General features: G+C 39.3%; 1 protein-coding gene across 1 annotated transcript; it reads left to right on the top strand.

Moving 5' to 3' along the window:
* Nucleotides 1-21785: 21785 nt before the first annotated feature.
* On the top strand, nucleotides 21786-66434 carry LOC134853883 (ABC transporter ced-7-like). The gene is made up of 5 exons (XM_063869840.1): nucleotides 21786-21976; nucleotides 37860-37974; nucleotides 39007-42797; nucleotides 59573-59668; nucleotides 65423-66434. The coding sequence occupies exons 1-5, from the start codon at nucleotides 21787-21789 to the stop codon at nucleotides 65908-65910; spliced, it is 4680 nt and encodes a 1559-aa protein (XP_063725910.1). The 5' UTR covers nucleotide 21786; the 3' UTR covers nucleotides 65911-66434.
* The last annotated feature ends 5655 nt before the right edge of the window (nucleotides 66435-72089 follow it).

The following is a 72089-nucleotide window of genomic DNA, read 5'->3' as shown; positions in this document are numbered from 1 at the left end:
AGAAGTCTTGGGACATTGCAGTCTGGGGACAGTCTTGGAGCAACACGGTCTTGGGACAGTCTCGGGACAGAGCAGTCTTGGGTGAGTCTTGGGACGGTGCAGTCTTGGGACAGTCTTGGACCAGAGCAGTCTTGGTACGAAACAGTCTGGGGACACTAGTAATGGGACAGTAGTCTTGGGACACTAGTCTTGGGACAGTGGTCTTGGGACAGTAGTCTTGGGACAGTGGTCTTGGGAAAGCAGTCTTAGGACAGTGGTCTTGGGACAGTGGTCTTGGGACAGTGGTCTGGGGACAGTAGTCTTGGGACAGTGGTCTTGGGACAGTGGTCTTGGGACAGTGGTCTGGGGACAGTAGTCTTGGGACAGTAGTCTTGGGACAGTAGTCTTGGGACAGTAGTCTTGGGACAGTGGTCTTGGGACAGTAGTCTTGGGACACTAGTCTTGGGACAGAAGTCTTGGGACACTAGTCTTGGGACAGTAGTCTTGGGACAGTAGTCTTGGGACACTAGTCTTGGGACAGTAGTCTTGGGACAGTGGTCTTGGGACACTAGTCTTGGGACAGTAGTCTTGGGACAGTGGTCTTGGGACACTAGTCTTGGGACGGTAGTCTTGGGACAGTAGTCTTGGGACAGTAGTCTTGGGACAGTAGTCTTAGGGCAAGGGTCTTGGGACAGTGGTCTTGGGACACTAACAAGAAGTACTGAGACAACACTGAATAGTCTTGGGACAGTAGAGAGAAAGTCTTGGGACAGTATAAAGAAGGGGGGTACTAAAAGAGTACTAAGTCAGGTTGAAGTAACCAATTGCAAAATCAAATTTTCTATCCAATCCTAACATATAGAATTATCAAAAGCTCAGGAAAACTTGTTTTTAGCAAATTGTAAATTTTTTTTATAAAATTTTGTCAAAAGAGGTTTTAACCTTAGAGTAGAATTTTGTAGAAAGTAATACTGTAAATAGGAACAATTGTAAATAATGAGGCGGAGCAGGGTACCGGTAGCTGAAAAAAGATCTACCGAGGCGAAGACAAAGTATAACTCGTCGCTACGTAAAACAACATCAATGGGTCCGAAGGTAACAAAGAAGAACTTTTCAGTTAGTATGGTCAACACGAGGAGTACTACGGAGAACAGAGCAAAAGAGGGCACGAAAGGGGAACGAGTAGAACCCACCATCGAGATTGAACTAGAGACACCGGATCAAAGTGTGGATGAAGTGGGAAAGAAAACGACAGAGTCAACTCCGATGCCCAATGCGGAAGAACCTAATCCGAAGCCCGTGGAGTTCTCACTGATAGAAAACGTGGAAGACACAACAGGCAACACGCCAGAAACGGTGAAGGATGAGTCTCAAAAGAGAACGTCTTTTACTGAAAGATTGGCGATGATGGTCGGAATGAAATCGAGAGACGCAGCAGTGGAGGAGACGAAAGCCGAGAAAAGCAAAACATTCGGAACAGTATCCACGAGAACGACGGAGACCAACCAAAACGAGGATCAGAAAAAAACGGGACCAGCGACCGACTACAGGACAACAACGGACCATGGAACAACTACTCTTGAGCTAAGCGACTTGATGGCGAAGCTCGATCAGATAGACGAGAAACTGAAGCACAGCGAAGAGGATAGAAATGTGATAAGGAAGGAAATGAGAAACAACAAACATGAGTACCTGGACAGCTATTTCCATCTAGCGAGAGCAACAGAGGAAAAGCTTCAGCAGATGTCTGACAGAGTAGACACCACTGATGGAGAGCGAGACAAGAACATCAGAAAAGACATGCGAGAAATGAAGCAGCGATATGACGCAGTGAATAGCCAGTTGGGGAGTTTGGAAACGAGAATGGATACGATGAGTAGGGACCAGGCTGAGAGCTCAAGTGCGATACAGACAAAGTTAGACGCTATCTTGAGGAATTCAACACCACAAGACAGGCCAGCGGCGGAGCGGACACAAGGTAATAGAGTTGACTTCGTGGAACCACAAAGGAATAAACGACAGTCAACACCGTTACCAGTGCCCCGGGAGGCTGCGAGTACGGCACCGGTGGGGGCCAAGGCGATTATAAAAAGTGGAACAGCGAACACAACAAATGGTCCAGGAGACTCCACGACTCACAACAACATGGGACCGGATGCCATGACATGGGCAAGCACCTGGGAAATGATGAACATGACACTAGAAGCCTTCGCTACAAGGAACACCGACTCGAGTGACAGAGGAAGCAACAAATCCAGGAAAACTTTCAAGAAACCAAAAGAATTCAAAGATGATTCATACGGATGCATTGACACTTGGGTGGAAGTCATGAGGTTGCACTTGGAACAAGACAAAATGAACGATGAGAGGCAAGCATGCACAGCGATACTGAGCAACCTGGAAGGCACGGCATTGAAATGCGTGGTTGCGAAGAAAGAAGAGGAACGCGATACAGCGGAAAAAATCTTTGAAATATTGTTAAATTGATTCGGCTCAGGCATGAAGGGTCATCATGCAATGATGCGGTTTGAAACGAGAAGGCAAAGGGACGATGAATCGATAGACAGCTTCCTAGATGATCTTGAGAGCTTGAGAAGAAGGAGTGACCCGGAAGAATCTACCAATCGAAGGAACTTCAGAATCGCCTCAAAGTTCATTGATGGGGTAAAGAGTGATGACTTGAGAACGATGTTAGCAACATACTATACATTGTCGAAAGACAGTGCACAAACTCCAGAAGAGATGAGGCAGAAGTCAAGAGAATACATGCTAATGAAACCCAAGAAATACTCGTACTCAGACAACAGGAATACGCAAGGGGGGCCAGCCACAATGGTCGTCATGGTACAAGCCCAGAGATGACATGGACAAACGCAGGTCATGTGCGAACTGCGGGTCAGCTGACCATCATGTGGCGGATTGCACGACATACAAACAGGGCATGAGGAGTTTGGGATATGCACCCGATGAGGAAGATATGAGCCAGATGGAGGAACACGAGTTCTATAGTGGCTTGATCATCAAAATAGGTGAAAGATGCTTCTTCTGCAACCAAGAGGGGCACTTCAGGATGGACTGCCCGTTTTTTTGGTAGGCGGTCAAGAATCAGAGTCATCCAAAACACAAGTTGGCGTTAGCAGCGGTACAGAACCAGAGAAACAGACAAGGTGAATTTGAGACGAAAAATCTAGAAAAACCAAGTGCGGAACTGCCGACGAAAACAGTGAAAGCTGTAACACAATGTAATAGTGCAATAGAAGCCACGGCAAGGAACGCTCTAGAAATAAATTATGAGAAGGCGGCAGCGGAGGCTATCAACAAAGTGAAACAGGACCTGGCAGCGAAAGAAATAGAACAACGGCTGAAGCAAGAGATCGAAAGTCGGTACGTGTTGATAACAGGTACACAGACGCTTATGGTCCACATGAGGTGATGCTAAATATAGATGGGATCAACATCTATACGAAAACGATGATAACATGTGATGAAGATCTAATAGGGCAAATCTACGTGGGAAAAGAAGAGTTGAAAGTGAGATCGATTGGACACCGCGCCATGCTTGAGGAAGATGCAATGCACATCGGGACAGAGGCAGATGTGACAGCACAAGTGCTCGACATAAGTGGCAAGAAGACTCAGTTACGTGAGTTACTTGATACGGGAGCGGTCTTGAGTGTCATACCAATCGAAACTTGAGAACGAATGGGCTTCAACAAAAATGATTTGATAGACTCAAGAATACGGTTGTCAGCTGCAAACAAAGGGGCGCTGCGGGTGTTGGGCAGAACGCCGATAATAGCCCTGAATCTGGGGGAACGTAACCTGTGGATGAGCTTTCTTGTGGTAGAAAACCTAGATGAATCTGACCAATTTATTTTAGGCAGAGACTTCATCAGGAACTTTGATGTAGCGATTGATCTAAACAACGCAATGTTCAGGATACGGAACCCGGATAGGAGGTACGCAATCAAACCGGTAAATTTAATAATGGCAAATGAGACCAAAGCACCGGTATTCTTGAGTAGGAGAGTGAGGCTAAAGGCGAACGAAGCGGCGATCGTAAGCTTACGAATGAAAAATTACAATGAACTAAGTGACAACAAGCAGGTATGCATAGTCCCAAATCCAAATAGTCAAAGTGCTGCTGTTTTAGGAAGATCCTTCTCGATAACGAAGAGCGGTCTCTGCGTGAGTGTCTTGTTGAATACCCTTGACATACCAGTCACGATACAGAGGGGGAGGAAACTGGGATATGCTTTACCCGTAAAAACTCGATATGAAATGACTGAAAACCATAAACAAAATGAAGTTGTTGATTGTCCCAATCATAGGGACAAAATTTGTATCTTGAGACGATTGGAGAAAATAAAAGGTTCATCAGGTTTTGTAAAGTCACTTAAGTCAGAGACAGACGATGGACTATCGAGCTGTTCGAATTTCCCGGAACGGCCCACACTAGATGAAATGCAGAGTGATAAACCGGTCCTACCGGAAATTGAACATTTAAGAGGCAAGTTATCGAACAAACAGCTCGAAGCCATCAAGGACGTACTAGAACGGAACGAGGAAGTTTTTTCAAGACATAAGACAGAGGTGTTGTAATTTTGTTGAGCATGAAATAGAACTTGAGGAAAGCGCAATACCTTACAGGGAGGGGGCGAGGCGCATGACCCCACACAAATCGGATGCGTGTAGAAAGGAGATTGAAACGCTACTAGAGTATGACATGATAGAACCATCCAAATCACCTTGGGCGTGTGGAGTAGTGATGGCCAAAAAGAAAGGCGACCAGTTGAGGTTTTGTTGTGACTTTCGATACCTGAACTCCGTCACGGTGAAGGATGCCTATCCCATACCTAGGATTGATGAGAGTCTCTCGAAGTTAGGTGATGCAAAATTTTGTACGACTCTTGATTTAGGCTCGGCCTTTTGGCAGGTACCACTCAGGAAGCAGGACAGGGACAAGACAGGGTTTGACTGCGAGTTGGGTCTGTTTCAATAGAAACGGATGCCGTTTGGTCTTTGCAATGCCACTGCCACATTTCAGCGGTTGATGGCACACGCGCTGATAGGCGTGACGAAGAAGTATGGCCATCTGGTAATGTGCTATGTGGATGGCGTGGTAATAGCGACACCCACACTGGAGGACCACATTGAGAGACTTGACGAAGTATTTGCGTGTATGAAGAGGTCGGGGCTGAAGTGCAAACCATCAAAGTGTGAGATACTCAAGGACTCGATAAAATACTTGGGCAGGATGGTGGACTGACACGGCATCAGACCAGATCCAGACGCAGTAGAAGCAGTTCTAACTGGGAAATCGCCAAAAACCGAACACCAATTGATGAGCTTCCTGGGTTTTGCAAATTACTACAGAGAATTCATCAAACGCTATGCAGACAAGGTTTATCCGATGCAACAGTTAATGAGACACAAGGGCAAAAAATTCACGTGGAACAACGCAGCAGAAGAGTCATTCCAGAGAATAAAGAAAGAGTTGTGCGAGGCACCGGTACTAGGGATGCCAACAGAGAAAGGGATGTACGTGCTGGATACGGATGCGTCGGTAGTAGCGATTTCTGGAATTCTCCATCAGGAACAAGAGTGGAACGGGAAGACAGTCTTGAGACCAATAGCGTACGGGAGCAAAGTCCTAAGTGACACGGAAATGAAGTACGGGCACCGAAAACAGAGGTGTTCGCGGTGGTTACCTTTGTCGAGAAATATAGAGCATACCTAGGCAGCGAGCCATTCAAGCTGCGAGTCGACAACAGGGCACTAAGCTGGCTGAAAACGTACTCAATGGACCAAAGTTACATTGGGAGGTGGATAGTTCGCCTGGACGTATACAACATGATAATTGAGCATAGAACACGAGACAAATATCAAAATGCTGACAGCTTGAGCAAGAAGACGGAGTTCTACGAGAGACAAGAACAGAGGGAGGCAGATAGACCTGAGATCAAGGATGGCTTCTCCTTCATGGAAAAGGAAACGTACGACAGTCTTCCACTCACGAGATGGTTGGACAAATAGGGCAAACCAATAGAAGATCACCCCGAATTACCAAAAGATACTCCGGAAAAAACAATCTTGAAAAAGAACCGAGGGATGCCGATAGGAATAATGCTCAAGTCAAAGATCGTGAGGGAGACGCTCAAAGCAAAAGGCTACGATCTTAACCAGGTGGAGGCGGGAGAGGCACAAATAGACGATGACTTAAAGAGGTTACTCGAGAAACTAGCAGATGATAAGCCCGTGATCCAAGAAAATAGTAAGGAGGAACCTGAGGTCACAATACTGCGAAAGAGCGGGATAGTTAGTGATGGAAGTACCTCGAAGGTGACTAACACTGATGGGAAGGAAGTGGTGCAGTCACTGGTTGAAAAAATCCCAGCCGACATACTTGAACAGACTCGGGTTAGGAAAAAGAGAGTGGAGTTCAAGGAAGAGGCTGAATACCTGGGACTAGGTCAAGTGTCTGGGGAGCGGTCGACGTCCACGGAGGAAGGAAACACTGAAGGAGGAAATTTGTCCAGGGAGTGTGAAATGTGGGATGAGGACTCGGAAGAGAGCAGCGACAATCAAGATAGTCTCTGCATGATATTGGCAGATGAAAAGATTAGACACCGCGACAGGGAATTACAAACAGATCCGTCCTCAGGAACCTTCAACTTGGACGTACAGGAAGCACGAGGAGGTGAAGAACTTGAAAGAATTGCAGTTTCGAGGAAACCATTCAGGGAACTATCATGCAACTCAAATGTCAGAACAAATCTGGTGCCAGAAGATGACATGAAGATAGTAAAGAGGATAGTATGCGTGAAGCTGAAAGACGACGTCTACAACCCTGGGGAAATGAATGGTCAGATCATGGCGCTGAAGGAACATGTCAAGGCAAGATATAGGCTGTCGGACCTGATAAGAGCCCAGAAGAATGACAAGATGACAAGTAACCTCTCCAAATGGATCCGAATGGGGTCCAAGGAGAAAGGGGAACTTGAAGAAGACAACTACAAGATCCTGAGCCAGTTCTACAAAGAGAGGAAAGAGTTACTCTATCACACGGCTGACGGGGTGGTAGCATGCAAGAGAAAAGACGAGGTGAAGATATTACACAAACACAACCTCATCATGTTACCGCAATTATATCAGACAGAGGTGCTGTTCAGATCGCACGACCAAATGGGGCACCAGGGGATAGACAAGGTGCAACAAAGAATATTTCACAGGTTCGATTGGCCAGGATTGAGGAAAGCTTGTGAGAGGTGGGTGAATGCATGCCTGGCATGCCTGCAAGTGAAAGACCCAAGAAAGATGAAATTCCCACTCAAGTCGGTAGAAAGCTCGGAATTTAATGAAGTGGTGCAGATAGACCATCAGAATATCTGTATGACGGAGTCGGGGTATAACCAGATACTGGTTATAATTGATCACTTCATAAAGCTGGCAGAAGCGGTGCCGTGTCAAACAGCTTCGGCAGAGGAGACTTGTGACAACTTGATAACCCATTGGATATCGAGGTATGGTTGTCCAATGACTTTTCAGTCAGACAACGGCAAGGCCTTTGTGGGGGAATTGACTAAGGAATTAATGAAGAGGTCGCACATTGCTCAAGCACACTCAACGACTTACCATCCTCAGACCAACGGGCTGGTAGAGAAACAGAATAGAACGTTGGTGAACATGCTGAGGGTATACTGCTCAAGGTTTATGACGGACTGGGATAAATATCTGCCGCAAGTCGTAGGGGCATACAACAGTACTCAACACTCAACAACGGGCATCAGTCCTTTCATGATGTTGACAGGCAAAGAGAGAGCGATGCCCCTGACATTCTTTTACCCGGAATATGAAGGGAAGAGGACGTCGCCTCAAGCTTACGTGAAAGAACCGATCAGGAGACAGCAGGAAATAAACGAGCTATGCAGGAGGAACACTGCGCAAGCACAAATGAGACAGCGCAAGAAATATGATGAAAGGATATTACAGGCGAAGCCATATGAAGTGGACCAGTACGTGTGGCTTTTCCAGAATGTTATTCCGCCCAAAGGGACGAAGAAACTACTCAAGAAATGGAGAGGACCATTCATGATAACGGAAGTACATCAACATGGACGGTTCTACCGCTTGAGTACTGGGCGAGCAGCACATTATGAGAACCTGAAGCCTCATGTCCCATCCCCAGAGGACTGGTGTATACCAAAGGACATGGAGGGACTAGAGTACCTACTGGTGGAGCCAGCATGTGAAGTGAACGAAAAAGGCACCAGAGACAAGAATGATGGCAATGAGAACTTGAGTTTGGATGACAATGAAAAAATAGAAGCGGACTCTGAAGCGGAATCTTTTGTGGAAGAAGATTGGAACGATCCGGAGCAAGGTGAGGTGCCGAAGTGGACAGAACCAGACTTATCAATACCAGCGGGGACAAGGAGTGGCAATCGCAAACGCACAGGCATGAGGTATAGCAGGTATGGGGACGATTTCCTGATCGATAAGATACAGCCCGATGACCTAGGCAAAGATCTAATAAGTGTGGGCGAGCTGGCGGCAGATGGTGAATGGCAAATCATCGATGATAATGAACACTACCCACAGAAAGACTACTCGACACCGGAGCGGGAGACGGATTTAGAACAGAGCGAGATAGAGAGGAGGGAGAATACGAACCTGAGGATATTAGAATGGATGCGCGATGTCAAGAACGGAAGCGAAGAAGGACAAAGCATACAGCAAGTTGACATATCAGCGGGAAAGTACATGAAAACGGAGAATCCTCTTTTCGGCTGGACGGCAACAGACAGCCCGCTCGACATTCCGCCAGATAATTCAGACCCAGCATCATCGACGGGGACGTCGATAAATATTTTTGTCCGGGGAGTGGGGGTAGGACTTACCCACACCGAAAATTTAATGATAAAGAAACTCAGAGAAGTGAGAGAAACGTGCGGACTGGAACTGGATGGGGAGGAGGCCGAGCCTACCATAGGACGGAATTTCAAAACGAAGTTTGAAATGCCAAACGAATACTCGGAAAATAACCTGATAACGGATAGCGACTTCATTCTGTCAGACAGGACTAGCGCAATCTGTATCACGGCGGACATGAGTTTCAAATCAAGACTGGAGGCTGACTTCAAGAGAGAGTACCAGAACGTGGAGTTTCTGTTTAGACAGAGACCGGGACTGGGAGGAATGGCCGCGCTTCCACCATCAGTAGCACAAGTCCCGGGCAAATACCTGTGCTCCCTAGTGACGAGGGTCAATGACAGGAACACGATCGATCCCGAACACGTGATGTTGGCACTAACAAGACTACGAGACTTCATGATTGAAAGAGGGATAACGGAGGTCTCAATGCCGGTGTATGACCCAAACAGGGGCAAATTGAGCCCAAGGGAATTGTACGCTATCCTACACGTGGTCTTCGCAGAAACTGAGATAATGGTGCATCTTCATAAGAAATACTACTTGAGCATCGCCTGAGTCGGGTACACGGGAGTCTCGAGTTGGGCATGAGGGGAGAATCTCGAGTTAGGTGTGGGGGTACAAAACAGGTAAAGAATCTTAGAGGTGATTGGCATGACAATTAAAATTTTAAATGATTGATGGTGCTAAAACATAAAATGAATCTGCATGTTTTTAGAAAATTTCCTATTGAACTATTTTAGTAGGACGAAAAGGAAAGGGTTTTAACTATAGTGGTAAGGGGGGTTTTTAGGTTAGGAACACAGCCTATTAGTCTAAAAATCGGGTGTTATTTTCAGATTGATTTGGTAAAGTCAAATTGACTACCCAACTGCATTCAATTGAAGAAAGGAAGTCCTTAAACGAAAACGCAAATTGAACGACGCTTCAAGAAGTAATACTCAGGTTACTAAGGTAAAACTCATGTTGCTAAGGTAAAACTCAAGTTGCTAAGGTAAAAATCAAGTTGCTAATACTCAAGTTGCTAATACTCAAAATCACCTGGAAGTTACAGAAATGGGAGATCGATTCTGGAAGTCCATGCCATCGGCTTTGAAAAAGCCCACACTTGCTGAGTTGTACAAACGCCTGAGGGACCTGGGTTACACTCAAGTGAATGAGAGAATTGCAGTGATGCTGAATGCCATCCTCCAGTTGGAGGAACGGGGCGAGTGCCGGGAGTCTGCGACAGAAGCGGTTTTGATGGTCGGCTACACCACCGATGGAATATCCAACCAAGAGCAAACCAGATGGCTGTCCTGGAACGTGGATGGAGCAATAAGGGGGTTCGACTTGGCAAGGAACCCTGGTTTGAGTAACAATACCGAGTATGGTGCAGGGGAGTTCCCACTGCCGATCAGACCATCAGTCAGATCTACAGGCCAGAGCACGAGTAAGATACCATCGATGTCACGGGCGCAACAAACGGGGGAAGCGTATCCAGACCTCAGTACCATGAAGAGAGAGCTTGAGAGGACTCAGCGGGAGAGGAACAAGGCGAACCTCGACCGGGATCAAGCGAAGCTTGAGAGAGATCAGGCGAAACTTGAGAGGGATCAAGCGGTCGTCGAAAAGGACCAAGCGCGGAGGGAACTGGATATGTTGAGAGCTGAGCATCTACAGGAACAAAGAGTACGAGAGAATGCCGCGAATTGTGGGCAGCTGAAGTCGGAGCTTGAAAGGATCCAGCAACGACAACGCGAGCTTGACATGCAGAAAGGGGCTAGGCCCAAAGAGCGGATGGTTACCGGCTCAAGGCCAGAGTCACGTATGGAGCTGGACGAAGCTCCTAGATCGAAGGGACGATTTAACCTTGATCGCGCGGCTCAAGAACATATGAATGAGGGGTTGGAGGTGTGGATACCAACTGAATCAACGTCCTCCCTACGTGGCCTAGAGACACAAATAATACGCCCATTGATGGACGTCGCGCTGCCTGGATATACCCCAAGTTCAACCCCGAGTAGTAGTCAAGTGAGCAGTAGCTCGTCACGACTGAAAGAGTTGAACGAGAGGCTACAGCTAAGGAGTCGTGAGAGTCCAGCAAGAGTGGAGCTACCCTCGACGTGGAGGGAACAACCTGTCAGGAGTGTGGTGATCACAAGTAACAAGAAGAATACGGAAGGCAGATACCACAGGCACAATCGGATGGATTGGAGCACGGCGCAGAGAGACAGGAGGGATTGCTTCCATGACGCGGCTTGGGTGGAATACCTCACGGAGCCACGTGTGCCTGAGGGGGCAGTCCACCTGATCATAGGGGACAGCTTGTTGCGGGTACTGACCCGGATTCAGTCCCATTGGCAAATGGGGATCTTGAGTTTCGCTGGAGCTGCGACGCCGCAGATGTTGGCAACACTTGAGATGCTAGGGATGGCAAGAGTATACACGGTAACTCTGATGGTCGGGACGAACGACGTGTCTAGGGGGGAGGCAAGGAGGGTGACGAGGCTGCATGACAAGATGAGCTGCATTCTTGAGGAATTGCGGATTCAAATGGATCCTGCCATTCTCACGGTGTGCACCATTCCTTATAACATGAAAACGGACCAACATGCAATGGAGATGAATACAAAAGTGCGAAACCTGAATGAAATAGTCAGGCAGATACACCAAAGGAGCGTCCTCCCCGTTGGACTACTGGACGTAGCCGAGCAGATGGAGCGATCTGCTTTCCCTGACGATGCATCCTCGGATGGGATTCACTTTGACAGGCCCAGAGGGGTGGAGTGGTTAAATGACGCGTTCCAAAGGCACATAAGCGCATTGGAGGCAGAGTGGCTAGAGACGGCCCAAGTCACGTTCGGACCACCCCCAAATCCACCCTTCTTCAACCCGAGGGCTTTGTCCAGTCGGCTGGGAGCGATGGCCGATTCTAGAGACAGTTCGAGGAACAGCCGGACCAAGTTGCCGGGCGCCGCACCCATGGAGGCCGAGGAGGCAACGTCATCAACTCCTCAGGGTTCGGTAATATCCTTGGTGGTGGTGGCGGAGAAAAAGAAACCGGAGAGGCCAGCGGAGACCAGTAGGTCGAGATATGTGGAGAAGGTGAAGGAGCTGGACTTGGAATATCTGGAGTGCAGGCTAGAGTTGGCGGAAGCTTTGGGTCTTGAGCGGGTGTCGCACGAAGACTTGGGTAGACACCAGTGCGTGGAATGGCTGAAGGCTCACGAGACGCATTTCTCGAGAGCAAAAATAATGGAGACAGCGGATCTGACTGGGATTCCCACGAAATCGGTCATGGGACCCATCAACTATAGGCCTCTCAAGTCGCTGGGGAGTCCGGGACTCGTGGTGGAGCCTCCCAAGCATCGAACCAGCATTGGCAGGATTAGGTTGGCAACTCCAGCACAGTTGAGGGTGGTGGACAAACTGTTGGACCCGAGGGAGATGGAACTACCGGACGCCGCGTATGAGGGTACGAGATTAGCCGACGACCCCAGATACGGGAAACCCTGCGGGAACACGCAGCTAGCCAAAACCTTGGCAGTTTATGACAGGGCAGATCCAGCCGCTGCAAGGGTGATCATCGTGGCGGGATCGGATTTTGAGGGAACGTCTCCCAAGTTATTTTGGCCGGAAACTCTGATATACTCACTACCGGGAGCGGAGCTAAACCAGATGTTAACCTTGGTGGTGGCAATAAAATCGGAGATGCCTTGCGAGCCTGAGCTACTACTGTTTGCAGGAATGAATGATCACTTGCATGCGACAGGGTTTCTTGAGCAGCTCAAGGGTGATGAACCAGCACCGAAGAAGATCTGGGAAGCTATCCAGACGTTATTTGCAGCTATGAACGAAGTACAAGAGAACGTTGCCTCACGATTTGGCTCCAAGACAAAAGTAGTGTTCACGACGTCCCCCGGGTACGCGAGCATGCCTCCCGCTCTGCAATTTGTATATGCGATCTTGATCTTGATAGCGGAAGGGAATGGGTGGCGTATTGTGATGGCAGCTCCCAATCGGGAGTTGGAACCAACGAACTTGAGACTTCGCAAGTCAGAACTGGCGGCGGCGTGGGCGGATGTGTCCCACGCGTTGAGGGGCTTCTACGAGTTGGCAGACATCCTCATTGTATTGGACGAGGTCCTCTTGCTGGAGATATCAAACTTCGCTAGGCAACTCAAGCTCAGTCCGGTTATAGGGGATGATCATCCAGTAGTGACTCACCTGACGGCCAGTCTGTGGTTTCGAAGTATGGAGTTGACTATCATTAGCTCCACCAGTAAGTCTAGAGGGCCGAGCAACCAAAGGAAGAACGTGGCCGCAGCGGAGAAGCAGCTGGAGTCGATGGTGTATCGACTGACACAAGAGAGAGGCAGATGGCCCTTCCTGACACCAAGGCTGGAGAACGCCACGGTGAAGTCAAGAGAGGATGCCCCACCTCTTGTGAAGCAAATCTGGGATTTTCTTGAGGAGCAGCTGGAAGTGGCCGAGAAGAGGGAAATGACGGTGGCCAGGTTCGTCACAGCAGCCAACGAGGTCACGATTGGAGGATTCTGGAGGGAGCACGCAAGGGGTGAGCTGAGGACGAGGAGGGATCACGAGATTCTTGAGTTCTTGAGTCCTTGTTGGGGAAAGGAGTTCATGGCTGGAGTGTACAGCGCGAAAGAGACCATCTTTGGAGCCTTCATACAGGAAATCTTGAACATGCCCATCAGTCTGTTGTTGGCACTGTACCTGGTTTACCCAAGGTACCTGTTCAATATTGGCCCAGCGTACATGTTCAGTCGGGGCGTGGACACACTCCGGATTGACGGGTACTTGGCATTGGTGCTTCTAACCCATGGGGAACTGATGTCATTTCAACGACTAATGAAATACGGAGAGCTTCTGTCGATGGGAAGAACACACTCGAGTATTGACACCTATTCGTATAACTGTGCTGCCGGATTAAAGACGCTGCTAGTGCAGTACCTACTGATGCAAAACCGGCACCTGACTGGTGAAAAAAAGAGCCCGAAGACGCGAGATGAGTGGAGGAAAGTGAATGGGGGCATGCCTCTGTTGACGGATCTATGCCTGGCCATGAGATTGGACCCCATGGGGATGATCCGGGGGCTAGAGGAGGTTGTAACCTGCATTTATGGACCGGCCGTCACGTACGCGTTTCCAGATCCTCTGGTGACAGCTTATCGATACTCAGTGACCCACGTGAGCCTCATAAGCATACAAGACGGGACGACACTCAATTGGTGTCAGCAGGAGGTGCTAAGGGCACAAATGAGCAACACGGTGCTCTTCGGAAAGGTGAAGGATCCGGAGTTGGTGTTATACGGTTTCCGAGGACAACTGCAGTGCAGGATGGGAGGTAAGCGCGAAGGCCCCATCGAAACCTATCCCAAGTTCTGGAACCTGAATCCCCTGACAGCAGATGGACAAGAGATCTTGAGAATTCCCGCATGGAAGAAAAGCTTCGAGCTGGTGAAAAGGGAGCTAGAGGTGATATTGGAGAAGGAAGTCCTACCAGCAAGCATTCCAGAGTTTCCAACAGTGAGGAGAATGACCCTGGGGATGAACAGCTCACTGGTGGTCCCGTCCCTGTTCGCGAGAGCAGCAACCGAAGAACAACAGAGGGAGTTCATCGATGGCTGGGATCCCCTCTTCATCGGCTACACTGCAGCAATTTATTTTCATACCAGCGATGCGAAAATAAATTCATAGACAACTCAAGCCAAGAAAATGAGAGGCTCGATGCGCCCGAAATTCGAGGTGCGAGAAGCCTTGAGAACACTTGAGCGGGCAGGTCTGGAGAACAAGTTGCCGGTGTGGGATGATGGCAGGATGATCGTGGAGGAAGGACACGTCGCACTAAAAGGAGATGAGATGGTGTTTGCCACGAGAAGATACCGGGCACCTTACGGACTGGAGCAAGTGGAGATGAGACAGGAGGGGAAGGAGCTGGATGCAGCAGGCCCATTGTATGTGGCTCTGACAGAGTATAAGAAAACGGGTCCAGCGACACCATCACCCCTATCGGTGGACACCCCTGGCGATAAAAGGAGCGGTCCTGTAGAAGATCGATTCAGGAGGATTCTTGAGAGAAGAGAAGCAGAATCGAGAGAGGAGAGCATGGACGAGACTCTCAGCGAGGCAGGAGAGGATATGGAAGTGGGAAACACACCGGAGCAAAAACCATCGGAAGAGGAGTTCACCACGCAAGAGCTGTTGAAGGATCTGAGTGGAGAAAATTGGGCAGACACCCCCACGCCACCTCTTACCTCATCTCCCCGCAAGAATCCAGAGTTACCACTGACGAGCGAGAATCCTAACATGGGGATGATTCTTCTGAGCGCGGAAAGAAGGGAGAAGAACACCTTCGAGGGAAACAGGGATGCTTTCCTAGGCTCTCTGGATGAGGACGCTTGGCGAAGATTCTTGAGCGATTTTAATCGAGAAGTGGATGACGAGACCACATTGGATGATTTCAAGGAGGAGCTGTGGGACACGGTGGTGAAATTCGGAGAGCCTGTCCTGATGGCCATGAGATTGGACCCCATGGGGATGATCCGGGGGCTAGAGGAGGTTGTAACCTGCATTTATGGACCGGCCGTCACGTACGCGTTTCCAGATCCTCTGGTGACAGCTTATCGATACTCAGTGACCCACGTGAGCCTCATAAGCATACAAGACGGGACGACACTCAATTGGTGTCAGCAGGAGGTGCTAAGGGCACAAATGAGCAACACGGTGCTCTTCGGAAAGGTGAAGGATCCGGAGTTGGTGTTATACGGTTTCCGAGGACAACTGCAGTGCAGGATGGGAGGTAAGCGCGAAGGCCCCATGGGTAAGCACGTGGGTCACTGAGTATCGATAAGCTGTCACCAGAGGATCTGGAAACGCGTACGTGACGGCCGGTCCATAAATGCAGGTTACAACCTCCTCTAGCCCCCGGATCATCCCCATGGGGTCCAATCTCATGGCCAGGCATAGATGGGGACAGGTCTGGAGGAGAAAGCTAGAGGAGAGCTGCTGAGCAAGATGGTCGAGTTGAGGAAGGCATCACGGAAGACCAAGGAAGACAAATGTAAAGACAGCTCTACTCTGAAACAAAAAACTGACAATAAACTAATTGAACATGTAAGGGGGATAAGGTCGGAACTATTAATATAATTAAAAGTACTAATATCCTTAAGGCTCGAGCAGGGGGGAGGCAAGAGTTGGAAGGGTTGGATGGAGACAAGGAAGTCGAATCAGTGATGATAACGACAACGCCCCCGAGTAAAGACGTGAGGTCTCGCAAGAGGAAGAGAGACGTGGAGGGATTGGGCAGTCCTTCAGCGGATGCGGTCTCGGAGAAAAAACTTGAGAGAGACGGCCCCCATGGTTCTGGCACGATGGAAGACTGCAGTCTACAAGAGTAGCTACGAGCCAAGGAAACTGCTCGACGTAGAAAGAGAGATGGAAATCCCCACCAGCTCAACAACGGAAGAAGACTTCAAGCCTCAGAGGACAAAAATGAAGCGAGGTTCGACGAGCGGGCAGACCTGGGAAGTGGACGTCGGCAAAGATTGGGTCTCAAATGAACACCAGGCTACTGGGATGCAAGTGACTAGCGATCCTCTTGAGAAGAATAAAACGAGGAACACCTCCCGACCGTGGTTAGTGGCCCTGGAAACATTGCAGGAATTGGAAGACTGCCTGAAGAAGCTCGACAGTGGAGTGTCACGCAAACGACGCAACTGGGCTACCCAGCAGAAGGCTGACATCAACAAATTGGAATTGGGGATCCAACTGAAGAGAACTTGGCAGAACTTGTTAAAGGATCATTTTGAAGAAGCGATGAGAACATCCTCATCGGCATCGCCGTTGATGGCGAATCCCTTCATTAGAATCGCAGGACAACTGATGTTCGCGTGGAGCCTGTTGGGAAAAGAGTTAGAGACACTGTTTTCGTACGATAAGTTGAAATTAGGAGGCAAGAACGTTGCTAGGGATAACTCAGGCTTGAGTCTGGCAAGGAGGAGAGATGCTACCTGTTTCTTGAGGTGGACAATGTCGATGGTGACTGATAGTACCATCCTAGCATGTCACCAGAGAGCAGTTGGAAGCAAGACGCTGGAAAGGAGAGTCTCCGCAGTCATCTTGAACGTGTACCAGAGTACTGGGATAGAAAAGGAGGATGGTTCTAGGCAGTCTCTAGAGAGCCACAGGAAGTTAGATGGGATACGGAGATTCTACAACAAGAAGTTCGAGGAGAAACACGACGTACACCGTAACTTGGATTCGTCAGGAGAGTACTTGAAACCCAACAAAAAGGGAGAGTACCAGTACGCGTCTGGAGTGATGGGGATGGCATACAACCCTTTCTTGGACTTGGAAGCTGGAGGTGCCCACAGAAACTACGAGGTGGCGGAGCTGCTGAAGTTCTGGACAGAGAAGATAATGGAGATAGACACTGTGGAGAGAGAGAGACCTAGCCTAGTTTTGATTCTCGAGAAAACACCGGAAGTAATAAGTGTGCCGCGCTCAAGTAAAAGAGTCGAACTAAAAATGAGTAACGGGAACGGCATGTTGACCACGAATCTGGGAGTGGTGTGGAAATTGCTCAGGCCCTCCTGGTGTCCACATCCCCATGCGAGCCTGATCGAGGAAGTCACGGAGCGAGTGAGACTAGCGCCGACAGAGGATGAAGATTTGGCGACCTTGAGTATAGTACATAGACTGATCCTGCCTCATGTGAAAGAGTCAAGTGAGGTGACGAGTGGGACAGGGTCGGTAAAGAAAATGGAGCCGGGCAGTTGTCTTGACTCGACGTGTGGGAATGGCGAGCACACCTGCGATGGACGATCATGCGTCAGGATACAGTCTTTCCAGAAAGAAGACCTAGTCACCTGGTTTGAAGATATTACCGAAAGGGAGAAGAGTGAGATACAGATAGTGTCTGAGTGTTACGCGAGTACCACGGTGAACCTAGCAACAGCTCTGGGATTCTTCTCAAGAATGGGCAGTCTCCAGTCACTGGAGAGGCTAGAGTCAGAACACCACTTGGTGACCGCGTTGAGCGTGGAGTCATGGCTCGGAGTGTTGCAAGTGACCCAGAAACACATCAAGAGTTGGAAAGTTGGACTCGAAGCGGAGATGGGATTTCCCATGAGCGAAGCCTATGGTCTGCCTCTAAATGCGAAGTCCCTAGTGGGGTCAGTGATGGCCAACCTATGTGGCAGCCACTATCCATTACACATGGCGATGGTAGAAGTATCCAGCCAGAGGGTATTGATAGACAAAGCCTTCTCAGTGCCCAAATGCGTAAGACTGGCTCGGATGTCGCATCATTCACACAAGCTGATGAGGAAGATCCGAGGAACAGTGCCGAAAGAACAGAGGGACGACTTGAGTGAAATCTGGGGTGAAGAACTTCTAGGTTTGGAGGGCGAAAATACAAGTGACCACGAGAGACAAAACGTGATCGGGAAACCCATGGTTGGTGCTCCAAACTTGGAAGAGATCGACGTGATACACGAGAAACTGATGGAACTTGAGCCTCTCCTAGAAGCCTCGGGAGAACGCAATCTTAGGAGCATCGACCTCACACACGGGGATTGTCCATGCCACTGTCTGGCGCAGACAGTGTGGTACCCAGACCACGCCAATCTCTGCCTGATCTGGGATGTGGAAGAAATCAGGTCGTTGGGACTGCCCGATCATCAGCAAAAGGTGACCATCTTAATGGTGAGCACGATGCTGGCTCTACGATGGATTGAAGAAAATATAGCAAAGTATCGGAAATCGAAGACGCCAACGGCAGAGTCGATTCACGCGATAGATTACAGCAGGAGACTTGAGTTGTTCGAGACCGCATTCAAGGTATTTGCCCTACCAATGGAAGTCAGACACATGTGGAGCCGCTTGAGGTTCTTTCCTTGGTTTCGCGCGACGTTAACGTCCTGGTTATACGTGGTGACGAAGGATCACATGAGGAAACATCAAAAGGAATATCGACAGTTCCAGGCAGAGATAGGAACAGATGCCTTCAAGAGACCTCTGCTGACCCATCGAAATGCGATCACGACGGGGTGGCAAAGAATTGGTAGAGTGTCATGAAACAATACCCAGGCGAGAGAGTCGATACTGGAGGAAGACTTGGCGAAGAACGTGAGCCTGAGTCTGCACAATTCCTTCTGTTTGAACCGAGAGTCGAGGGTGAAGAGTTTGCCCAACCAAGCAAAGAGATTGAAGGAGCAAAGGGAATGGATGCGGTCCTATGAACAGCTGAAAGCCTGGGAAAAGATCGTGATTAGCTCCGATGACGAAGAGGCACTGTTGAAGCAGATTACGGTGTCAAATACGTCTGGGTCTGGTACCTCGAAGGCAATGAACGCGAGATGAGCAGGTGGCTCAATGAGGAATTCTAGAGTCTTGAGTCTTGAGCGGGAAGGAAAGGGGCTCGAGGGTGAACTTGGATGAAATCTAGGTTCACGAAAAAGAAATTTTAACAAATGAGATATTGTTATTAATATGTTATATCTATAGTATAAATCAAAATACTGCAAGACAATTTCCTGATTGAATAGGACAAAAGAAATTTTAAATTACTAGCATAAAAAGCGAAAATTCAATGGTGCAGGTGTGTGCAGATTTTGATTGCTGTTTAACGATAGTGTGAAAATTTTATTTGGTTGTGAATTTTGGAAGGTAGATAAACTTAAGTCTGCTAAAAACTTCTGTAAATGACCACTGGCACTGTATCTTGAGTGACACTCGGGTTTCTGGGGATTCACTGACAGAGGCAGCACGCGATGAGGACATCGTTCTTGAGTCCGTGGAGTATGTGCCAGTCGGTCATATCTGGAAGTTTGACCTTGAGGGACACGAAAATACGTGATTTTGGAGTGAAGTTTTATTTTTCAAAATTTCGAATGGAGCCTGTCATGCTCAGTTTTCTCGCGACAACTGAAAACACAAAGTGTAAAATCAGAACGACCGAATTTACAATTGCGGGAAAATACTTAAGAAAACAGCAGGATTTTGCTATTCGCAATTTCCAGATACAAAATAAGACACGAGTAGAGCCGTCTTATCCTGAAATAGGAGGCGAGATAATCACGAGAGGAGTGCAATTATTCGAACTGAACCAGAGTGAACCTTTAACGGAAAGGTGGACAGCTGGAGTGTCCCAATGGTTCAGACTAAAACTTCAATTCTAGAGTCTTAACTTATGTCTTTTGTTAAAACTGATTAGTATTGAACTTATCAAGTTATCTTATTTAATTCTCGAGTTGCTCATCAATTTAATTACTCCTTATTCTCGAGTTTGTCGACATGTGAGTTCCAAATTTAGTTTTCTCGAGTGTGTTTTATGATTGTTATGTTGAGATAAGGCGAGTTTTGGGTTGATCCATCTGAAATGGATCAAAGTTCCTCTGTCCAATAAAAAGTAACTTAACGGATTGTTCCGACCCTGTTTTAATCAACCAATTTCCGAACTGTAACCGATTTTGTTTTTTTTTATTGCTTGTTTTCTGATGTTTTGTTTTTGTTTGATGTAACCAATGAATTTATAACCAATTTTATTATTTACACTTTGCTACACTGATGCCTCGGCTCTTTATTGTATAGTAATTCAAGTGTTCTTTCTTCTTTTTCTGTTTTTAACGGCGTTCTTGTCTTGTGGGTATTTCGAGACCTAAGTATGGGAGCGTTCTTATTTTCTAGAGTGGGGGATATTTTGGTAGTAGCCTTTAAGCTGTAACGGGTTCTAGTCTCATGTCGCAAGCGAACCGAATCGGCTCCGACCGTTCTTGAGGTAGAAAAACACAAGAGATAGTGTCCCTGACTCTTGAGCCAATGGTTATAGGGCCTATTTTTCTTAAGCCTCATATGTGACCGAAGTAGGCGACTGTTACACAGCGGCTTTGAATTCGAAATTGCATTTGTGTCCATTCTGGTCGAATGTCACACTTCCGTCAACGTCAATCACTGGAATTCCTTCGTTCGTTGCTATTTCTCTTTCGGCTTGTCTGTTTCAACGAATATTGTTGTTCTGTTTTTTTTCTTATTTTCAGTTGTAGCGAAATTTCAAGGTCGTGGCGTGTCTTTATTTCGAAAAGAATTTTTAAAATTTATTACGTCTCGCCAAACTGACCATTCCTAATTCGCCAAATTGTCCAATTATTACAGCTTATCCACTAAAACGTTCAATCGTTTTGTCATGCACGCTCAAAGCGAGATGAGCGCTTCGATCCAAATCAAATCGTCCTAATTCGCTCCTTTTGACAATTTGGATCGTAATCGTCGAAACTGCCATTCCGAACGATCCAACTACCATGAAATAAAATTCGTTTCATCGAATCATAAAATTGGTTTCGTCGAACCATTTTTTGGCGGCATTTTGGTCGAATGGCACATTATTTGCTGTATCGCAAGTGGTGCGAAGCTCAGCCTTGCCTCTGTGTAAAATGGCCCTCTCATCGAAAAAAGGTAAGAATCACTCAACGCGAAACTAATTATTTTCCGATTATGAGATGTTTCTGTCCTCTACGGGCCAAAATGGGTGTAAAATTTGGGTGATCTCTCTCGTGTTAAGTTTTTCATTGAATGGGTTTTTAGGTTTAGGGTTAATTTTTGGGTAAAGGACGTTTTTGGTTTCGGGTGAGTGGCACTTTATAATTTTCGGGGGAATGGACCTTCGAGTAAGTTGCTCAGGAAAAACAATCAATGTTGGTTAACAGAACGTTTTCGATTGATTACAATCATCATCAGTCTAAAAAAGGAAAAACAATAAACGTACAATCCAAAGTGTACAAACAGAGTGTACAAACTTCGAGTAAGTGGTCATTCATCTTCGTGAAATCAAAAATTAGCGCAAAAATTGTTCTGATTTCTTTTTCAGTTGTAATGAGTTGGAGTTGTGTTCAGGGAATCAATGCTCGGCACATATTCGCCTTGCTGTGGTTTCATTTGATTAATCAATCAAGACGGATCTTTGCGACATACATCTTTCCTGGCTTGATCGCCGGCATTGGATTCCTCATTTTGATACCATACTTCAAAGGCAGCGATGTCCTGTTATTCTCATTAGACAATGGTTAGTTAATTTTTTAAGAGTAATGAACGTAGTGAGTACTCTTATATAGATAGGTCTTGGCTGTTTTTTTTTCAGGAAAAAAGTCTTAAAATTTGTTCACGATCATTTTCGGTTTCTCGCGGTTTTACTTTCTTTGTAGGTGATTTCTTTATAAGTTCAGTGATTTTGTTTCTTTAAAAGGAAGGCGAACTCTACTATCGAGCAGCAAAATTGTAAAGGTCACGAAAAACGTGATCGACTTCTAATTTCGAAAATGGAAATTATTTATCAGATTTCCCAGCAAATTTAAAGCTTTGCCTATTAATCCCGTTATCTCAAATTGGGTTAATTTAAACATAAAAGTGTTAATCATAAATTTTACCACAAATTCAAACAGCTTCAGGACCATCTATTTTTTCTTTCAAATTCAAAATTTTTTGGAAAAAAAACGACGTTTTTTGGTTTCCTTGCGTTCATTTTTCGTTTACATCTGTCAGTTGGCTATGTTTGCAAGCTTGAAGGAATAGAAAAAATATATAGTTACTTATCAATTGTTTTCTTGACAATTGTACAATATATACAATGTACTTATCAATTATTAAATATTTTTATATGATATGAAATTACAAATCTTGTGGAAGGCCCTCAATGGAGGGATTTTAGTGACAAGATTTTGCATGCCTATCCCAAGAAGCAGATATCATCTCTTCAAAACCTCATTCTCAAAGTATCTCCTAATTGCAGACTCCCAAGCGAGGCACCTGCAAGCTGGAAATCTGAATATCCTATCGCTATCTGGTGCAAGTGCATATGACTTTTACGACTATCTCCCCCGAAAGACCTGTTTGATACAATAATCCTCTTCATTGGCGGTAACGACCTTTACTACTATATAACGCCGACTATACCCCCGTCCGCTTAGTAGCTGACAAAGTTATCGATATTGCGAGTTTTCTCTGTGAACGAGCCAAGACTCTTTGTTCTAGCAATTCCTGAACGTGACGAAACTAAAACTCAATCAAAAGGTGTGAACGAAAGGTGTCAATCGAAAGGTTGTTAATTAATGTCATGCTTGTTGTTCCAGATTGAGTTGGATTAATAATATCTTCTGTACGAAGTCAACTGTTTTCATGGTAGCAGGAGAAGCATTCTGATGGCCTCTTTCAAGTCACCGCCTGCGTGAGGCGCAGATGTGCCATTTGACTTCTGGTTGAATGAAGTTAAAGTTTGGCAAGCAGTTACAAACCTTACGGTGAAGAAAAAAGGTCCAGCAGTTGCTCTTTCTTTGCAAAGAAGACGCAGAGATGTTGCTCTCGAAATCCCGATTGCTCAATTGGGTTCTTTCTTTGCAAAGAAGACGCAGAGATGTTGCTCTCGAAATCCCGATTGCTCAATTGGGTGCTGACGATGGTTTAGACCAACTTCTTGTCAAGCTGAAGGACGTTTTCGGAACAGAAATTGTCGACCAACAAGTAGGAAGCGTACGAGCTTTTTGAGTCCATGAGAAGGTCTTCTGATGGCGTTGTTCCTCAGTATATACAGGATTTTGAACGAAATTACTATAGTATCAAACGTCATGGTATGGAGCTCCCAGATAGCGTTCTGGCATGTAAATTGCTCCATGGAGCGTGTCTTGAGCTATCCGAGCGTTGGATAGTCTTGGCTAATGCCAACAAGTTGAAATATTTGCAGATGAAAGCCGCTTTGAGACGTATAATTGGTGTAAATTGGAGTGCAAGTTCTGACGTTTTGAGAGTTACAAATGATGAATCCGCTTTTGCTGCGACTGCAGATGATGAGGAAGATGGAGCTGCATTTTCAACGAGAAAACAGTATCAGAAACTTGCTCATAACAAGGCGAAAAAACCCAGGTTTGAAGCCAAAACTGAAAAAACCCAACAAGAAAAACTCAACAAGAAACGACAGATAGCCAACCCGTGGACAGTGGGATACGAAGAAGAACTGAAAAGCCTACACACGGAAATCTCAACAGAAGTAATGCGCAGAAACGAGCTGATCAACCAAACACTTGGAGAATCACATGGCATGCTTGCCGATGCCCTAACGGCATCAAGAGGAAGACTGGTAGCCGCACGCAAGAAGATGAAGAAACGCCTACGACAACTAGAAAGACTATGGTGGGACGAAATCATCATCGAGTGCGAAAACGCAGCGGAGAAAGGGGACATGGGTACCATGTACAAAACTTTAAGGAAACTGGGAACAAGATCACAGAAACACCAGACAGGCACCACTATCTCTACCGACGAATTCAAGGCCCACTTCAGCAACGTATCGAAGGACCGATATGAGAACGACCCGGGTACTTTGATGAACACAGTCAAACAGATGCCAGATAAAAGCAAAGACGTCAAGTTCATAACAGCCAACCAGAAGCTGAACACCCTTCCGTCCGAGAAAGAAATCATGGAAGCACTGGATGAGGTGAGAGAATCGGCGCCAGGCAAGGACGGGGTCCGCATGGTATACATTCGCAACGCATACTGGAAATGGAGGGAGAAAGTCATCCACCTGGTGATGAGAATGTTCACGACCCGAGCAGACCTGTGGGAAGAGTCTCTAAAGAAAGGCCAAATAGTACCATTGCACAAAAAAAGGGAACATAAATGACGCCAACAATTTCCGAGGTGTGTGCCTGCTCTCAATGGCTAGTAGAATTCTAGCCAGAGTGATCGCAAACCGCCTGAGAACATGGAGCGAAGAATTCCAGGTATTGGACGAAAACCAAAGCGGGTTTCGACCAGGCAGGTCCATGGCAGACGCAAGCCAGATCTTCATAAGGATAAGAGAGGACGTGGAAGATCTCAGGAGACGGAGGATAAGAGCCGGAATCTCAGTAGAAGCCAACACAGACCCAGAAGCCAGACTTTTAGACCTAACAAAAGCTTATCCGCGGGTCAGCAAGCCGGTCCTGTGGGCGGTCTTAAGGCGCTACGCGATGGAACGCCCGTTTCTGGACACACTGATGGATTTGCATGAAGCCACAACCTATAGTATAAAGGGCAAAGAGGGCGACAGCGAAGAATGGACCCCCAAAAGAGGGTTAAGAGAAGGTTGCCCATCTTCGCCTTCATTGTTTAACATATACCACCAAGTGGTAATGCGGCAAGCTGAGAAAGCCAGACTAGACAGAGCCGAGGAGAAAGGTACAAACGTCGGGATAGCGTGGACGTGGATGCCGGGAAACCGCTTCCCAGGAAAAAACATGGTAGAAACGCACAACAGTGAAACCCAAACCGCACGAAGATCATTGTCCCTGTTCGCAGACGACACCACCCCCATCGGCGAGAAGGAAGAAATAGAGTCTGGAACAGCAACAATAAAAGAAGTTATGAAGAACTTCGAGGAAAAAAACAACGAAGAGAAAGAAGAGAAACTAGAATTCGGAAAGGACGGAGCAGGTGACATCAGAATGCTAGGAGTGTGGATCGGGGCAAAAGAAGACATTGAGAACAGAAAAAGACGAGCAGGAGGACTATGGGCAAAGGTCAAGCGGCGGCTGACAAAGAGCAGGCTGCCGAAAAGAATCGAGGCTAGAGTTGTCCAATGCTGCGTAGAAAGCGGCTTATTGTTTGACGCCAACGTAAGGACATGGAAAAACTCGGAGTTACAGTCTTTGCAAAGTTGGATCGACCGGTGCTATAGGCACGTCTGGAGCTCAAAGTCGAAGCCGCCATTAATTGAAATGCAAGAAAAAGGAGTGAATATGCAGGACATCAGAAACCAACTGAACATCAAGACGATCCGATGGAAAGTTGAAGGAAGAACTCTAAAACGAATAGGCCATGTAATGAGAATGGACGACAAAAGATTGACTAAAGCAGCTTGTCTAGGGTGGCTAAACGATCTGCAAACCCTACCGAAATGTCCGGGAAAAAAAGACAAAACACTACTCTACTGGCGGAAGCTCATCAGAGAAGCGGGAATGGATGTGAACGAGATAGACAAACTGACTCAGGACAGAAAAGGATGGAGGCGATTGGTGAAAGCACGAATGGAGCACCTGCATAAATGGGAAAAGTCAAATGCGAAAAGACAAAACGGTGAAACGACAGAAAGGAACTCCTATACCCCCCAAGCAACATCGAACACGTGTGAAATATGTGAGAGGGATTTCAAAAACCAGGGCGGCCTGAGAATCCATATCAAAAGGATGCACAAAGAGGCGAGGGTGACTTTTGCATGCAACAAATGCGGAGCTATCTTCAAATCTGAAAACTCGGAAAAAAACCACAAGAAGACATGCGAGGGAGACAGGAACAATGAAGATGGAACCAAGACATGTGGCAGATGCGACAGAACCCTACAGGCCCGAAACATGGCACGCCACAAAAGACAGAACTGCAAGGGAAACCGGGTACCAGAACAAGAAGCAAATGAACAACAACATCAACCCCGCGTATACAAACAGAAATGGACTATATGTCCGAGATGTAACGAGAGGAAATCCGCGTCAAACTTAGCAAGGCACCTAAGGATATGCACCACGTCCATGGTCAGGGGAGAGGACATACCCTTTGAACCAGGAGGGTGAAAGTCTACATACATACAAACGAAAACATTATCAAAAACCTGCTCATAACAAGGCGAAAAAACCCAGGTTTGAAGCCAAAACTGAAAAAACCCGCAGACAAGTCGGGAAGAGTGACAACCTGTGGAATTTGTGGCTCTCGCTTTCACTGGGTTCGCAAATGCCCCGACAGAGAACAAAATGGAGAAGCGGATAAAGAAAAATCATCTAACAAGGATGATGGTGATCACGAAATTTTAATCACATTTGCTATTGACTGTAAACGGCTGCTCTCAGAGTGTAAAACTCGTGCAATTCTTAATACTGCATGTACCAGAACCGTAGCAGAGAAAACTGGGTCAAGAATTATATAGCGTTTACCAATAGCGTCACAAAGTCATGTTGTTTTTGTTAAAACTGCCGCATATATCGTGTTTGGGGACGGCTACCGTCAGAAGGCATTGTATGCAGTTCAATTACCGGCAAGAATTGGTAATGTGTTGAGCTATATCAAATGCGATCTTATCAGTGGCTCTTTGCCCATGCTTTTCAGTATCCAGTCGATGATTGCGTCCAAAATGATTCTTGACACCTCGAGACGTCAATTGAAAATGGCAGATAACCCAACTCAAATACAGCTACATAGAATCAGTTCTGGACATGTCGTTGTTGATCTTTTGCCTGACTTCTCACCCCGCTGTTAGAGGTAGAAATCACAGAAGTTGTTCGTGCCTGCCTTGTATGCCAACAGTTTGGCAGGAGCCATTGCAAGCCGGTAGTTGGATTACCAATGGCCAGTAAATTCAATGAAACTGTGGCAGTGGATCTACATCAGCTAGATATACGAAGTAAAACTGCCTATTACCTCCAGATGATTGACATTTTCACGATGTTCTCAGTAGCTGCTCTCATTTTTGACAAAAACCGGATATGATCTTATCCAGAGTGTTTCAATTTTGTTTTCTCAAATTCGGACCACCAAAATCGTTTTTGACTGATAATGGAGGCGAGTTCAACAACGAGAATTTCCGAAAAAGTGCGGAAAATTGAGCATTGCAGTCAAAACTACGGCTGCGTACAGTCCATGGTCGGGTGGTACTGTAGAAAGACATAACCAAGTCCTTACGCAGGCATACCTGAAGCTCTGCTGCGAAAACGCCAATTTGAGTCAACAGCTAGCACTTGATCTTGCGTGTTTTGCTAAGAACTGTTTACTGATTTCCTCGGGATTCTCGCCGTTCCAGCTCGTTTTCGGATTTACGCCGCTGTTAACGTCGATAATCAGCGACGATTTACCGGCACTATGCAGTTCGAGTGATCCGTCGATGTATGCAAATGGAGTTTTGAACACTCTCCAAAAGGCTAGAGAGGCGTATTTACAAGCAGAATCGTCGTCACGGGTCAAACGTGCTCTAACGAAGAGAGTACGGGAAGTCAAAGAAGCTATCAGTGTCGGCGATAGCGTGTTATTTTAAAGAGAGGAAAAAATGGCGAGGACTGGCTACAGTACTGGGAATAAACGGCCAGCAAGTTTTCGTGAAGCACGGAGGAAACAGTATAAGCGTACGTTCACCCAAATTCCGAAGCATTCACTGTCCTATGTTCTATAACGAAGATGACGTAAATATCCTGCGAGACACACCTTCCACTATCTCAGATGCGACAAACACCAAACACGATGAAGTGGACAAAGATTTGTCCAATGAAAAGGACGGAAAAGCTGATAGTGACGAGGATTTTGTCCCTGAGAATACTGATCACCAACCACAGAAGTCAGAAGTGGGTGGAGATATCTACAGATTTTGCCCCTCTCGTTCCGCAGTCCAACATGGAACGGTGTCCGAAGCGTGGAGATGTGGTTAAAATAGGTGAAAATGCATCAGAAGAACGTGAATGTGTCATTCATGGCAGAGCTGGCAAGGCTAGTGGACGGCACAAGTTCTGGTTCAACGTAGAATATGCGGAACTGGTAAACAGAAGTCGATAGATTTCAGCAAAGTAAACTGGGACACCGTCGAGACCAACACGGTGTTCATGACAGCCACTGAGGATGTTCTTGAGAAAACCAGGGCTGAAGAGTACGAAAAACTGTGTTTCTGGCACGTTTTTGAAGAAATACATGTTATTGGCCAACAAAAAGTTTCATCTCGATGGGTTTATTCCGAGAAAAATGACGGAAAAGTTAAAGCCAGACTCGTGGCGCGAGGCTTCGAAGACGCTGAAAGGTCAAACTTGGTCAAGGACTCTCCTACTTGCTCTAGAGATACGTACAGAGCTTTTCTTGCGGTCGCCTGTACAATGAGGAAGTGGATTTTCGGGAGCCTAGATGTAAAAAGTGCGTTTTACAGGGCACACATCAAAAGAAGTGTGATTCTTCAGCCACCGAAAGAACTCCGACGAGAGGGTCTTGCTTGGAAACTAAAAAACAATCATTATATGGACTTGTGGATGCCCTAAGAATGTGGTATCTCCGCCTACGTAATTTTCTCGAACAAAGAAACTGCGTGAAATCAAAGTTTGTTCATCCAGAGAGACAATTCTGGAATTTCTGGGCTCTGGTTATTCATCTGGATGATATCTGTTACGTGGGGAATGACAGTTTTGTGTCCTCTTTGATAACATCACTCAAAACTGAGTTTTCAGTAGGCGCTGAGGCTGAATTACCCTTCAGGTATCTAGGCCTGGATCTATCTAGAGGTGAAAACCGGAGTTTGATCGTTGACAGGGTCACTATGTGTCAACAGTCGAAGAAGTGGACTTATCTGCGGTTAAAATTGGCGAAGAAGCTGCATATTTGCAAGAAATACTGGGAAAACTACTCTGGGTTGCCACCCAAAGTCGACCAGATACCAGTTTTGACGTAATCTATCTGTCAAACTGCGTCAAAAACGGAACTGAGAATGTCCAATAAGGTTGTTAGACGCCTGCATCATACTACTGTCTCGAGACTGGTTTTCCCTGATTTCAAAATAACCGAAAATTGCTTGATTTTGTCCTTTTCCGATGCCTCATTGAACAACTTAGCCAACGGGGGCACACAAGCTGGGTTTTTAGTATTTTTAGTTGATCTGAAGACCCTAAAATTGTCCATATTGTATTGGAAGTCCTCTAGAATGCACTGGATTCTGCCTTCTTGTCCAAAGAAATCATCAAGGACTTATATGGCTACAGTTTGAGGATAATCTCTATCGTAGACAACAAATCCTTAGTGGATTCGGTTTATTCAACTAAAATAATAGCTGACAAATGGTTACGGGTCGAACCGAGCTACCTGCGAGATTTTGTCGCAAGAAGAGTTACTAATTTTGTCTGGGTTCCTACGAGATATCAACTAGCCGACTGTCTGAAAAAGTCTTCGAGGAAACTGGCCGAAACCTTGCTAGAGTGCCTACAAAACAATAAACTGCCTTTGTTTTATCGGGAGAATATCGATACGTTCGCTGGAAATGCGAAACTGCAAGAGAAAGAGTGAAAGAAACGTGTTCTGCGTTTAATTCTTAAAATTGAGTCCAGTACATATAAAATGTCATTGTGCATTGTCTATGTGTGTTTCTGAGTGTGAAGTGTGATAACATATTCTTTTTGAGCCATGTTCACGGAAGTAATCATTGGTGATAACATATTCAAATCCAAGGTGCTTGTGCTGCTCATTCATTAACGCGTTACACACGTGTTGAAGGAATTGTGTAGGTGCTTATTTCGATTAATCAGTTTATAACATACTCATTTCAAGTGCTGTAATAGACCTGTCAATCATATCAAAATACCGTGAGATTGTTAATTAATGTCATGCTTGTTAATCCAGATTGAGTTGGGTTAATAATTTATTCTGTACGAAGTTAACTGTTTCCACTTAGTAGCTGACAAAATTATCGATCTTGCGAGTTTTCTCTGTGAACGAGGCATGACTGTCTTTGTTCTAGCAATTCCTGAACGTGACAAAAACAAAACTCGATCGAAAGGTGTCAACGACGTGAAAGCCGGGTAAGAACGTGTCAGTCAAGTGGAAATACAGAGGTCTGAAAAAAAACAAAAATCTGGTAAAGGAAAAAATTTTGTAAAAGAATTACAGTAAAGAACTCAACGATAAAGGAATGATTGAAGAAATAGACTGCCCTACCAATAACTGCCAGTGTATCTGCCGAAATTGAAAATAGTGATCGTGCGATTTTTTTGGAATTATCAACTTGTTAGTGTATCCTATTATATATCAGATAATTACTCCCAAAGGTCCCTTTCAGGTTCCACCGGGAATAGAAATTTGGATATTTGAACTTAGCCAAAGGTCCCTTCGGGTTCCACCGGTCTAAATTTCGAAACCAAGTTTTCCATAGGAATTTAAGTTTCTCACTGCAATCAAAGAAGAAAATTGTAATTTTCTAATGAAAACTGCAACCTGCAATAAGAAAATAAAAAACGATAACAGTTTCGTTTGTTGTATCTGCACAAAATCACACCACCTTAGTCCAGAGTGTACCGAGTTTGATCAGAAAAGCATTGATGTTCTCATAAATTTGAAGGACAATCTCTTGCACACCTGCATTAACTGCAAATCGAAAAACTAACTTTCTTGACCAACGTCGAAACTAAACACAAAATTGATCAATTAGATCAACAATTGAGAAAGTTCCAAGGAGGGAAGACTGATCAAATGAAAAAACTTCAGGAACAAATGCAAACACTGACCGGAGAAATTGAAAAATCAAACAAAATAATGAGCAATGTGCAACATGAAGTCACAGACGTAAAAAATGATACAAAATTTTACTACCAATCGTTAGGAAAAATGAAACCCGGAAAATCTGTTACAATTCCTGAAAAACTCTAGGCATCTACATAAGAGGTATACTCGAGAAAGACACTGACACAGCCGATGATAGACATCACGCCGATCTCAAGGAAATTGAAGCTTTGCTTGAATTCCTCAGAGTAGAAGATAGAAAAATAACAAAAGCACAACGACTCGGTTAGTATGAAAAAGATAAAGAGCAACTGCGAACGTTATTGATTAACAGCGAAAACGGTATTAGCCGAGACATGATTCTAAGATCAGCCTATAAATTAAAAGAATCAAATCAACAAGGTCTATATCAACCCATAAATGAACAGCACTGATACCAAAAAACAAAACGAATGTCTGAAAAAGCTTAGACAATTTATTGACGATAAGATCAATAACTTAAACACGGAAGACATAAGAAAACGAAATTTGTGTGTCGAGGTCTATGAAAACGGAAACTGGGTCTCACTCGAAGAAAGCTCCTTAGAAAAACCAAATGAAAATGTAAACGAAACTATAAATGAGAAATAGCAGTCAACATTGACATTGCTCACATAAAATATTCAAACTATCTTAAAAATAAATCTTCGCACAAAGTTTGCTAACACCTTGAATACATTTGACTACGACATCGTATGCATAAAAGAGTCTTGGATAACATCAGACATTCCGAACAAAGCACTTTTTTCCACAAAATATCAGGTCTACCGAAGTGACCGACAGTTATCGATGTACAATTTAAAAACGCATGGAGTCTTCATTGCGATAAAAAATGAAATTCTTCATGAACACGTCCAATAAGATCTCAATCACTAGGATCACACAACCATAAAACTCAAAAAAAGGAAATGAAATACTTATATGCTGCGTCTATAATGCCCCGTTTGCTAGCCAATACCAATAGAATGTTTCAGACTTTAAAAAATTAATTGAAAAAATCAACGAAAAGGCTATTGGACTTGATTGGTAAAATGCTATAATTACGGGTGACGTTAACGTTTGCTAGAAAAACGCAACTATATGTCTTCATATAACTTGAACCAAACGGATTTTCTCACCAAACTGATCGAATCTCACTTCTGTAATCTAGCAAATGATCAATTGGATGTTGTTTTATGTAATAACCCAGAGTCCAGCATTAATTTTTTCTACGATGAAAATATTGCAAACCAAATGTGTTTCAACAACAAAAATTTCTCGAATCATAAACCAATTTAAATCATTTTATTGTCCAAACTCTCAAAATTAGATTTCGAAACACCTATGATTAAAGACGCATTTAAAAAGGCCGGCTGGGAGAAATTGAATCAAAGCATTATTGACAAACCCTTCAATCCGTACTGCTATAGCAATCCAAACGTATTGGTAAATCAATGGTAGAAATGGCTGTGGGACAAAATTGACACATTTATACGAAAAAATACCCAACACCGATCAAAACTACCTTCTTGGATCTCTAGTTTTACATCTAACCTGATAAAAAGAGCAAATACAATCCACAAAAGAGTAAACATAACATTCTGTAAACTGATCAAACTGAAACGAATTCAAAAACAAACTAAAGAATCATCTGAAAGAGACCTAGCTGTATTTGAGAACAACGTTTTCGAAGGTTGAACATTTAGTAAAATGCAAAAATATATAAAAGGTATCCGAAAAGCGCCTAGTCTCCCTCCTACCATGAAATCCGGAAAGCTAGAAAGCAACGAAGAATGCGGTAAAGCTGAGTTACTATACGACTACTTCATATCTGTGTTCGGCCAAAGTGAAACACCGATTCCAACAGGCACACGAGGCGGATCGACCGTTATGAAAATATCTGAAAAATAAAAACAATTAAATGATACTATGAGCCACTTAAATCCGGACAAATCAACCGGACCAGATAAAATTGGAAATCTAATTCTAAAAATAATGTCATCACGCCCTTTATAAATCCATGAAACTCCTATTTCAAACTTCCGTAAATTGAAGATGTTTTCCGACATTATGGAAAATTAGTCAGGTTTCACCAATCTTCAAAGAAGTAAATAAAGCAGACATTACTTGCTATAGACCGATAAGCCTTCTTTGTTGCTGTTCTAAAGTTTTTGAAAAAATATTTTTTGATGAAATTTATAATTTTTTCTGGACCGAATTCCACCCTAGTCAATACGGTTTTCGGAGAAGCGATCGGTCACACTATATCTAAAATTCTTTCTTGATAAATTGTATAAACACAATGATCTCGAATCAACGAAGGAACTCAGCGTGCTATACCTCGACTTCGCAAAAGCCTTTGACATCGTCGCACATGATAAACTGATAAACTACTGCTCAAACTTGGAGAGCAAGGAAGTGTCATAGGCATAATCAACTAGGGGAAGTGTCATATGCATAATCTGCTGATCTGAGAGGAACAATATGTTCAAATGAACCAGAAAACTTCCCGCCAAAAATGCCACCAGCGGAGTACCCCAAGGGTCTATCCTTGGACCACTATTATTCCTCTTCATCAATGATTTACCTGAAACAATGAAAGAAATACCCTGTTACGGTACGGGTACGCCGATGATTTTAAAGCATTAATCCAAAGCCAAGGTAAAATGAACAAAACAACACAAAAAATTGAAAAATGGTTTTCTGAAAATAAGATACCAAATACGAAGAAGTCTCATATTGTAAACATAAAAAGGGGCCTTAAAAGCCAATCTCATGGGCAGACCTTTGGAGCCAGTTGAATCCCAACGTGACCTTGGGCTCATTGTACATCAAAATCTAAACCGGGCTGAAAATTGTCATATATGTTCCAAAACGGCAATGAATGCACTCTTTCAAATTAAAAGAAACCTTACTTCGGCCTGCCACTGGAAGATTATGTTGAACGCGTATACTGGATACGTAGTACCGATAGCAACATTGATTCGCTAGGAAACACCAGACAAAATCGAAGAGGAGAGTACAGGCTGTACAAATTAAGATTGATGAAAACCGATGACAACTTGTTCCGATGAACGAAACTTCTCCTCAACTACGTATCACGAACGTACCCTAATTTCGGCAACGAGCTTAATAAAAATACCTTGCAGAAAATATACTGGCACTTCTTTATTAGACACTACTTCGAAAAAAATGCACGTGGAGAATAATATGCAGATGTGGAAGCTGCAACATCACAATTAAGATAAAACTAAACTTTTGAGCTTGAACCTGGGTGTGAACCCTTGAGAACTGTCTCTAAATCTTTTACTATTACTACTACTACCCATAAAAATCATTTGATAAAGACAATTTTCTTTGTCAATCTATTCTTTTTGAAGATGAGCAATGATGGCCGCGGTTTCTTTTGTGCGTGTAATATTCTTATTTTTTGCTACTTAGTTGTGAATATTCTTTGAAGGCCATGGGAACTAGTGATTAGCCATCGTCCTTCATCCAGTCTTTGGACGTCTTTCTAACCTATAATATTTACTATCTACATATATTTCAAGTATATAGTGCTTTTGTAAATTATCCAGACAAAACTAACAAAATTTGAAATTTCAAACGCGTTTTCTCAAATTGGGTTAAGATTAGACAAAAAGCGAAGGACACAAAAGCTGCTTAGATTGCCTTGATAACCAATGAAGGCCATTTTTACCGTATAAAAATCATAATTTTTGGCTGAAACCTAATTTCAAACGTTTCACGCAAATTTGTGGAAGTTATTGTGTTAATTTTATCAAAAAGTGTCAGTGATCAATTGTTCTTGAAGTTCGAAGAGCTTTAATTTGAAATAATTTTTTCTTTGAAGTTTAAAAAGAACGCATATAAATTTTCCGTTAATTTTTTCATTGAATAACCCGGATTTCAAATTAACGAATTTTAAAGTTGTTTCGATCATTGAAAATGTGGAGAGACTGAGGATTCGGGTCTATTTCAGTTTTTTTTTGTTTTTGTTTTCCTCGCAAAATCAGGTGCTCCAGAAGTGCCGCCTTCCAGTGGTGGACTCAACGCCTGTGCAAACAGCCGCAAATGGCACTTACCCTACCCTCCCCAACAGGGGAGCGCGAAAAGCATGCGCGGACTGAGCTTTTGCTTACGTAGCTTCCTAAGTCGGACGGGTTGATCCGTCTTCTAATCCTTATACTTCTCGTTATCGCCGGCCACAATCCGGGACCTTATACCTGCTCCCCGGGCAATCACAAAATCCTCTGTTCCCAATGGTGCCACATTTGGGATGGCTTTATTTAAAATGCAGTGGTCTAACCTCACTGAAACACCATCACAGAGATTTTTACCCTCCTTAACTACACTGCCCCCAGCTACTAACACCCCCTTGATTTCAAACACCGTCACTAATATGCTTCAACTATCTGCAACAACCCCCCCCCCCCCACCACACTAACCAAGTAAATCAACTCTCGCCGTCAATTAAGTCCCTGAATATTCTGCTGGCATCTCTGGGAAAGCACCGGAAATAGTGACTTTAATAAGCGAGTACCACATCCACATTGCAGTTTTCCAAGAATCTAAACTGAATCCGAAAAACCGCTTTCCCTCATTAGGGCCTAACTACACTTTACTTAGGAAGGGCCGATCGCGAGAGGGAGGAGGTCTACTAACTGCAATTCATAACTCTTTTCTCTACGACGTATATGAAATAGTGGAAGACGGAACTCTGGAGGCACAAAGTGTATATGTAAAGGCCAATAATCAGAATCTCCTTATCACGAATTTTTATATTTCTCCCCATAGTAGCTGTCCTAAAAAGCAACCATTTCAACTCTCCTCTCAGAAGAGAATAGTATTGTACTAGGCTCGCTCCCCACTTTGGTGCTCTAAGATACCAGAGGACCGACGCGGGGCTAATCCATTTAAAGAAATTGTTCTTCTCTTTTACTCCACTAAATAATTACCATCAAACTCGACTGCCATATCATAGAAATTCTTCAGCATCATCACCTGACATATCACTCGCATCTCCCTCAATTTGCTCAATCTTGCTTGGCAACTAGTCATGAAGCTGGGCTCAGACCACCTACCAGTTTTTATTGTTCTTCCAATTGCTGAGGATATCTCTTTTGCTCCTCATAAAACTTATATAAATTTCAAAAAAGCAGACTGGAAAAGTTTTAAAAATGAAATTGAAGGTACTAATGCAAAAATATCGATATCGATTCAGCTAGATGTTACTTCCGCTGAGTGGATTTTTGGTGATACTGTTCTCTCTGCATCTCGTCACCTTATCCCTGCGAGCTGAATGACGCAACAAAGAAACTAGTACAATAAAGCGACAACATCAGATTAATAAATCCGTCAGACCCAATTTTAAATGACCTAAACAGAGAAATCATGCCTAAAACGGCCAAAAAAAGAAAAGAAATGGCGGGAATTCCTCTAGACTTTCAGTCATCATACTTCATCTAGCAAGTTTTGGAAAGCCGTCCGATCGTTAAAGGGCTCTAAGTCTGTGGTAGGAACCCATTCAAAAGTGTCCAGCAAGCTATTCCAGATGCTCCCCCCCCCCCCCCCCAAAGTACTTCCACTCATACCCCCGATATCTCATCTTCTGAACAATCCCTGCCTCGGTGCACCAGGCGAACCCTTGCCCAATCAAGATCCGGCCATAGTCCTTTTCTACACAATTAAAACAGAAAAGATACAAATGTCCCCCCAAAGTTTCTAGGACTCGGTTTGAGCATGCCGGACGCGCTTCTGGTACCAAAAATAATCATGGGAAAGGTTCGAGTGATCTACCATCTCGAATCCAGTTGTGATTCGAACGACTTTGAAAGTTTTCCAGAAAAGTGTCCTAGTGTCGAAAAAAAATGTTGTGAAATTTTCTATCTTCAGTCTAATTTCGAGCGAGAACTTGATTTCACCTACAGAAAAACTTGTTTTGAAAGCTTTGTTTAGCGCTTTCGTGGTGAAAAGTTTCCAACAAGGTAATTATTGTGCCAATATATTAGAACATTTTTCTTAGTTTTCGAAAGTTTTCCTATCCAAATTTTTTTGCTTGTTATTTGCTTTTTAAGACAAATGTTGCTCTTGGCAAGCAACCGTCTTTGCTTGTTTAATTTTGGTTTGTTATAATTACTTTCCAGATATAGCCAAGTCTTCAGAATTTGTAAAAGTTTTCCATGTTATATTAAGGAATTTATGCTTTTTAAAAAAATGAGTCGAATTTGTACAACAGGTAAAGAACTGCTTTTCGTTAATCTCTTTTTTCATTTGGTTGCTGTTGATAAAGTTGTTAATAGACCACAACGCCAAGTCAGGTCAACATAACATGTTTTCTGAAATCCAGTTTCTTATAAGTGTAAATGAAGGAAGTCATTTTTCACTCATTCAGGACGTTTATTATTGTTTTTTTTGGAGAAGTCTCCAAGTTTGGTCACGTTGAATTTTTCATGGAGGTTCGGCTTTATTTTATTTCTAAATTTATCTTGCAATCATTTTACAGATGGGAAAGATATGCTCTTAAATGAGAAAAATTGACACCAAACTTGAGATGTTGATTTTAATTTGTAATTTTTCCGGCCAAATAAAAAAAAATTTCATCCAGTTTTTCTAGGTCAGTGTCATGAAGCAAATCTTGCAAAATGTCTGTGATCTGTATGATGTTTATGTAGATCATTCCTTTTCACTAACGTGTAGTGATTCCTACAAATTGCGCGGCGGCAAACTCGAAAATCATCTGTTATGGCTGGAGATTGACGACTATTCCTACAGTGATTTTGAAATCAGGTCAGTGCATGAACATTAACGATAACCAGCGAATGGGGAAAAAGTAATTTTTTGGTCGGAAAAGTATTTTTTAAATTTTTTTGGTGGCCAAAAAGTTTTTAAAAAAAGTAAGTTCAAAATAATAGTAATTCTGGTTTCTGCGATTCGTAGAGGATCTATGAAAGGCTATCCAGCCTGTCTGCGCATAGTACGTTTCGGTTATTTTCCTTGTTCCAGACTCAGTTTTTTTTTGTTGAGGCAAGCTCTTTTTTTTGCGACTCAAGGCCGTTTTTTGTGTCAAGAACTTTCACGTGGTGCAGCCGAAATCGGTCAGGCTGTGGCAGACCTGTAGCTAGATGTCAAGTGAGAGCTTGTCCTCACATACTTTCATTACCATGGCGGGGGATTGATTGAACGATCTGACGACCACGAAGTGAACGCCGCACTATGCTAAGTGCCTCCGCAAAAATTTTAAACTTTGACGTATTAATGCATAAACCAACACTTTTGCATGTTTTCCATCTGTTTTTTTTCTCACGATCACGCATTTTTTGCTTCAAAATAGTGAAAACTGTGTCAACTTAAGATTTTATCCCCGCATAACGAATTTGGCAGAATTTTTTCATCACAAAATTCAGTTTGTGGTTATTTTAAAAAAAGCTGTTTTTACGACAATTCAACGCAAAATTATATGTAATTACGAACGAAAAATTTTCAATTTTTTTTAACTATTTTTGCTCTCTTTCGATTACCCATATGAGTTTTTTTGTTTGATCAAGTTTAAAACTTGTTTTTTTGCAAAACTTACATAAGCAATTGGTTAATCGAGCGTTTTATACGGTTGTGTTTGAAGATCTACTATCCTTGAAATGCATAGTTTTTTTTCCATTTTCAAAGAATTATCGCCTGCTTTTACTTGTTTACGCTTGATAAGATGCAAGAACTTTTATGGTCATTTTTCTCAAGATCCAATTTTGTCAGCCGCAGATATTTTTGGTGAAAAGTTGGAGGAAACCAATAGCAAATGATTAGTAAAGAAAGACTTTGTTTCAGCACGACTGGTGCCCAGAATCAACTTTCTCACTATTTGTGGAGTAGCCTTTCTCATTTATGCTATACAATGGACAGAACGGTTACTGTTGAACCATCTCCATTCATCAATGTGCAGAAAGATCGAAACGTGTTCACTGTAATAGACACATTCAGTATCTGCGTTGTGTTATTCTACTGTGTTGTTCTTTCGGAACTTTACCAGGACAAGCGAATCAGAACTGAGCTACTTTTATGGTCATTGGGCGTGTCTCCAACTGAACAAATGATCGCATGGTACATATCCCAGATCCTGCAGGCCATGGTATGGTCAATGATTAGTATGGTCCAACTGGTGCCATTCATTTTCACCATGGCCACCAATATAGTTTTTCTCTGGTTTTGCATGACTCTTGTGTTCTTCGGTGCGGCTATTTTGGCTTTGTTCTCGGCCAAGTTTGTAAGAGGCACTATGTCTTACCTCTTTGCCATTTTCCAAATGATGATTATCTGGCTGTTCTCTTATATCTGGACTCAGACTGGTCTGCCGCTGCCGACTTCGCAAGTTGTGAGAAATCTTCTTCTGCTGCACCCAATAACACAAGCCCTCAATTGGTTCAAACTCGCTCAGAGCGCCGAGTTCTCAAGAGAAGGTCTCTCCCTGTCTACTCTAACCAGTACTTTCAACATGAAACAGCATGATTTCTTTGGAACGGGGCTGGAAACATTGTTGCTCATTTTGACAGTAGCAATTGTCTGCTCAATTCTCTTCTTGGTTAACTTCAAGTACTTTTTGGACTTGATTCGGAATGCATTGAATTTAGACACGCTTCTTCTCGGACTAAAGCAGAAGCCACATGCAAATGAACATCTGGAGAGGTTTTACGAACGCTATGAAATGTCTACCAGTAAACCTCCTATTGTAGAAGTGAAAAATCTTTCCATGAGTTATCCCAACGGTTTCCAGGCACTTACTGATGTTTCCTTTTCAATTAACCCCGGAGAAATTTTGGGACTCCTAGGCAAAAATGGAGCGGGAAAATCTACCACGATGAACATCATATCGGGGTTCTATGAGGCAAGTGAAGGATTTGTTAAAGTTGGAGGAATTGATTTAAGCTGCGATAGAATTGCAGCTTTGAATAATCTATCGTTCTGTCCTCAAGATGATCGCTTTTTCTATAGACTCACGGTGACTGAGCATTTAAAGCTGGTTTGTCGGTTGAAAAACGCTAAGTATAATTCGGAACGTGCTGACTGGCTTCTAAAATTTCTGCAATTGACGGAAAAAAGGGATACAAAACCAAGGAACGTTTCTGGCGGTCAGAAAAGACGAGTGTGCATAGCGATGGCTTACATAGCTAATTCGCCGCTGGTTATTTTAGACGAACCGACTTCGGCTGTAGACGCTGCCACTCGCAAGACGCTTTGGAGTTTTTTCCAGGCGCAGCAAAAAGCGAATCCACAGCAATCAGTGATTCTATGCACGCATTTCATGCAAGAAGCAGACGTGCTATCGCAACGCATCGCAATCATTTCTGAAGGTCAACTGAAAGCAATCGGATCGTCCACTTACCTCAAGTCTCTTTTCGGAGTTGGTTACACGTTCACATATGAGAAGGCTTACGATCAAAAAGTTAGAGCGGTAGTCTCCGAGAATTGTGCAGAAGTTAAGTTTCCCAGTAGCGAAGAAAATGGAACTTTCCAGGTTCCAATGGAATTGGCAAGTTTTCTTCCGGCTATTCTGAAACAACTGGATACAGCCGGACTTGGATACAGTTTCAACGCGGCAACGCTTGAAAACGTATTCGTTTCTCTGTCGACTAAAACAACACAAAGTAATTGTGATAGTAAGGCAGATGCAGAAAATGCTGTTCTAGATACGGATTTTGACGAAGGTCTTCTTGACTTAGCCGACAACACTTCCAGTTTAAATTTCGAAAATAACCCTTCACATATTTGGTTTCTCAACCAGCTCAAGTTCTCGTTCTATGTCGACTTCCTGCGCATTTTTGTGGAAAATTGGATATTTTTTGTCGTTTATACGATCTTTTTCTTCGCCTTTCCTCAGGTCGTCATGCTGCTGTGCAATCTGGATGATAGTTTGTTCACCAGTGAAAATATTATCCAAAATGGAAATATCACTGTGACACCAGCTACCATAAGCAAAAACCCAAAAGTTGCCATTTTTGGACAAACATTTGAGCCGGAATTGTCCAACATTACAAACATACTCTCTAAAAATGGAGTAACAACGGTTACGAATAAAAGTTTGGACACAATTCTGGATGAGTATTTGGATAAACCTGGTGAAATCTTCAATACGTACCCTTTTTTCCTGAACTTTACCGATGGCGGCGAAGTCCAATGTGCGCCGAATAATCATTTTCAAAGTAGCTCAATTTTGTGTGTTTTGCTACTGATGAACTTGTATATAAAACCAGCATTCCTATCTGAGTTACCGGTTAATGTTAGTGTTGTTTATTTTGAGGAGGAGGTTTCTGATGATGATGATGGCTCAAGTTATTTATATGCTGATTATGAAGAGCATAAGAGTGAAAGGCAGGACCAGTGCAAAGGCACTATTTTCTACTTTTTGGAGCCGATCATCTACTTTTGTCTGCTATTTTTCATTTTGAGAGTTGAAGCGAGTCGAAACGAAGTTGGACTCTCGTCATTTTACCGAGCAAATGGCGCTCACCCCTTGTTCGCCTTTACCTATAGATTGATCACCTTATTTTTCATCATTTTTGCTTACTTCTTTGCAATTGTGATTTTAACAGAACAAGTGCCGTATGTTGCACAATTAGGCGCAGAAGAAAAGATACCATCGTACAAGCTGTTAGATGCAATAGCTCTTTTCTCATTCGCTTTTGCATGTTTTGCCATCCTAGTAACCAAGTTCCTGAAATCTGTGATCGTGCAGCTATTAATTACTTTCGTTTCGGGCGTCATATATTTTGCTGTATTTTCCATGGGGGATGCAAAAAAAGGTTTGCTCCAGGTTTCAAATCTGTTTTGGATTCTAGTTGCACCACTTTACAGTGTTCCAATAAATACTATTCCTATTCTACTGAATAGTGAACAAAAAACGGAAAAAGTTGCCATTCACAGTTGGGCTATACAATTGAGCATATTTTTTGTTCTTATTTTTATGATTGAGTCAATGGCAGGTAGAATTGTTATAAACGCGATATCTGCGTTATTCTCCGGAATAGACGATAAATGTGATGAAAATGAATCTCAAGTAGAAGGTTCCGAGAGCTCTCAGCTTGCGATACACGGACGGAAGGTGTATCATACTTACAGACAACTTAGTGTTGGAGTGTGTTCTTGCTGTAAAGGTGACGGTTGTGCCCTGATGAAAAGAACCCGAGCGCTTCGAGGGATGCGTTTGAATGTTAAGAAAGGCGAATGCTACGCGCTGCTAGGAGTGAACGGTGCTGGAAAAAGTACATTATTTGAAATCCTTACTGGAGGCAATAGGCTACAGAAAGGCTCTGTTTCTATATCCGGAAAATCAGTTGCTATGAACCCACTTGCGGTTCTAAAAGACATCGGTTATTGTTCGCAGATGGACAAGGTTCCTAAGTATCTCAAAGTTTCAAAAATCATTGAGCTGTTCGGCCAAATGCGAGGTCTATCAAAAGAACAGATCCAGCAACAGATGGATTATATGGTACGTGTGTTAGATGTTAGTGCGCATATGAGCAAACTGCTTGGAAGGTGTAGCGGTGGGACGAAGAGGAAAGTGTCGACAATGGTCGCTTTCATCGGATTTCCGAAACTCATCATTTTGGACGAAAGCACGACAGGTATATATAAATAAAGCGACTTGAAAAAAATTAATTTAACCGTGCGTGGGGAAACGCTCTGATTTTTTTTTCAAACAAGATGTCTTAAATTTAAAATCTTCCAATATTTTAATGTAATGGGCGAAATTATTGCCACATGTAGAAATAGTTGCAAGTTTTTCAGTTTCAAGTGAAGATATTTTGGTCTTTTGGTTACTTTTTTTCGGAAATAAGTCTGGAAATTTGTTGAAAATTGTTGAAATCGGGTTTATCTGCTTAGGTTTTGTCGGCGTAGTTGCCACAGCACGGATTTTCAAAATCTTAAAGTAAATCGCAAAAATTTGAAAGTTAGAAAATAAATCCAGGCCATTAAAGTTACTATTGACCGATTAGATTATAAGCAGATAAGTTATCAAGACCGAAAATTTTTTATGATTTTGAACTCATTAATCTTGATGATTATCTGAATAGTAATGCGGTTGTAACCTAACCAGCAATTTGTAATACTTTTGATTATTTTCCACTGATTTGATACCTTTTCTGTTAATATTGACTTCGATTTAGTGGGAAAGGCATTTAGCCAATAATAACGCTTAGCGATTTTGATTGGTTGAAACTTTTCAAGCATTCGGTTCTTTAAGCATAAGAACCTCCCCGTTTTATAGGTTTAGTACTCTAATTTTGTGTCGTTGTTAGGAAAAACTAGATTTTTTCCTTTTGAGTTTTCGGAGGGGGGAGGCGTAAGAATTTAGAATTTCGGAACTTTGTTTTTCATGACAACAATTTTATTTTCAGCTCAACGAGAATTTATCCAGCCTTTACCATAAATGTTTCATAATAATTGTTTTAACGACGGCGGTGATGTTACTGGTCTTTTTTTTTTAAAATTGAAGATCATTCGGGACAAAACTTTAAATGTTTTGTAAATGTGGTTTTTCGAATAATTTTCCTAATGACTTTCCTATAATTTTTCGTCTGTTTCGTTGCTATGTTTGTATAGTATCGCTAGTGGTCGGAAGTTTCACTCCGCCTGTATTTTTCAAATTTCTCGCAAGAATAAAAAAGTTGCCTAATCGTCTAGTTTTTAAAAATTGGATTAGTTTTATTAATAAAGTAATTCATAAAATATTCTCGAAATTCATAGAGCTTTAAGGTGATATTATTTCTGTTAATCTCAAAAAATATGAGTTTTTCAAAACATTTTCCGTGAACTTCAATTTACGCTTGTTCTATTGTTGGGAGTTTTGGTTTTTGAAGATTTTTTGTTTCAAATTAATTGTAAAGCTCAAATTTTTCTCTTGAGTTAATAGAAAGTAGAAATGAAACGAAAAATGATGTTAGTTCTATGGTTAAATAGTTATAATTATAATTCAGTATTACAGTTTTTGCACAATCGAGCTTACCTTCAACAGCAAATAAAAAAGCTGCTTTCGGTGGCAGTTTCGAAGGTGCCATTGTCCAATGTGTTTGAATCAAGAGGTTGCATTGGCAGAATCATGCCATGTGCTGTGACACGATTAAAATGAGTTTAAAAAGCTATTTGTTTCAAAAAACCGTACAATCATAAAAGCTGTTTTTCAGAAACTTTCTAAGTCAAAATAACTCTCAATTTTTTTAAAATGCATGATGATTTATTACATTTGCGAAAACAAGTGTATTGCAACAATTGTTTTGATTTACAAACAGCAGAAGTAAATGAAAAAACTTTGATTTTGTATATTTTTTTTAAATTGATTTCGGCTTATATTTCATTGGTTAGTTGCCTTATATTGCGTCGTTTGATGACCGAAAAGTTGGTCGTACGCGTGTGTGGGTGTTTCGAGGTGCAGTTATTGTTTGTTTTTATCTTTTTTTGTTCATCTGAAATGGTTTCTGCTCTGAGGCTTTCGACGGTACTTCCGACTTTTTAACCGCTTGGTAAGTTTTCTTCTGATGTTAATTTCACAATCTTTTGTCTTGGCATGTTTTTTCAGAGTCGATGAACGTAGTTCAAACTCTTATTTTGGTCTCAGCGATTTTTTTAGGAAAAGTCTTTCAATTTGCTTAGGCTGGAAAATATTTTTTCGTGGTTTGACATAATTTCTTTTTAAATTCGTTTGTTGAAAAGAAGGCGAACTCAACTATCGAATAGCGAAAGTGTTAAGGTCACGAAAACGTGATTGATTTCTAATTTCGAAAATGGAATTTAATTATCAGATTTCCCAGCGAAATAAAAAATTTATCTATTGATCCAAATTTCAAATACGTTAATTTCTTTAAAAAAAAGTGTCAATCATAAAATGTTCTGGAATTTTAAAGAGCTTTGAGGGTATGTATTTTTCCTTTGAAATTCGAAGTTGAGATTTTTTCGAAAAACAAGTCGGTATTTTTTTTCTGTTTAGTTGCGTCTATTGACTCTTTTCCATTTTTTATATTGATTATGTTTAAATTTACTAATTCGCAACAGTGACACAAACGTTCATCTTAGAATTGTTTCGACTGGGCGAACTTTCGGCTTCGTCAAAAATGGGCTTGAAAGTTTGAGGAAATTATTTTATTTCATCAAGCCAGCCTTTAGCTTGTTTCGATCTTTGTACTATGATTACACAAAATTAGGGACATTTTCTGCTATACGCCAAAAAACAACAGAAACTCAATTAACATGTTTGCTATGTTTTTTTCATAACCAATCTAGTTTTTGCGGCAGTTCCGATTTTTTTTCGATTTTTCCCGCTTGTATCGCCATTGGTGCGAAGCTCCGCTCCGCCTCTAAATACATAATTTGCCTTAATGCTCTCCAGTTTTTACATGCAAAGTTTGGAAGTGTTAGCTTTTTTGTATTCCAAATGTTTACTTGCAAAATTTATGTCTATTTATATTTGCTGCATGGCATTGGTAATTTATTAGCATTTTAGCTGCTTTATTGGCGGCTAGTCTTTGTAAATTTTTGATTGCCCGTGGTTGTTGCAAGGAAGAGCGATTTAAAATCTTGTGGTCGCAGGTTCGAATCCTCCGTTGCAAAACTTTTCATTTTCAAGCTTGTTGGCCGTTTTTTTCCTATTTCATTTTACTGCTATTTTGTCGTTTTCTCGCTTGTGTTTGCGAAGCACAGCTTCGCCTCCGTAAATAAATTGTTGTCAGACGTGTTCATAAATTGTTGCCATAAACGAACAAGGATAGCTAGTTACTGTGCAATTAGCACAGAATGTTCCGAATATAGTCTTAAAAACACCCAACTTTTTTCTTTTGAATTATTGTCTTTTTTTTGCGTGGTGTGATAAAAGGATCTGAAAAAAACTTCAACTTCGGCATATTCGACAGTCATAGTTAAATTAGCAAAATGGAAAACAAATCTAAAGAAAAATGACTTAACACATCATAAAAAGTTTAAATAAATTCAAAAAATTTATCAGTGTTTTGCAAACTTTGAGTTTTTGATTCTCAAAATGGTGTTAAAAAACTCCGAAAACTAATACGTGAGTAAATTTTTCTAAGCATAAGTAAGCTATTGTAAACGGCTTAGATTGAGCATAAATAAGCCTGCTCGCTGGCTTTCTTCGCTCGAAATTAGACAAAATCAAAAATTTTATAACGGTTTTTCTCGACACTGAAAACTTTTTAAATTTTTTTAATATGATTCGAATTGCGACTAACAGGACATTTATATGATTTATCACTCATTTCACTCCGATGATTATTTTTGCTACCTGATTTTGCCAGGAAATAAAAAAAAATAAAAAAACAAACACACCTGAATACAAAATTCCTCACCGTTTTCAATGGTCGGAACAAAAAACTAAAACACCCCCGAAAACAAAGTTCTTCCCCTTTTTCAATAAACACACTAAAAACAAACACGCTCGAATATAAAATTACTCTGCATTTTTCAAATGGTTGAACAATAATACTTTTGCCTCATCTCTGTGTAAAACGTCACATGGATCAGGATTTCTCTACAATTTGCTGTTCATTCAGATTTAATTCGATGAGACTTACTCTCAAAATCGATTTTCTGTTTCTTGTGTTTTTGAACTGTTTTTGATGGCTAGATATTACGTTCTGACGGCTATATTTTACTATATAATGCAGTAGTAGATAGGTGAGCAAGAGTGGGGGGGGAGAGAAGGAAGACCCCCATGTTTTAAGATAAGGAATAGAGCATCCAGTCTTCAAGCTATGTATTAACATTGGGTATAGAGTCTACAATGTATTAGGATATGAAATACCAATGGTAAGGTTTTATGCTTTGTGTGATGGTAAGATAATGGTAAGAAAAACGATTTTTTTTGGATTTTGTGTGGAAATGACTAGTTTTTTCGCAAAAATTTCGGCGCGCGTTATCTAACTGTTGAATATTACTAGTTAATTACGTGTAGGTTGTGGAATTAAGGTTATTTAATTAGTTTTTTGATACATGGTAAGTCACTGATAAGAGTTTTTGGGCAAAAAGTTGAGATTTTTTATCCAAATTTTTTCAAAAAAACATCAAAACTCGATAAAGTTTGTTATAATTCGACCTATCAATTAATTTATTAGATATTCTTATATTTTGCAACATCTACATGAAATGTTGCTGAAACCTACTGAAACTTCGAAAAAAAGTCAATTTTTTGAGAGAAAAAAAATAAATCACAAAGAAAGTTTATAAATCACTGCATCGTATTTGAATTTTACCGCAACTTCATGATAAAACACCAACAAAATACTGCCTCGTACAAAAGTTTAATACCTTGCATCACTTGTTGTAAACTTATTACATTGCATGAGTTCGGATAAGTTCAATGGTTTTGTATGAAATCCATCATTTTGAACTTGTCTTTTTGGACAAAAATAGCTTAATCCTTTCTTTGTCTGTTCATATGTGGCCACCATATGATTTATAGTTCTGATAGTAGATGTGAGGTTAACTTCTTTATCGAGCACTCTCCTGTACTTTGCCATGGTTCCATCTCCAGAATCTTCTAGAACTCGTTTGTTCAAACCTTTGCTACTGAATTTGAACTTGTCTGACTTGTTTTCATAGCAACAATAAGTTTTGCTACACAAACATAGCATTTCTCTGCACCTAATTTCTTCTATGAAAAGCCCCGGCTCCCGCTTATCATGCTTTTTATGGATACTGTTACACGTTCGAGGGAAGAAATTAGATTTTGCATCCTCCTTGAAAGAGTCTCTGCAGTCATTTTCCCTCATTTTTTCCCAAATGTCTCTTTTTTCTGGTTGGATACAGTCGTATAAGTTTTCTTCAGCAAGTGCCAAGTAAAGTGAGTCTGTATCCATCTCCAACTCTTCAAATTTATTTACATAACAGAACTTGCCTAAGAAATTATAGCAGAGTTCCAACATTCTCATTTTCGCATACTGAAGTATGAAAAAGCCAACAATGATGGGTTCTCTGTGTTCAATGGTTGATTTCAACATTTCCACCTCATACAAGTCTTTTTCATTTTTTTAAGTCTTTTGAACAATGGCTCATTGATTGGTTTATGAGTTTTTTTATCGTTCAGATATTTTGTGATGGTATGCCTGGATCTATCCATGATCTGATATCCATAGGAGGAATTGCTTAAAAGCTTCATAGTCTCTGCTACAACTCCTGACAAAGGGTTTTCATCTCCCTCTCTTCTCGCATCAATCACTGATTGAACGAAATTATTGAACCATTTTTGTGGAGTATACTGAACAAAACGGTAAATTTTAATGCATTGCAAGCCAAGTTCCGAATAAAAGTTGAACAGGAGTTATAACTGATCCATTTTCTAGCTTGAAACTGGATATCAGCATTCTCTGAGGATTTTCTAACATTTCGTTCTCGATTGCATAATTCTTCATGTAGTTTCCAATATCGTTTCTTCCAACCTCGGTATTTTTGAAAATTGGAGGAAAGTTGGCAAATTTTGATTTCATCTGGAACAATTAAATTGCATTTAACATAGCCAAAAAGTGATCAATCTTTTTTGTTGGTTAGAAGGGAGTCTGTAGAAAGAGATCTTCTAAAAGGAAAGTGGGTTCCGACGTGATACGTGATTTTCGATCTTGTCATTGGTTTTGAAACTTTCCCACCAGTCACACTCCCTCATTTCTTCATTTTTGTATCCTTTCTCTTTTATGTATTCCCGTCTCACATCATCCATCTCTCTCTTCTTATTACCTCGTTCAATATACTGATCTGTTAAGGAGGGACGAGATTCTTGACAAGAACAGAAGTGGTAGTAACATCCCATTGCTCCGAACATTGTCTTACAGTGATCACAATAACCGTCCACATTAAAACAGTCAACTTTCTTCTGTTTTCCAGATGTGAAAAAGCTATCAATTTTGCATTCTGGTCTTTTTCCTGATAGAAAGACATGACCATTTTCTCAAAGTTGCGAGTTCGATTATGACTAGCCTTGAATTTCTACATATCAGTGTCAAACTCTCATCTCTCTCATCTAGTGTCAAACTACTCTCAAAGTCCTGTTGGCATATCTTGACGCATTGAGAAGGGGTAGAGCTGACTTGCATCAATTCCAACGATTGATTTCAATATATTTGATGAATTTCTGATAAATGTCTCACGTACTACAGCTTTTCGAGAGAACACAATGGAAAGTCCACTGTTCATATCTTCTCGAGCTTTTTCACACAAATCTTTATCACTTCCGCAAAAGGGATAAAACTTATAATTCGTAGATTTGTGTTGACATATGTTTGCTAGATTTGGAAGTGTTCATCCCAGTTTCAACCTATCAATTTTTTCGTTTTGATAAAATTGAATCACTTTTGGATTGCTTTCAGGGTTGGAACCACATCCTTGTTATTGTACCACTTCAAAAAGTCTTTGAACACTGTCATTCCTTTTTTAATTCCAAGTCTCTTGTAAGTAATTGTAATTATTCAATCCAGATGGAGGAAGAGTCTTGATTTGAAGTTTTTTTAGTGCTTGTTGTTCGGCAAGCACACTGTTGCTGAGCTTCTCATAATGAATAAAGTCTTTGTCTAGAGGATTATTGTTTCTAAGCTTACTGAAGAAAGTTTCATACGGTGGCATTTCGGGAAAATCAAGTTTGTCTGGGATATCAAATCACTCATAGGGAAAGAATCCTTTCGTTTCGCTAGCTTTAGACTTTGAGAAAGGAGTCCAGAGTTGTTGCTCCACCCAGAAATTTCATTATGTCAAGAAATTGTACATCTCCAAACTCGTTTCGGTTAAGAGCAGGCATTATCTAAAAAAATTTGGGACTTAAAAAATATTCCAAAATTTATAGTTTAAAGTACCAATTGAATGAAAGTACTTTCTTTTTTCTTTTCGCGAAGTAACGAATTGTAAAGTTTGAAGTAAAATTCAAGTAATTGTTTCTGATTGGCAAACAAAATGAGTGATTTAACCCAATAAAATAAGCTTATTTATACCATCAATGACGTCACCACCCACGCAATTTTCCTTTAATGGTAATGACGACAGCGCCTACGTCATTTCTTTGAAAGTTCTAGAATTTTCCAGAAAAATTTTCAAGCAATCAGAACTAAACAGATTCTAGACATAACTTTGGATCAAAAATAATCATTGTTGAAAAATGTCAATTATAAAACATTTGAACTTCCTCGAGTTACTCTACAAGAAAAAAGAAAATATTCCGTGTGATTTCCTTTTTGATGAAATAGATGTAGATTCTTACTTTTTCACAATTTATTGGACGTTTATGTCGTTCAAAATAGAGTTCTCCGACTAAGTAAAGGCTTTTTTAGGGAAACTTGCTCAACAAAGAGTTTACTTTTGATCCACATATTGCGTATCAAAGCTATAAACTTACTGCTGAGTTACACCTGACTAGAAGAGAAATTTTTTTAGAAAATTTGAAGTTAATAAAAAAGTCGTACGATAATATTTCAAAGTTTGTTTTTATTCCCTACCCATCAAAACTCCCCAGCAAAGTTTTTTATTCCTCCATTTCTGTAAAGATTTTCAAAAATCAAAATCTTGCATGATCAGGTTTGGAATCAGATTTCCAGAGATTTGCTTTGAAAAGTCCATCAACTTTGAGGTATCGTCTGAATTCTACATCAAAATAAAAGAACTTGATTATCTACTCAAAAATCAGCAATTTCTCATCGATTATATACAAAAAATTCAATTAACTCGATGAGAAGACTCGCAGAGATGCTACTTTTTTTAATTTTCCTTCTTTTGTTACTTATATCGGCAATGTTTCTTATTTTTACAGCAAACAACTTTTGGTCATTTAATCTTGCGATTGCTTTTGATTATATTTTTACTTATTTGGAAGAGTTAGGTCCTTAAAAGGGTTCTCTGATTGGATACGACAACTAGAAGAAAAATGAACATTTTTGTGATTGGAAACGACAATGTCTACAAATTCCTAAAACGGAACTTTGTTTTCGATTGTTTACGACTTTTCTATAAGAATTCCATAGAAGGAAACTGAAAACTGATTGGACACGACTACAATCCAAATAAGGAAAATCCATCTGATTGGTTAAACCCATTGAAGGTACTCCTCTCTCCTAAATAAAAATCATTTTATTTTCAACATAACTACCGTCAACTACCTCCCTCTCAACTGTAAATCTTGTTTTTCTTCTGAATCTTTAACTTATTCAACTTCCCTCGCAACTTATTGCTCAAAATGATCTTCTCAGTGCAAAACAACAACCTTATGTTCTCGGTATTTCTCGGCTGATTTAGTGCAAATTCAAGTGCGTGAAACAGTTTGTGGAGTTTTTCTGGCGCTACTGGACATCCCAACCAAGTCTGGCACATGGTGGAGGTGATGCGCAGGGATTTCAACGAATGTGATATAACGCAAGTACCCATGACAAAGAACCTACTTGGAGAAATGCAAATGATGGAGGCAGTGGCTGAGCATGTGGGAATGAACTACCCCGAAACTCCTGACTCTAGATATGTGGCTCAACCATTCGACGATTTCCTCTTTCCTTGGAAAGAGGGATTTGTGGACAACCCAATTACTATCGAAGCGGATGAGGGGTTCTCTGAGGCAAGGACTCCAGTCAGCGAACCACCCAGACAGCCACCGGTGATGCAGGCAAGACCAGCTTTGCGCTCCATTGAGAATTTGCAAAATTGAGAACTCCATTGAGAACTCAGCTGCTCGACAGCTCTTTGATTTGTAAATAATTTGGTTTATGTCTTGTGTTGTGTAATTTAATTTCTTTGCATCTAGGAATTTTATTTTGAAGAGACGGGAAAATTTGTTCAAAAATTGCAAAGGTAAAGTTTTTTAAAAAAATTGGTGAAAAACTTTGTTAAAAATGAAACTAATTATGCAATTGGTGGAAATTTTTACAAAGTTTTGTTGTAAAGATGGCAAAAAATATAACCAATTTTAACATCTTGTAAAATTTTTCACAACTTTTTTTTGCACACATGATAAAAAAATCATCACAATTTTTGCAAACATGTTAAAAACTTTACCTTAATTTTTGCACCATGCTAAATTTTTTATAATATTTCTGGCACATTTGTTAAAAAAATCAACGAAAATCTTGCAAATGAAAATAAATTCCTTTAAATATTTTCGCATTTAAAAAAAAATTGTAACAAGATTTTCTTGCACTGTTGAAAATTAAAGCTTATGAATTTCTTTGTTCTGATTTTGATCATTAAAAAATTCTTTTTTTGCATGTATGTTGATTAAAAACATCAGAAAAATAATGTATTAAGATAGGGAAAAGTACTCAAAGTCATCAATAATAAAAAATTTTCAGCAAGTATTTATCAAGTTTCCTACAATAAATTTTTGCGTTTCTCGCATATGCATACGAAAAAAGAAGTTTGGTTTTTGCATGTTTTTTAAAAAATCATTGAAAAAAGTTGCATCATGCAAAAAGTTTTCAGGAAAAATTTCGCATATTTGTTATAAAATCTTTACAGTTCTTGCAACTTGCAAAAATTTTCATGTTTTTTTTGCACGCTTTAAAAAAATAAAAGAAAATCTCGCAAATTAAGAACAATTTAATGAATGGTTTTAGCTTTTTAAAGAAAATTCTAACAAGATTTTCTTGCACTGTTAATATTTAAAGCTTAAGAATTTCTTTGTTTTAAGTTTGATTAGTAAAAATCTATTTTTGCAGGTATCTCAATCAAAAATATAAGAAAAAAATTATGTATTAAAATAGGGCAAAGCACTCGAAGTCATCAATACTGATAATTTCTAAACAAAAGTTAATTAATAAGAAAAAGGAAGTTAGGATTGCAAAAAATTTCTTTCTTTAAAATATGATTAAAATTGCGTCCTGCAAAAAAATTTCTTAAAAATACGCATATTTGTTAAAAAGTAACTACTTTTTACTGAATCTTGTAAAAAAAGTAACATAAATTTATTCGTTGAAAAGCATTTGAATTGAAATAAAAATAAGTTTGACAAGATGTTTATGAAGAAACAATCAAAAATTAATAGAAAAATTGACACGCTCACTATTTACAGAACCATAACCATCAATAAAACAATCAATTTTTTTGAACAAATCAGATTCACATACTGAGTTTTGAAGTTTTCGAATTCTGTCTAAAAATGCTGAGCCCAGAGTTTGCGTAGATGCAAGTTTTTGATTAGAACGTAGATAATGTTTTTCTAACTTTTTCCGAACGAGTCTTTTCCTTGATACGCTTGGTGTTTTTTCAGCTCCTGTCTATCGTAAGTTATGCTGAACTCCACAACTAAGCTGATTGAATACTTCCCCACTGGATGCGACAATACTCGAAAAAAATCTGTGTTTGTACAAAGTGTAAAGACAATCAATTTCTTTATATGTATTGATATTTGTCTAATCTCTGAAGAATTTGGCTAATCGATGTTCCTATTAAAATTAAATTAAGTTTGCAACTTTTCAAGGAACAGAAAGAATCGTGAGTAGACACGCAATAATCTATGAATTGTGAGTAGACACGCAATAATTTATGTATCTATGGGTTTCTATGTATTTTTCGTAAAATTCGTTGGAAACAGAAATAAACAATGATTCATTATTATAATCTGAATAAAAGCTGGGAAGAGCTTGACACATAACGGCTGAAATTGGGAAAAATAATTTTTGCAGAAAATTGTGGATTTATGTAGTAGTAGTAACCCCTACGCAGTTTTCTTAAAGGGAAAATCTTTCCATATTTGGTGCTACTTCCATATATGGAAGTCGCGATGACTCATACTGCTTAATTCCATTTTCATTTAATCTCAAAATCATTTCTCTCATTTCTCCTCATCTGATCAGTTTGCTCTTCAAAAATGTATTCAACAAAAGATACTAGTCCCAATTACATTGAATTCTCAAAAAATCAAACAAGAATTGGGCGATTTGTTAGGTTCCAAAAACCCTACAAGGGGAAAATTTATTTTGAACCGTACTTTAAACTAAAAAAAATTAATGATTTGGGACAATTTGAAAAAACCCAACTTATCTATTAAAAAGAAGAAGCAATATCAACAATCCGGAATACCGTTATTCACGATGCTGAAAACCTTGGACACGTACCTATATATGAAGGCAAATCTGGTAAAGAATCAACTATGGATCAGGAGCTCGACATCTCTAATAGATTATACGAAATAGCAACATGCAGTATGAGGGTGTGTGTCACAATCAAGAAGCTCAATGTTAACAAACCTCCCTACATTCAGATTCGACTCTTCACTGCAAAAGAGAATGAAGCAACGAAACAAGTTGCATATGTTAACTATACTTTGAATAAATTTAAAAAAACAGGCCCAATTATTGGGAGACTTTTTGTTTGTTGATAATTGTAAGCCTCAGTAATGCTTTCTGATGTTTTGTATGTTTGTTAATTTAAATATTATTGGTTCAAAACTATTTTTTCTCTCTGAAGTGTATATTTAGAGCTATAATATCTGAGGAAAAGTCAGTCAAAACATACAATATAATCGAAGTTGACATAAAACATTGACCTATTATCAGTTAGTTTTTCAGTTATTGCTTATGAAGTTACAGAAAATTTTTTTTTCTTCTAAATTTAAGTAAATTTTGTCTTATTTAAACAAAATTACAAACAAGAAGCTAGTTGAAAACCTTATTATTTTTTGTATTTCTGTATTTAATTGGTTGTTTTCTATTTTTTTGCCATAATTTGAGTTTTTGATTGGCTACAATTTTCTAAATGATGGAAAAGTTTTTATGGCTAATTTTATTACAAAATAAATAAAAAATAATAAAACAATTCGAGTTTTTAAGTTTCTTTGTTTATTTCAGTAAGAAAAATGTTTCTATCAAAAGCGTTTTCAATGTCTGAAATGGACACTCATCAGATTTTAAAATTGAACAACAGCTAAAAACTACAAGACTGGTGGACAGATGACGTCGATGGAGATTGTATTAGTTTTAACTTGTATAAAAACACAGAAAGTTCAATAATTTTGTTAAAACGATGGAGAGAAGATTACAAAAAAGAAGATTACTGCCAGATTTATCAACAATGTTTTTATTTAGAAGAGTTTACTCAGATTGAGTGGTCTATCAGTAAAAAACAGAAGAACGGAAGAGCCTATGAAACAAAAGTTGGAGACAAGGAACATTATTTCGATTACTGTTTTGAATTTGATACAAATACAAAGTATAGATTTGTCAGAATATTTTTTAATCGGTTATCCAACTTTGAAAGATTTCCATATGTTTATACTACAATATACCAAAAAGAAAACAAAAATGTATATCTTGGTATTTTTTTTCACTGGTTAGAAATAGAACTTAATATAAACAATAATATAAACCAGACAAGAAAACTAAATTATCTCACTTTGGTATCAAATTTGTATGTTAGTTTTGTCAGAAAAATTCAATAAAATGGACTGATTGGGAAGTTTCGTAAACAGTTTTTTTCTGATCTATTAATTTTTTTAAAATCTGTGAATACTTCATTCTGATTGGTTAATACCACAAATATTACTGTAAGGAATGCTCGATTCTGATTGTTTGATATTTAAAAATAATAAAAATCTCCTAATAAATAAAGCTAGATTCTGATTGGTTGATATAAAAAAAGATGAAAAATTTCCTTATAAGTAATTCTCGATTGTGATTGGTTGATATTAGAACTTCTGAAAACTCCATGGTTAGATTGGATGATTTTTTTCAACTTGACCAATTAGGATGTTATCCATTCTGATTTCTTTTTTCATGTTAAAAATTGATTGAAAACTTTGCTGCTTTTGTTTACTTGTATTCATTTTTGAGGCTATTCAGCTCTTCTTATCTAAAATTTTGGGACATTCCTAATTTCCCATTTTTTCTCTAGATTTTTCTCAAAGATGCAGTCACTGAATAGAAACGAAAGAATTGCATGTTTTGAATTTGGCAGAGAATACACATGTAAAGATGCGTCAAGACATCGAAAGCACTGTGACATTTCAAAGTGTTCTAATTGTAAGTTTTATACATATAGCAGCGAGGAACTTAGTAATCATATCAAAAAGAAGCATTCTTCTTGTCAACATAATATTAAATAATGTGCTCAGCAGTCTCAAAACACACTCCAAGAGAAGGTAAAGTTAATATTTTTTTTAATTAAAAACATAGAAATCACTATCAATAATAAGTTATACTAATCTGAAATACAGTTATGATAAATTTGAAAAACTATAGTAAAAAATATACAGTGTTTTCATCACAATACCTGATCTGTCAATTATTTTTTTAATCAAAGGTTTTGATTGATGATAAAGACAGCAAAAATCGATCCGAAAATCTTTAATCAACAGTAAAAACTTCATTGATTGCAAGCTTGCGGAGACTTTGTTGCGATAAGTTTGTAGTATAAGTGCATAACATACGCTAATGAGTGGTTAAGTATTTGCTTAAAATTTGTAAAAACTTGGATATTTATAAAACATCGACTAAATGAAAGGTTTTGTGGAGTTACTATTTTAGAGTTTTCCTGGTTTAGTGCTTGTAGAAGTGTTCATACAGTAGTGCGTTGTTAAGCAGATAATGGGAATTGATTTATTAAGAATTATGGTTGCCTACTGTTTTTTTTGTCGATTTCAGAAAAGATATTGATAACTGATCTTGAAAAGATTAAAAAATGTATCGTTTTGGTAACCTATACATCATTCTCAACCAAAATTTTACTTCATTATAGAAAATCAGATTTGAAACAGCAATATAAAGTTATCAGGTTAAGAAAATCATTTAAAGAATTAACAGAGGAATTATGGTTATAATTCTGTTTCGGATTATTGAACGTTCGTTGAAACGATTTATTTTTCCATCTAAAATTCAATTTTAAAGTAAATATTTGTTCAAATTGGGTTAAATTGTTAGATAGTAGTTGAAGCAGAAACTGAGAAATTGCTAAAATGAGAAAGAAACTCGTTTTAATTCATTAGGAGTTTTGAGATAATTTTACTAAAATTTAGCTTATAGAGTATATCTTGAGAAGAAATCCGACATAAAAAGTGTCAAAGATTTGTATTAGAAAAAATTGTTATAAATTGATAAAATAGGTAACTTCATATGAAAATGAAGTTACCAAAAACTTCAGATGTTTTGAGGATAATTTTTGTAAAGTAAACCCAATCCGACATCTTTTGCAAGAAGATACTTGAAGCATAAATCAAAAACTTGCTTTCAAGATCTACATTTCATTATTTTTACTTTAGAATTTTTGCTTAATAAAAATTCGAAAATTATACAATTGTTCGAGTTTGCACCTTGATTTCCTTTGCTAAATTATTTTTACGAGACGCGCTCTTTTAGAAGTTTTAAGATATTGTAGATGTTCGGAACTAGGTTCCCTTGCGTATTTCTACTTCCGAAGGTGTTCAGATCATAACTAATAGCGTTGCTCTTAATTTGATCTCAAATCGTAAAAATACACCTTTATATTCTAGTTTTTACATATGTTTTTGAGGCTTTAATTAGCACCGATTCTTTCTCACTTGAATATTTTTGAAAACTTCCGTCAAAAATTAAGAATAAAAACGGATTTAATAACTGTTTTGCAAGAAAAGTGATAATTGTTGATCCCAAAAGTTGTTTTTTTTTGCTTAAATAGTTTACTGTAGCAACTGAAAGAGGGAACCTTTAGGATGCCTTTAAAGTTTTTATTGCAATAATCAGACAGTATCAGTTCTAATTTCATCCCTGCCAGCAAATTGTTTGTTCAATTGATCTATTTTCCTCCTAAATTCTCCAGTTCTGACTAAATTTTCTTGCAAATTGTGTTATTAGTGAAAACGTGTGTTGAGCAGTAAACAAGAATAACGTTAAAACATAGAACATTTCTACAGAAAAACTTGAAAATTATGTTGCAGAAGCAACAGAGAGATATTCATCAGTTATGAAGAAGATTTTGTTGAATTTGAGCCAAAATCAAATAAACTTTCAAGAAAAATTCATCCCATTTTTAGTCAAGTTTAGCAGTTAACTGTTCAGTTTTCATCAATGATCTGAAATTCATTCTTATTAACGTGAAAGAAGTTGTAGTTTTTGGGTTTCATTTTTTGGGTTTCAATTTTGGGTTAATCATTGAGAAAAAACTGAGGAGGAGTTAAATATTGCTCTTATTGTTCAATTGAATTGAGCGTCTCATTTCAATTCTCCCCGAATTGGACAGAAATCAGTTAATCACCCAAATAAAAGGTTGAAAATGGAAAATTTTGGATAGATTTCATTAATTTTTTTTTTACTTTCTCAAAAATTGCGATTAATTTCACTAATTTCCCGAAAAATCGGAAGTTTCTAAATTGATTTAGCTAATATGAGCTTTCTTGTTTATGTTGAAAGCTTTATATAACCCGCTTTTTAGCTCAAATTATGCTACAAGTTATCGTATTTCAATATTTTGGATGAAAATTTTAGAAAAATCCAAAATTTTATTCAAATTTTTGTACCATTGTCTCAACATGATGCCGTTTAAAATAAATTTTGAGCTCAATTATAAACTCTGTACGTACGTTTGTTGTTTCAATTAGATCAGAAGCAACAAAAAAATTAACCAAAATTATGAGATTTCTGCAATTTTTACCAAACATTTAAATTTTTGCAATTTTTCCCAAAAGTTTGAATTTTTTTAAAGTTTCAGTAGTTTTGAAGCCATTATGAGCTTTGCCTTTGAAAATTCAGAACTTTATATAACCTGCTTCTCAGCTAACATTGTGGTAATTTTTATCATATTTTAATGTACTGATTGTAAATTGTGGAAAAATCCATACTTTTGCAATATTTTTTTCCAAAAAATTTATAGTTTTCGCAATTTTTTCATCCAAATACTTTGACTTTTTCGAAGTTTCAGTAGTTTTGAGCATAATTTCAGGTAGATAGAAAGTAGGATTATCCAAGAAATTAGGTAATAGGTCGAATTATAACAAATTTTATCGTGTTTTGAAGTTTTTTCGAAAAAATTTGGATAAAAAATCTCCTTTTTGCCCAAAAACTCTTATCAGTTCCTTACCATGTATCAAAAAATTAATTACATAATCCTAATTCCGCAACCTACACGTAATTAACCAGTAATATTCAACAGTTAGATATTGCGCGCCGAAATTTTTGCGAAAAATTTAGACATTTCCACACAAAATCCAAAAAAAATCGTTTTTCTTACCATTATCTTACCATCACACAAACCATAAAACCTTACCATTGATATTCCATATCCTAATACATTGTAGACTCTATACCCAATGTTAATACATAGCTGGAAGACCGGATGCTCTGTTCCCCATCTTAAAACATAGGGGTCTTCCTCCTCCCCCCACTCTTGCTCACCTATCTACTACTTAATGCATTAAAAGAGAACTTATACTTTGAGCATATCTAACCTTATCTTCTAATTTTATTTGTAGGTGTTGATCCGGTGACAAGGCTGAACTTTGCCAAGCTGATCAGAAAAGCTAAGAGCCAGGGATCTACAGTTGTCATCAGTTCACATACAATGGAAGGTTAGAAAATATCTCTGTTTAATAAGATGGGCTTTTTCCGATGAAATTTAAAGTGGATAGTTTTCATGGACAACGGTGTTTTCAACGCATACTCATAGAGAATATAAATGAGCGGTTACTATTTTGGTAAACACACTTTTTCAATCTCTTTTCTGTTTGCGATTCCACTAGAGAGCTTGCGAGCGTTAGTTTATTAGTATAAACCTTCTTTTTTCTACCCTAGCTCGCAATTAAAAGTATTCACTTATTTGGTGGCTTTTTTGCTATAATCACCATCTGTATAATTGAAAATTTCATAGCATCTGTTCTCTATTTGATTTGTGGCTTGAGATTTGCTAAGCTTCCCTGGATGAGTGGTTAGTGTGCGAGACTCATAGTCTCTAGGACACATCGAGTCAGCGACGTAGCCCATTTTTTTAATTCGAGACTTCTTTCGACTTTTTCTTATTGCCTTTTATAGAGCTGCTTTTAGTCGTGTTCTCCCTAGTATTAGCGAGCTCAGCTTTGCCTTTGTATTGATTTTTTGAAGTTTTAGGATATTTTAGCTCAACTTTATACGGTTTTCATTTTAAAGCAAGCTTGGACAATTGCTGTGCAAATATTTCTACATTTGGCGACCAAAGAATTCAATGCATTTATTGGTTTTGTGATTTGATTGAAATGACATGCAAAAATAAAGTGATGGTAGCTTGAATAAGGGTAAAACAGTTGTCAACTGAGATAACCACTGCTTGCCGTGAAATCCTCCTCTTTCACGGTAAATAATTCGAAATATTGAAAGGTTTAGATTTTCTTTTCTCGAAATTTTATTAAAGAATCTGAATCCCGACTAAAAAGACTTGAATATGATAACATACCGGAGCGTTCTACGATGGACCTGAAATCTTGTGGGAAAGACCCAACCTATGATGTTATTTCTGCAGTCTTTAGAACTACAAGAGAATCCCGTTGCTGTGCAGCTATGGCAGAGTTTTGAGACCGGTCGGCTTCAAAATCGAACATTTTCAAGGGCACCTATTTCTTCCAAATTCGGAAGCTGAGATTATTTTAAAAAACAAGGCAGTGTTTTTTCTATATCCTTGCGTTCATTGCTTTTTTCCAGCTGCAGTTGGCTATGCTTTCATTGTCTAAGTTTTTTTGTTCGAGGATTTGAGTGAAAAATGCTTTGCCAAATTCATTATGAGTAGCGAACGGAGTGACGATTTTTAAAAAAAGTCTTGGTGATTTGTTTTATTTCTTTTTCAGGGAAATGTAGAAATTTATTCACCAAAAACGTGATCGATTTCTAGTTTCGAAGAGGGAATTATTCACATTTCCCAGCAAAAAAAAATTTGGTCTAATTGATCCAGTTTTCTCAAATTGGGTTTATTTTATGAAAAAATATGTTTTAGAAAATTCAAGAGGTTCAAGGTTATCTATTTTTCCCTTCGGAAGCTGGGATTTTTTCAATTACCTTGCGTTCATTACTCTTCCAACTGTCAGTTGACAATGTTTAAATCTGAAGGCCCTGCCGTTGGATCAGAGATGATTTTCCTTAGGTTGTTCATTCTCTTGTCCTTTTCCTTTTTTTTGCTTGTCTTTGATGTTTGAGAAGTCCAACTTCGTTTTCTGTGTCAAAAAACTGTCTATCGTGAAATTGTCTTGAAAGTCTATTTTTCTATTGTCTCAAGCTTATATGCTTTGCTAATTTTCTGTGAGAAAATTTGTGAATGAAATATTTTGTTCTCCTTTGATCAAACTTTGTTTTTCAAATCAATTCTTAGTTTTTTAATCATTTAGTTTTTTCTCTTGTTAACAGTCTTGAACGTAGTAATACTCTTTTATAGTTGATGATTTTTCTGCGTTTTCAGTTTTGTGATCATTTGTTCACGCTATAGTTTGCTTTTTCGCGGTTTCACATTGGTTTATTTTTAAGTTCACCTCATTTCCGGGTAAAAATCATTAAAAATGTGATTGGCTTCTATTTGTGAGAGTGTATCTTAATTTTCGGATTTCTTAGCGGAATAATAAACAAACTTACATATCCAGTTTTTCCAAATGGGTTATTTTTATCAAAAAAAGTGTTAATCATAAATTGTTTTTCAAATTCAAAGAGAAAGGGCTCTGAGGCCATATAATTTTTTCTTTGAACTTCGAAAGCAATTCAAGTGTTTTCTGTTTCCTTTCGTTCATGACTCTTGCGTTATGTCACTTCATGGTACTTGCATTATGTGATGAATACAGTGCTGATTTAAATTATCCGGACAAAACGAACCAAACTTGAATTTTCAAACACGTTTTTCTCAAATTGGGTTGAGATTGGACAAAAAGTGAAGAGAACAAAAATTGCTTAGAAATTCACCAGAATTAAAATAGTGCAATTCTCTCTGCGAAACTCTCAACCAAAGTTTTACCCCAAAAATGGGTCAGTTTGGTTTTTTTCAATTAATCAAGAATTACGCTGAAACTACTTTCTTAATTAATGAGAAATATTTATCTTAAGAAGCCACTTACACAGCCCAACAAAGTTCTAGAAGGGTTAAATCTCCAAAAATTTGAGTAAATTGTTTAAAATCTGTTTTTAAGCAAAAGTTTTTGGTTTTCTATTGTAGAAATCACGTTTCTTGACTATCACGCTAAAAAAATTTTTCTTATACAGGTTTTTTGGAGATTCAACCTTTCTACAACTTTGTTGGGCTGTGTAAGTGGCTTCTTGTGATATATTTTTGTCATCAATTAACAATCTAGTTTCAGCGTAATTCTTGATTAGTGGAAAAAAGCCAAAATGACCCATTTTGGGGTAAAATTTTGGTTGCGAATTTCGGAGAAATAATTGCACCATATTAATTCTGATGAAATTCTAAGCAACTTTTGTTCTCTTCACTTTTTGTCTAATCTTAACGCAATTTGAGAAAAACGTGTGTTCAAAGTTTAAGTTATGTTCATTTTGTCCGCATAATCTAAATCAGCACTGTAAATTGGCAAGTCATTGACACTCAATAAAACAGGAAATGATAATAATTTTATGATTTTGTGCGCTTTGCTTTATAGAAAATGTCGTTAGAGCTGCAAGAAAGAATTGCTTCTCATAATGAAAGAGGTCTTTGAATAATTTTAGTAAATACAAGAAAACGAAAATTATTGCTGTTTTGTGTTCTGAGGTTCGCTTTTATTTTTGGAGTAAACATGAGGCAAATGAAAAGGGGAATTTATAATGAGGATCGCAAATGAATAATTCATGCTGATATCAATTTAGCCATTGCATGCCATTTGATGTCGACATATCAACAATCAGAAACCATTTTAAGACGGCTCAATACGCATAGGTCTCAAAACGTATAATTTTTCAATTTTACTTGTACTTTTCGAAGTCATTGCAGGTCGGGGTGGGGATGATAACTTTTTTCAAGGATTTTTCCACAACTTTTTTATCATTAGCTATAATTAGTAAAACCTCTTCGTAATGGGATTGTACCGAAAGAGATATATGCTGTATGAGACGTCATTTACTTATATCACAGCACAAAAAGGACTTTTTTACTGCTCGCAGCCATGTGTGTACGTTACGTCATCAATCATCAGTTAAAGAGTTTGTAAACCAATGTAGAACAAATTTAATCAACTCAGATATGTTTCCGTTGAAAATTAGGTCAAGTTGCCACTCAAATATGCTCCCCGGTTGGATTGCTTTGATGGTTACTTCGTTTTAGTTCCTTGTACTTTTCATTTACATGTAATTTATTTTTTTGTCTAGACAATGCATGTGATTCTGAAGGTTATTGCGTTAGTTCCTATTTTTAGTGCATTTTTACTAGTAAGCTCTAGTTTTTAGTGTTCTAACTGTACTAGAATGTGTACTGCATTTAACATGTTGCAACAAGTGAACGCTGTATCAGTTTGCATCTCCAGTTGATCCAGAGTTAGAATATCAGTATTTTAATGTTTCACCACCAAAATGACGCTGAAGGTGCCTGTCTAACTTTTAATTCCATTCCACTATCTACACGCAATTGTTTCCTTCGAAAACTTACCCGCTTAAATTATATCTGAATGCATGAATAGTTTTGACTGCAAATGGCGCATCTTAAAATTGATAAATTGAGGGGAAAAAATGATTCCTTTTAATGCCTCTTTTAGGACCAGTCCGCCTTCTCTCCAAGCTCACTCGCATATTTTTTGTGTTCAATTTCTACTTTGAGTAACATACTGCTTATTTGGTGAGAATACATAAAGAATACAGATTTTCAAATAATTACATGCGAAATTAGTATAATTGCCTGGGTTGGGACCTGTCTACTATCACAGTAACTTTTTCTAGTGGGGAGTACGAATGGCTCAGAATCTGCAGCTTTGTTGTTCGAGGCCCGTAGTTGGCTAGCTTTTTTGGTCATCAAAGCTTTTTTTCCAGCATTTTAGAAGATCTTTTGAAGAGCCGTATTTTGCTTGTAATCGCGATGTGCCGCTTGTTTTTTATGCGCTTGAATGGAAAGCGGTTATCTGTGCAACCCCCTGTTGCAAGGTTTTTTGAATGCTTTTCAAGTGATTTCTGTTTAAATTTGCTGCAAATTCATTAATTGCATAGATTGTGTCTATCATAAGTTGTTCTTTACACTCGCGATCAGCGTAATGTATTACTACGAACCTACTGTATTTTGTTACATAACTCGCAAATAAAAGTGTTCTATGAACGTGTCGCTTATATGGAAATTTGCTGGTAGCATTGGAAATTGTATAGCATCTGTTCTCTGTTTTATTTGTGGCTAGTGGTCGTCATCAATGAGGCGTCCGTGGCTGAGATGTTAGTGTGTGAGATTCTTAGTAGGTATCCGATATACGAGACGTATCCGATTTTTAAAATTCGATGCTTTTTTTTCTTTTTATTATTGCATTTTATTGAGCTGCTTTTTGTCGTGTTCTGGCTAGTGTTTGCGCAGCGGAGCTTCACCTCAGTGGTAATGTTTATAACTTTTTTACTTTGAAATTCGAACGTTTTTTCAGAAAAATCAAGTCAAGTTTTTTTTTCTGTATCCTTGCGCTCCTCTTTTCCAACTGTTTGTTGACTATGCTTTTTCTATTGTTGACTTTTTGAAACTTTGTGCTATTTTTTCAGCATTTGTGTGTATCGAAAACTTCGCCTTTGGGCCTACTTTAGAATCCCCGTGCATGTATTATGTTTCACATATTTTTTTAAATAAAATTTGTATTTGAGAAACCGTCGCATCATTATTTATTTCATTCAAAATCAAAGTTTCAACATCTTGAGCTGAAATTAGTAGCCTTTAATCTGATAGCATAAACTAGCCGAAGGGGTTCAAGCGGGAAGTGAAACAATTTTGCTTTTGTTAAACAGGAGATACAAAGTTAGCCGAATGAAATGATCCTGTATACTTCTCGTCTGGAACTTTTATAAATAATTCGTTCAATTTTCTAATTCGCAGCCGCGACACAATCTTTTATCTTTGCATTGATTCGGCTTAGTCGAAATTGGCATAAAAATGTAGCCAATAATTTTATTTCCTTAAGTCAGCCTTTAGTTTGTTTCTATTTCATGGTTTGAACATAGAATACACAAAATAAGGGTTCTTTTCTATTATACGGCCCAAAAAAACAGAAACTCAATAAACAATTTGATAATTTTAGCCCGTTTAACGTTAGGAATTTTGGGCGGTATAATTAAAAAGAGGAAATTTCAAAAAGGAGATTCATAAGTAGATCCGAAGTTGGATTCATAAGTTTCTACCGAATTAATGGAAAAAGTTGTGGGTGTGATTATAGAATGTGAGGCATCGGCTGACACAATCTGCATAATGAATGCAGGCACTCAATTCTGTGAAGATTCGCCTCTAAATCTGAAGGCGCAACATGGCAAATTCTACACAGTTACAGTGAAGGTCCTGGACAAGACTGCCCAAGCTGCAGAAAATGGTGGAACAGCCGACGCCAATTTAATTGCTGACCAAGCCGACTCGACAAATAATGAAGTTCATGTAGACGAAAATGATTTCAACCGACTTTTCCCCCATTCTCAACTGCAATACACCTTTTCAGCCGGATTGCACAAACACATGTTTTTCAACATACCAAAAGAGTCTGTTCAGCTAAGTGAGCTCTTCGCCCAATTGGATGGTTTGAAAAAGGAGAATAAGCTGGCAGAGTGTATCGTAAACACAGCTTCTCTGGAGCAAATATTTATGCAGATTGCCCTTCAAGCCGAATACAGTATCAAAGCCGATACACCCTTTTCCATGCCGCAAGTTGTCTAAAACTGGAAAAAAACTCAAATTCGTGAATAAATATAAACCTGTTCAAGTTGAACTTGAGCATTTATTTTTATACTTGAGCTTTTTGTCATCTATTTTGGTTGCAGTTATCCAATTCGAATTGACTCTTTCACTCTTAGGCTTTGGAATATGACTTAGTTTGAGCTAAATGATATCATTAAAAGCATCTGTAAGTTTGAAGCTGTACCTTCTTTATTTCTCTTTATTCAACTCGGATGAATAACATTGTTTGTATTGATTTGGTTAATTTCATTTTTGTTTTGTGAAATATAATAGGCCCAATGTCATAAAAAACCATTTGAGGCTGATATTTCTGGTAAATAATTGTTATAATTATTTAATTGAATCACGTCTTTTGCTAGCATTTTATACCATTGTATACCATTTTCTCTACATATTGACTTCGATTTTGTGAGAAAGGCATTTAGCCAATAGAAACGCTTAGCGATTTTGATTGGTTCAAATTTTTCAAGCATTCGGTCTCAAGCACGAGAACCCCCCCCCCCCCCCCCCCCCCTCCTCCTCAATAAGTAGACAGGGAGTTTTCTTTCTGCTTTCATAATTACGTTTGTGTTTCTTAACTCGATTCTGATTGAGTTTTTTTTGATTTTGACTGACCTGTCTACTTTTCTACTTTCAGCCTAATATTATAACTAAGTCTAATTGAATCAGTTGCGAATGCGTTTTTTTTTTCAATTGTGCTCCACGTTTTAAGTTTAATCATTCTTTTTTGGGATCAACCAAACAATCTCCCCCCCCCCCCCCCTCCTAAGTAGTGACCAACCGTAGCATTTCCCCCTAGCCACATATTAAATTTCGAACAAACGCGCACATAAAACTGGTTGTCACAATTTTAATGTGGAATTGCATTTGAATGCTGTTAATAACCTAAACTATCGTTTTTTAATCAATTTTCTCTAGATAAACTTTTTTCTATAAATCTAAGGTGTTCTCGAAAGTATTTCCTGAAAAATCTATATTCCATCCCCCCCCCCTAAACCAATTTGGGGGCGGCGGGGGAATTGTACGGTTGATGTCCTTTTAGTTAATATATGATGGATGTAAGAATTTATACTAATATCACATTCATTAAGGTTCTTCCATTTTTTGTTCCGACTTTCGAAGAAATGCGGAATTTTTTTCTGATCAATTTCTCGTTTCTATGCGAATGGAGCATTTATGAAATTGATGGTTTTTTTTTCTTTAAAATCACTGTGAAATTATGGCTGTTTTGCTGCTTTGAGTGAATATTAGTTTTGAGTGAATATTAGTATATAGTTCCAATTATACTTAATTTAACAAAATCTTCTATCCCTAGGTGCTCTCTTGTTTTGATAAGATCGAATATTCTATCCATGAGTAATTTCTTCATACAACATAGTGATAGCAAATTTGCAGAAACTCGAATATTTTATCCTCTTTTTTCTTAACCATGTCATAGCTTTCAATTGAGTTTGTGCTATCATAGTTAGGAAGCCAAAAAGCAGGAGACTTGAAATTCTTTTTTGTATTTGATGTTCTATTTAACTTGCTGTTCTATTTAAAAGTGTTAACTTTCGAAACTATGTGAGTGAATAGTTTTGTAAAATTGTTTAGTTTTAGTGCTTGTTGTCAATTTAAAAACAAAATTAGAATAATAATTTCTTGCCTGAAATAAAATGTCTTTTATCTTTTTAGAATTTAGACCCATGTGTCTGCGTAGCAGTAAGCGGGTTTAGGGTGGACGCCTCCTCCCGCCTCAGGGATATTCAACCCACTTACCACCCAAAGGGTTCCCCTTTCATAATATCATACTACCAATTTGGCCCCAATTTGTACTAATTTTGAAGGGGGAGCGCACCAAAAAACTCGATTATTGGTCAAAACCTGAAGTGGTCGTTTGGGAGGGTAACGGGCGTAGCGTTTTGAAACGCAACAAAAAATTGTTTCAATTTTTTTGACCTACGGAGACAAATTTTAGGAGCGGTTGGCCGAAAATGGATGTAAAATAGTACCAAAGGGAAGAACCTGAGGGGCCAACTTGAGAGCGGATTAGGGTGAGGGTAAGTGTGGCGTCTTAGCCACCCTCCCCATTTGTATGAAGCTATGTAAAATACAAAGGGATCAATTTAGTTTCTGGTATCTTACACATGGTACATGGATGGACTTAGAATCAAAGACTAAAATCACGACCCTTAGTCATCTTGCAATGTAAATAAAAAAGTATGATGTGAATGAAATAAAATGTCATGGCAAAAAGCGAATGGAGATATCAACTTAAATCTTATAAAATTTGACAGATAGTCCTACGTAAATTAGCACCAACGTTAGCAGCGAATATACATGTCGTCAAGGACCATGGAAACCAAAATGAACAGTCACTTGACCTTTATAGCATAAACGAATAATCTTTTTCTATTATAGCCCAGGGCAATGATGACTTTCAGATGGGTCAGAAATGATTCAAAAAGAAGCTTAACCTGAAAATTCGGAACGACGAACTTTTTGACTAAAAAAATAAACAGCTCGAGAAAAAATGGAGCCTTAATATATTTGATAGTCAGAACACTTATTCTCAAATAGGACTTTGAAGAGCAATAAATAGCCTAATTTTTTTGATCTGTTACGTCACTTGTTGCAGTTTTTGTTTGCTACTCATTCGTTGGTGCAAACAATCCGGGTTCATCTTAGACTTAAAATAAAAAATTAACTATTTGACATTTGCCGTTAGGGAGGAAAAAATTGTCACCAACTAATCGAGACCAGTAAAAGGGCAGTCACATCAATCAGAATTTTGACTTGATGCGAGCAGCATTGTTCCATATTTCTGAAAATTTGTGCTGGTTTTATAGAACCTTTTTGATTTTTAATTAGTCTTTTTGAAAAAAAAAAACGTATTAATGTGTACGCGCTTTTTTAATCAGCGCATATATCGTTCCTATTTGAAATGAGGCAATATATGTGTTAATATTGTTGTTTTACTAAACGTTAAAGTTATTTTTTGTTATTATCATAGTAAGTGAGGAAATTTTTTCGAAAAATTCATTATTTTAATTGAAACATTTTTGAGTGTTTAAGTAATTTTTTCAAAATCAGTTTGAAAGATGATGAAGGGCATTAAGAATATTGAGTGTTTTACCCTGATAGCATCCATGTTGTTAATTTAAAAAAAAATTGGTTAATTTAATAAGTAATTGTGGATTTTGGGTTCAATGGAGAAAACAGATTGTGGAAAGTTCTTCCGTATACATAGTTTCGTCCAAATTTTTTTTTTTATAGAAAACAGGTTTTTTGAAACTGCATGGGATTTGTTTCGTTTTGGAGACTCTTATAATAAATATTAGTTTCTCTCAAGAGCTACTAATTTGAGTTCCAAAAAGTGAATTTGTACCAATAGACAGACGGCGTACGCGTCCAATAGTACCAATAGAAAAAAGTTGTACCAATAGAAAAAATTTGTACCAATATGAAGACTGAGTACAAAGACTGAATCTTCGAAAAGATCTGTGGGGTAAATTTCGACCCATAATTTTAGATTTTTTATTTTCCACGTCCAAATCCCTTATAAAAATTATGGCGTTAGGAAAAACATTGTTTTGACTTCTCATTAGTTTTTCGAACATTTTTGATTTTTATCGATTCTGATTAAGTGTTTAATTGAGGCAACAGGTTGTGGGACACGTGCCTGCTTAAGCAGCTACGCTTTAAAATTGGTTAGAAAAATGTAACATCCTTGAGAAACTTCCCCTTTCTGAGAAAGTTTAATTTTTTCTAACTTTGTGGTTTTGGTTGAACCCCGTTTTTGAGTTTTGGAAAATTCTCTTCGATAAAAAACAGGTATTTTGAAATTGAATGGGTTTGAGACGTTTCTAAAAAGTAATAATTTTTACTACTAGTTCAATTTCCAAAAAAGTGTTGTCAAGGGAAAGACCGCCCTGACTCCTGTGAGCCTACAAAAACGCTTTGTTTTTTCAGGGTACCCCGCTTTACAGACACTTCGTAGGAGTCTGTGAGGGGAACTTTTGAACCATGTTTTTTTGCTTTTTGTTTCGTTTTTTGAAAACTAAACTCCCAAATCTTAGATTTTTAGTTTATTTGATAAAATAAGATTTGGAAACTCCCCTGAAATGACTATTAAGCATTTGTTTTTTTTGCGGAAAAATTATGGCCTTCGGAAAGTCAAAGTTTTGATTTTCTAGCCATTTTCTTAAAAATTTTTGATTTTCTCGGAAAATACCGGCTCAATTTGAGATATTGTTTTTAATGAAAAGATCAGGTTCTGGGAAGCTCCCTTGCATTAGCGGCTAAGCTCTTTTTTTAAAAAAATTAACAGCGCTCGGAAAAACAAACTTATAATTTTTTGACCACTTTTTTACAGTGTTTGAAGACACTTTTTTCTACAGTGTCTACAGTGATTTTTTTCTCGTAAACAAATTTTTTTAAAAAAACTTTCAAATTGAATTGTTATTGAGTCTTATCCACGTGCCAATTTTTTTGCACTTGGCCTGTAGGTAACGTCGTTGCCTATGCAACCGAAGTTCCGGGGTCCAAATCCCTGCCGGACCTTTTTTTCCAGCATGTATGAAATTCAAAGTTTTTTGCAGTAAAAAGTTTTGTAGGCCTAATTGGGTTCCATTGATAAAATAGGATTTGGAATTTGGAAGCTGCCATATTGAGATATTGATTCTAATGAAAAAAACTGGTTACGCGAAGCTCCCTTGCATTAACAGCCACTCACAAAAAAATTTTACGCAAACAGATATCGCCCTCGGAAAACTTTTGATTTTTGACCGTTTTTTCAATCTTCTGATTTTTCTCAAAAAACATGCTCACTTATATCAGATTTTGGGTTCAATCTAAATAACGGGTTGTGTAACGCTCTCCTGCATATGCCGCTACTGCCAATTTTTTAAAACAAAAATTATGGCTTTCGGGAAAGTCATAATTTTGATTTTTTGCTTTTATTTTCTCTCACAAACTACTTTGCCAAATCTGAGCTTTTGGGATCAATGGAGAAAAAGGGCTGTGAAGACTCTACAGTTGCAGTGTTGCCCAATTTTTTAAACAAAAGAGTATTGTCCTCGTAAAAGTGATAACTGCGATTTTTTGACGTTTTTCTTTTGAAAATTTTACTATAAAAAGTTTCCTAGAGGTTAGGCTAGATAAATGTTATGAGCTTCGGAATACTGCAAGTTTCTCAAAAATTCAGTAAAAATTTTGGACAACAAACAAAATTTTTCTTAGACATTCAACTAAGGTTTTGGGTGAAGTCAATTTTTTGTTTTTGAAATTATCCAATTCATTCCAAATCACTACAACCATTTCAAAAGTTTTCACAAGTAGGTCCAGAAATTTATCGTTCTCGGAAAAGCCAATTTTTTTTTATCAAAACTACTCTCCTAAACCTGAAGTTTTGGTACTACTAGAAAGAAGAGGTAATGTGAAGCTTCCCAGCAAAAAGGACATGCACAGAGATTTTCCATAAAAAGTAATTGGGCTCGGAAAATAAATTATTTGAGTTTTTGATCAATCATTTTCAACATTTTCTGAGAAAATCTTTCTTCTTCACCCAAAATTTTGGAGTTCATGGGAAAACAGATCACGGGAATTTCCCCTGCATAAGTGCAACGGCCATATTGTTAAACAAAAAATTTATTGTCATCAAAAAGGTTAAAACTTGTTTTTTGACCGTGTTTGGAAGCTTATCGGTTTTCTCAAAAAATATATGCGAATTTTTGAAATTTAGAGTCCAATTGAAAAAATGGAATGAGTGAAGTTTTCCTGCAAAACGTCGATGTCCTAAATTTTTTTACAAAAATTTTTGACCTCGGAAAACTCACTTAAATGAAAAATTTTACATTTTTTTCGAACTTTTTTGAGTGTTTTCCATAACTATCGTCCCAAATCTGAAGTTTTGCTTTCAATGGGAAAACAAACTATAAAAAGATCTTTTGCATATTCACAATGTCCTTTTTATTTAACAAAAATTATTGTCATCAGAGAAGTCAACATTTTTTTTTTGTAACCATCCTTGAAATTTTTTGATTTTTCACAATAACTTTATGCACGTTGAAACTAATGGTCCAATTGAATGAAAGCACAGGTCATGTGGAGCTCTTCTGAGTTTGCGGTCATGCCCAAAAACTAGGTGCTCAAAAATTTTTAACACCACAAGAAAAGTC

This window comes from Symsagittifera roscoffensis, chromosome 9, assembly GCF_963678635.1.
Source record: "Symsagittifera roscoffensis chromosome 9, txSymRosc1.1, whole genome shotgun sequence".
NCBI lineage: Eukaryota > Metazoa > Xenacoelomorpha > Acoela > Convolutidae > Symsagittifera > Symsagittifera roscoffensis.
Note: the sequence above shows the minus strand (reverse complement) of the source record. Positions and strands in the feature narration are given on the sequence as shown.

Excerpts from the sequence above, each read along its gene's own strand:
- LOC134853883 (XM_063869840.1), top strand. The coding sequence starts at position 21,787 with ATGAGTTGGAGTTGTGTTCAGGGAATCAATGCTCGGCACATATTCGCC. Across the intron at positions 21,977-37,859 it reads GTTATTCTCATTAGACAATG|ATCATTCCTTTTCACTAACG; the intron begins GTTAGTTAATTT and ends ATGTTTATGTAG. Across the intron at positions 37,975-39,006 it reads TACAGTGATTTTGAAATCAG|CACGACTGGTGCCCAGAATC; the intron begins GTCAGTGCATGA and ends ACTTTGTTTCAG.